At 43.4% G+C, this 71892-nt stretch overlaps 4 protein-coding genes across 6 annotated transcripts in view; 1 reads left to right on the forward strand and 3 right to left on the reverse strand.

Annotated features, from left to right (window-relative positions):
- The window catches only part of asb5b (ankyrin repeat and SOCS box containing 5b), a 22364-nt gene extending 21191 nt beyond the window's left edge, over positions 1-1173 (reverse strand). Inside the window, exon 1 of the mRNA XM_034094917.2 lies at positions 937-1173. Within this exon, the coding sequence (XP_033950808.1) occupies positions 937-1093 (157 nt within the window). The 5' untranslated portion in view covers positions 1094-1173. The remainder of the gene's footprint in view (positions 1-936) is intronic.
- Positions 1174-4849: 3676 nt separating this feature from the next.
- spcs3 (signal peptidase complex subunit 3) lies at positions 4850-8325 on the forward strand. Its single transcript, XM_034094928.2, has 5 exons — positions 4850-5111; positions 6053-6126; positions 6392-6468; positions 7017-7132; positions 7938-8325. Exons 1-5 carry the CDS (start codon positions 4969-4971, stop codon positions 8068-8070), a joined length of 543 nt encoding a protein of 180 aa, XP_033950819.1. The 5' UTR covers positions 4850-4968; the 3' UTR covers positions 8071-8325.
- A 21999-nt stretch (positions 8326-30324) lies between these two features.
- kdm2aa (lysine (K)-specific demethylase 2Aa) lies at positions 30325-48101 on the reverse strand. 3 transcript variants are annotated; one of them, XM_071202756.1, is made up of 26 exons: positions 48053-48101; positions 45274-45412; positions 44755-44833; positions 44603-44649; positions 43795-43973; positions 43274-43380; positions 43059-43152; positions 42674-42827; positions 42346-42461; positions 42141-42267; positions 41827-42059; positions 41207-41284; positions 40776-40903; positions 40401-40524; positions 40191-40319; positions 39543-39626; positions 39011-39253; positions 37707-37742; positions 35797-35932; positions 35152-35715; positions 34852-35014; positions 34154-34405; positions 33904-34067; positions 33668-33814; positions 31623-31841; positions 30325-31389 (listed from the first exon to the last, which is right to left on the reverse strand). In XM_071202756.1, the coding sequence occupies exons 2-26, from the start codon at positions 45344-45346 to the stop codon at positions 31208-31210; spliced, it is 3858 nt and encodes a 1285-aa protein (XP_071058857.1). In that variant the 5' UTR covers positions 45347-45412; positions 48053-48101; the 3' UTR covers positions 30325-31207. The 3 variants fall into 3 exon arrangements, with proteins under 3 accessions (XP_071058857.1, XP_033950829.1, XP_033950835.1); XM_034094938.2 differs by lacking the exon at positions 48053-48101 and adding an exon at positions 47436-48042; XM_034094944.2 differs by lacking the exons at positions 39011-39253; positions 48053-48101 and adding an exon at positions 47436-48042.
- An 18829-nt stretch (positions 48102-66930) lies between these two features.
- LOC117451655 (THAP domain-containing protein 6-like) lies at positions 66931-68843 on the reverse strand. The gene is made up of 5 exons (XM_071204935.1): positions 68762-68843; positions 68320-68510; positions 67803-67916; positions 67255-67465; positions 66931-67142 (listed from the first exon to the last, which is right to left on the reverse strand). The coding sequence occupies exons 1-5, from the start codon at positions 68841-68843 to the stop codon at positions 66931-66933; spliced, it is 810 nt and encodes a 269-aa protein (XP_071061036.1).
- Positions 68844-71892: the final 3049 nt, after the last annotated feature.

Here is a 71892-nt window from a genome sequence, read left to right on the forward strand (position 1 = left end):
ATCTGAGGGCCGCAAAAAGAGGAGGTGGGGGCATTTGCCCATCCCTGATGTAGAGAATTCGAACGGCACTTATCGTGGCTGCCACTGAGGGACTTCGGGGTCATTTCACTCCATTAGGAAGGTTCCTAAGCTAAATGGACTATTCGACTTCAGCCTCACTCTCTCACTCTGGCTTGCATACAAATCTAGTCACGAATTATTATTTTTTTAATACAAGAAAAGTTGCTCATAATCGAAATGTTGTTTTGCAATGCTTCTCAGCAAAGCACATTAAAAAAAAAACATTACAGGCCTACTACACGAAAGACCTTTAACCATAATGATACTGCGGGCAGTTTAAAGGCCCTCTGTCATGATGAATAGCTTTAAGAATTCTAGTTCAAGTCATCTGAATTTCCAAAAAGCTTTCCAACTCACTTTCTGTTCTGAACAGCACTAACACAGTGGCAGGCTTAATCTAACATGTTTTTGATAATTTACTATATCAACTGAATTTAACTTCAAGCTGATGATAGAAAGATAAGGACATATAAAAAGTGGTTTATAAAATATATTTTTTATAAGAGATTCTGTTTGAGAGTAGGGAGGGTTTACAGTTGTTTTCTCTTTTCAGTTTTATGGAACCAGGCTGTGAACATGGGGAGCCCCAAAGAAGACTATCAAATATAAAACAAATATTAAAACAAATACCTGTTGGCTATACATACAATGAATATAGCCTATGTGCGGTTATTTTAATTCTTCACTGATTTTTTGTTTTTATACGATCAAAGTTATAATATATATTATCTAGCCTATAGCCTATGTAAGGTAAGTCTTCAATGATTTTCCCTTTTTATACCACTGCAGATATATTATATTCTCTGTATAAGGTTGTGACAGACTCCCTCTCAGCAGCATGAACAGCCTGTGTAAAACCCGCAGCACGGTACCGACCTTGGCTAGTCAGGATCCCCCAGCAGGCCTTCTTCCTCTCCGGGACGTTCTCGGGTAAGGGCCCGGGCTCAGCGACTCTTTTCCGGGACATCTCTGCAGCTCCGGACGGAACCTCTGGCATAATCCAGAGGCTGAACCTCACGCGTTTAACTCTCATAAACAGTGTGACTGCAGCAGCAGCAGAGCGCGAGCTTCAGAGCGGGGAGAGGCGGGGCCAGGAGCTGCCGGAGCAATCTGATTGGCCTAACGGCTTTGTTGTTGTTGTATTAAACGCACATGACCATCTCACATGCGCGTCCACGTGTGGAAGATATCATCTATTCCTGTCCTTAAAGTGGACCAAACACACGTGTTGTTCAGGGTTGATGCCCACACGGTGTCTGTGGGAGTGTCTCACCTGAGTCCATTCCCGTCGTCAAAGAAGTAGTATTTGGACTTCACGTCTCTGAGGCTCAGTTTGGTGTTTTCCCCTCGAAGGACGATCTTATCCCACAACACCACCTGGTTCAGAGCCTGACACACACACACACACACACACACACACACACACACACACACACACACACACACACACACACACACACACACACACACACCACACACACACACACACACACACACACACACACACACACACACACACACACACACACACACACACACACACACACACACACACACACACACACACACACTGCAGCCTGTCACATTGCTGTTGGCATCTTCTCGTGATGAATGAATCATGAGTAAATGTAATGGCGTGCAGGTCAGTCTCAGTGGAATTCATCATCACCGCTCAGGTGTGTGCATTGTGAGGAGGACGTTTCAATAATGTCAAGCTCGGAAAAAAGCTCTTCATTAATTAGAAGCAAAAAAGAGACAGGCTGAGGTTCGCTTAACACCAGGGGGATTGGACGCTAGAGAATAAGAGTAACGTCAACTTCTCTGATGTGCTACATTTTCAGCTCTTCCCACAACATCTAGTGCAGGGGTCTCAAACTCAAGGCCCGGGGCCCAAAGCCGGCCCGCGACTTCATTTTGTGTGGCCCCACAAGAGCTTGTAAAGAATATAATACGTTTATTATACGGTTACATCATATGCCACCTTACAGAAGCAGGATGCCCATAAACTACATGTCCCACAATGCATCTCGTTTTGTGACACGCACACTGAAGAGACTTGCAATTATTTGCACTGCACTTCTGCTTTCAGACGTAGTTAATTACTAAGTTATTATCCTATCCGATAATAATCCAATTCAGAAGCAATAATGATATAATGTATTATATAATACATTATTTTATATTATATATTTATATAGTTACAACCGGCTCTTTGAGTGCAACCTTTATGCAAATGTGGCCCGCGATGAAATTGAGTTTGACACCCCTGGCCTAGTGGTTAAACAGAGACATGCAGAGGCTTACAAGCTAGGGCCTTCGACCGATGGACCGATGGACCGATGGACCGATGGAGAAATGGTGGAGGATCAGTGAGGATCTGGACGGCTTCAGAAAGACTGGCAGGTTTGTGTTTGTAAAGGAAGCATCATTTAAGCCATGTCTGGAAATGCATGTGTGTATAATAGGAAGATGAATCCACGAGGATATCCATCCAGGACCTATGATCCAGGACCACAGCCACGACTCAAGATCCAGGGCTCGCGATCCAGGACTCAGGACCGCAGCAACAGGATCAGACATGACTCCGGATCCCGGTGTATATGATAGGTACCCTTTAAGTAAAGTACTGATACCACACTGTAAAAATACTCAATTTCAAATAAAAGTACTGCATCAAGAATGGTACTTCGGTAAAAGTATTAAAGTATAATTAGATAATGTACTTAAATCACCAAAACAGCTCGACAGCGGCTCTTCTTCCTCCACAGGCTGCAGGTTCAACATGGACTCCAGGACTCTTCTTGCATTATTTCTATTTTATTTGTATTTACTTGCACATCTTGCAACATTCTCTTGCACTATTTTATTCTATTGTTATTTCTTCCACTATGTTTTATTGGTTTGATCTGTTTGATGTAAGTAAGTAAGTAAGTAAAACTTTATTTATATAGCACCCTTCTCAACACGGATGTACAAAGTGCTTTACAGTACAGTACACAGGACACAATTCACAATACAACTATAACATGTAGAATAAAAGGCATAAAACGGCAGCAGGTAATACATAGGATAAAACATACGACAAAACACCAATAAAAAAAAAGAAGATAGCCACTAACTCACCTCCTCCGACGACCCAAAGACCTATCAGAACAGGTGGGTCTTTAACCGCCCCTTAAACATCTCTATTGAGGCCGAGGTTTTTATTATCTGGGGGAGTTTGTTCCAAAGCCTTGGGGCCACCGCCTCAAAGGCACGGTCCCCCTTAGTCTTTAGCCTGGTTCGGGGCACCCTTAGGAGGCCTTGTTCAGAGGACCTCAGGGCCCGGTTTGTGGTGTGAGGGTGGATAAGGTCATTGATGTAGGCTGGGGCTTGGCCATGGACAGCTCTACATGTGAAGACCAGTACTTTGAATTGGGTTCTGAGATGGACAGGGAGCCAGTGCAGGGCAGAAAGGATCGGAGTGATGTGGCATGTTTTTTTGGACCGAGTCAGTAATCTATATTCATGTTGCATTGTTGGAGGAGCACTTAAGATTTCCATTGCCATATCTACACGGTAGCTGCTGTGCATATGACAATAAAGCCTTGAATCTTAAATCTAAAGTATCAGGAGTAAAAGTAATCATTGCAGAAAAAACTAACACAAAATATAATATATTATATTTCAAGCAAAAGGAAATATTCACTTTTAAGAAGCTGCAATTCATTTGAACCCCCTCATGGTTTTAGTTACTTTAATATAATGTTGGATGCTTCTAAAATGAATGTAGCAGAGTACAAGTATAAATCGTTGTAATGAAAATACTCCAGTAAAAGTACAAGGACCTCAAATTCCTGGTATGTGTTTACCAGTGGCGAACCGTGTCTATCACAACTGGACCTTCTGTAGACACACACAAATTGTATTTATATAATTAAATCGATGTTTTGTTTGTTTTATCTGAGTGTTCCAGGGTATTCTCTGAACACCGTGAAGGCTGGCAATAAACCTGTTTCTGATTCTGATTCAGATTATGAAAGTACTTAAGTACTTGACTAAATGTACTTAGTTACTTCCATCCCAGGTCAGTAAAGGTTTGGATGGAGGACCACAAGATCCTGACCCTGTCATCCAGCATATCTCCAGACCTAAATCATCCCATTCAAAACCTCAGGGTTTATACAGATGAAGACCGATGGATAGTACTGAAAAAAACTGAATATTTATTTGGATTCTTCTTTGTATTATTTGAGGACCTAAACCAATGCATGTTCTTTGTTACAAATAAATTGTACAAGACAATATTTATTAGTTATTTGGGAGAAAGGTTGTCAGTAGATAAGAACATTAATACAATTCTAATATTATTAAAACACTTACATTTTAAATAGTTAAGCCGGATAAACTGATCATTAGCAGTGACCCTTCATTTTTTTTAAAGAAATTTTGTTTCTGAATTTATTGTGAATAAAGCTTTTGAAAAAAATGGCGTACTACTTCCGCCTACTCATCGCTTCCCTCTGTCAAGTTTGCTGAAGGTAACAGTACGTCAGCGGAGTGTATCCACCGCAGTAAGTTATTACACATCTTTCATATAGAATTATCCTACTTATTTCGAGCTGCGCGTCTAATTGTTGCTCGTCTCTAAAGATAGTATCTTCATAGAAAATCACCGCTTTTATTTAACATAGCTTCCAATAACAAAAAACACCCAAGACATTGATGCAGATACAAAGACAACGCGAAACAAACACGAAGTGGTTTTATTTCGAAAACCATGAACAGGAAGTACGTTTTCATTCCATGTCACTTGACGTTTCCTTTTTGTACACAGTAGCTAGCAACCGCGCACAGGCTGTGTGATAAGCCTCTCTTTGAATTTATCTTATTCTTATCGTTTCCTGGAGTCCAAGCTGCTGTTCAAAGATGAATACGGTTCTTTCGAGGGCTAACTCGTTGTTCGCCTTCTCCCTGAGCGTCATGGCGGCCTTAACTTTTGGCTGTTTCGTCACGACAGCATTCAAAGACAGAAGGGTTCCTGTGGACATCCACGTCTCTAAAGTCATGCTGTAAGTTCCTCCGTCTACTATCATGTGTAACAGCTGTTAGCATTGACTCTACCTTAGTATACTCTATTACAGCTATGCGTCGTTTATTACTGATGCTACAACGCTCTTAACGTTAAATGAAACCTGAACAAAGAGAGGTTGAGAAGCTGCAGGCCTGCTTTTGTAGTTTGACACTATTCACTGACTAACGTAAGCCGGAAGTCGAACAAGCCATTCAAGTTTAGAGTAATCAAGCAGTGATCAGCTGCTTACTTGAACAATTTAACCCTTAAATGGGCATTCACATACTTTGGAAAATTGATAGCTACTTTCTACATTACACCCTTATTACAATGTTACAACGCCAATATTACACATGAATACACTCTTATTAAACCCATATATTACACTGTTACTACACCCATACCACACTGTTGTTTTAATACCCATGTAACACGCGTTTTTTTTTACCGTAATTACACTGTTATTACACTTAGATTACACATATATACATCCCTATTACATCCATGTTACACTGTTACTTGACACATGGACACAGCTGTCAAATGACTACCGCCCAGGATACATTTCGCTATTGAATCCAAGTCTTTCAGGTGCAGTCAGAAATGCAGCATCAGCTCAGTAAACAAATGGTTAACCGATTAGTCAATCCAAGGTTGAATCATTTCTATTTGAAATAGTTTGTGGTTTTGGAAATCTCTCCAAAAGGTACATTAGTACTTGGGATGAGCTGTGTAAATAACAACAATGAAGTTTATGCATTGCCCTTTCTAAAGGAAGCTCTTTCCTAAATGTTTGTTTAACTCCTCCCGTTACTCCTTCCTCTCATCAATCAATCAATCAATCAATCAATGTTTATTTATAGCCCAATATCACAAATGTTACATTTGTCTCAGTGGACTTCACAGTTTGTACACCCACCTCCTCTGTCTGTTCAACAGGAAGAACGTGGATGACTTCACAGGACCCAGGGAGCGCAGTGATCTGGGTTTCCTCACCTTTGACCTCTCGTCTGATATCCTTAGAACACTGCAACCAAAATCAAATGAATTGAAGTTACAAGGCATCTGATTTGAGTTCCAGGCAGCGGCCTCTTGTTGGCCAGCTTCTAGTCCTTGTTAGTGACATGTAACGCATCGTTGTTGTTGTTGTTGTACCTATCGGCACTCAACTATTTTAAAATCACCCCACACCTACAGAACGCAGTTGAATGAATCGTCACATAACCAGGCTCTCATATGAACAGCGTCTGTCCTCTCTGCCTCCTTAACTCCTCCCACATCTGCAGCCCATCTTCGACTGGAACGTCAAGCAGCTCTTCCTCTATCTGTCTGCTGAGTACGCCACGAGGAGCAATGTGAGAGACACACACACACACACACACACACACACACACACACACACACACACACACACACACACACACACACACACACACACACACACACACAGTGCATGATGACAGATGTCCACACAAAATGTGTGACACATTATCAAATCTTCCAAATGAATCCACAAAGGAAATGCCTGAACCTGACCGTAGGTTTGATGTTAGAATCTAAAATGAATCCTGACCGTAAACACTTCCTGGTCACTTCATTAGGTACACCTATAATATAGATGCCCCATACTCTACCTTTTACAAAGCTTATAGTGTGTGTGTGTGTGTGTGTGTGTGTGTGTGTGTGTGTGTGTGTGTGTGTGTGTGTGTGTGTGTGTGTGTGTGTGTGTGTGTGTGGTGTGTGTGTGTGTGTGTGTGTGTGTGTGTGTGTGTGTGTGTGTGTGTGTGTGTGTGTGTGTGTGTGTGTGTGTGTGTGTGTGTGTGTGTGTGTGTGTGTGTGTGTGTGTGTGTGTGTGTGTGTGTGTGTGTGTGTGTGTGTGTGTGTGTGTGTGTGTGTGTGTCAGGCTCTGAACCAGGTGGTGTTGTGGGATAAGATCGTCCTTCGAGGGGAAAACACCAAACTGAGCCTCAGAGACGTGAAGTCCAAATACTACTTCTTTGACGACGGGAATGGACTCAGGTGAGACACTCCCACAGACACCGTGTGGGCATCAACCCTGAACAACACTGACCGCAGGTCCGTGTCAGTGCACAGGTCAAGTGATCTGGGGTCTTCCATCGAAAGCCCACTCTTTTCTTGCTTGCCTGGCATCACCTTGTGTAGCTCCTTCCAGATACAGCTGACACGTCTCTTACAGACGCTCTGCTCAATATAACAATGACATATTTCTACTGACTGGATAAGACACATTCCTGTTCAATGTGATCACAGGGGTCTTTAGGGGGTATCAGGGAACGAGTGGACCTAAGCACACACTCAGGACTCCATCTGCAGTCTGGGTCAGTCGCCAAAGCATTTCCTATATTGCAATCTTCATGAGAGCCTCCCTGTCTGACACATGCCCACATATTCAAAGCTCACACTTTAAGCCTCACATACATCCTGCCGCAGCGGATCTACAGGATGCAGAGAGGACATCTTTGTTTAGGCCAACCAGGAAGTCATCCCCAGGAGCACCAAAAGCAGCGGGATGTTTCCGCTGGGAATAAGATCTGTGACAAATGCACCTTCATGACATGTACCGTTGTTGTTCAGCAGGGTGATCTCCACATATTAACAACACTTGATGATCTTTGAAGAGTAAGTGTAACGGCTAAAAGTAGAAATCTAACATTAGACTATAAAGGAACGAGAGCACGGTCACTTGACTTCACGCCGCCGCTGCTAAACTCAAGGCAGCTAATGTTGACTTTGAGACGAAGGAACCGGAGGGGGTCAACCCTGATTCAGTTCCAGTGATGTGACTGTTGTGTGTCGTCTGCAGGGCCAACAAGAACATCACTCTGACGCTGTCCTGGAACGTTGTTCCCAACGCTGGGATCCTGCCTCTGGTGGCAGGGAGCGGGCATGTCAGCCTCCCCTTCCCAGAGTCCTACGAGACCACCAAGAGCTATTAGACCGAGACACAGACCGCCACACATGCTGAATACACACACACATGCGCGCACACACACACACACACACACACACACACACACACACACACACACACACACACACACACACACACACACACACACACACACACACACACACACACACACACACACACACACACACACACACACACACACACACACACACACACACACACAGGGGTTTCTTGAAAGATGTGAATTAATTTTGTGTTTGTAATAAAATGAAGAGTTTAACATCTGTGTCTTTGTAAGGATGTTTGGATTGGATGGCTGAAGGGTCAGTCCTGGATTTTAATTACAGACAGAAGTTGATTTCATGTACCGGTGTCAAAGTGCAGTGAAACTCATGACAATGAAACACTCAGGGCCTTCCTTATTTCTCTAATTTCCCCTCCTCGACTCCTCGACGCCTCGGTCCTCCGGTAGTGACCCGGAAATAAATTTCAGTGCGCCATTTGAAGGACATCTCATTTCTCTAAATGCACTTCGAGGATCGAGCGTCAAGGAGGCTAATCGAGCTCTAATCGAGGGTACACTCATGGGTCCTCCACGGTCCTCCGTGGATGCATTTTCAACAGTGAAGAGTCGTCGGACTTATCTCAGCCAATCACAGCACTGCATGCATCCCCTGGATATTATTTTATTAACTGCTCTCATCATGACACGATGTTTCCAGAGAGAACAGCTGTGAGGTCCATGCAGAAAGCAGAGCAGTGTGTATAATATATATCACTCAGTATAACAGGCCTACTCTCTTTATTTGCTGTAGTTTAGTAGATATCTACAAACAAAGAGTCCAGATTTTTCTAAAACCATTTAGTGCTTCACAATAAAATACACAACGGCTGTAGCCTGATTATGCTTTAGGAGCTGTAGGTGTGTGTGGTACAGTGTGTAGGTGTGTGTGTGGTACAGTGTGTAGGTGTGTGTGTGGTACAGTGTGTAGGTGTGTGGTACGGTGTGTGTGTGGTACAGTGTGTAGGTGTGTGTGTGGTACAGTGTGTAGGTGTGTGTGCGTGTGGTACAGTGTGTAGGTGTGTGTGTGGTACAGTGTGTAGGTGTGTGTGTGGTACAGTGTGTAGGTGTGCGTGTGCGGTACAGTGTGTATGTGTGCGTGTTGTACAGTGTGTAGGTGTGTGTGTTGTACAGTGTGTATGTGTGCGTGTTGTACCGTGTGTGTGGTACAGTGTGTAGGTGTGCGTGTGGTACAGTGTGTAGGTGTGCGTGTGGTACAGTGTGTAGGTGTGTGTGTGGTACATTGTGTAGGTGTGTGTGGTACAGTGTGTATGTGTGTGTGTGGTACAGTGCGTAGGTGTGTGTGTGGTACAGTGTGTAGGTGTGTGTGTGGTACAGTGTGTAGGTGTGCGTGTGGTACAGTGTGTAGGTGTGCGTGTGGTACAGTGTGTAGGTGCAGGGGTGAAAGTGGTTTGAATTTCTTGCAGGTACTATAATGCTACCCCGACCTTCATTGGTTCATATTGTTCTCCTCCCGCCCCCAGCTTCATGAATCCCTGAACACAAACTGGCTATATAATGAATATAGGCTGTCCATGAATGCCTGGAAGTCCTTTGTTCCCCCTGTCACATCCAGTGCCTGGTCAACAGCAAGCTCCAGTCTGTGATTAAGGCAGTGCCATATATGATGCCTGGGAAGTCATCCTGGAGCAACTTCCCAACACCTGACTTCACTCCCAGCATGACACTGGCCCCATCACTGCAAAATCCAATGAGGATTTCTCTTAGAAACTCAACAGTGAAGCCATTTTTAAGCAAGCAACCCATAATCTGTTCCTTGATATGAGCAGCAGACAATCCAGCTCAACCAGGTCCAATGGAAAGACAATGGGCTCCATGTCTCCATCAACACGAGCCTTCAGGAACACAATTAGTGTTGATTTGTGCCCAACACTGGTTGACTCATCAGCCAATACTGTGATGTTGCTCTTGGTCTCTATTATGTTTTTTAGAAGTTCCTTTTTCATCTGTGATGACACATGCTCAATTATGTCAACACAGACAGTTTTGCTATGCTGCAGGTCAATCAGACTCTCAAAGTCTGTGAAAGGCTTGTTGTTCTTGGCCACATAATAGGCTGTCATGAATACCTTGGCAGTAGACTCAAACAAAGACTCCTGACTACTCACGTTCATGTTCAGAAGAATATCTTTCTTTGCTGTCTGAAGAATCTTGACTGCTTCATTATGTGCTGCAGACTTCTTCTGCTCATGGATTTGTTTGCGCAGTGATGAAAGCTGGACATCCCTTGATTGACCAGCTGGGATTATCTTTCCATCAGCCCACTGAATAGCAATATTAACACCACGGGGTGCCATGACACCTAGATCCTTCACATCATGGCATGGGGTACAGCCTAGCCTTCCATTGTGAGCATACATCCATTCATCTTTCAGTTTGAACTGTTCATATTGTTCTTCTTTCCATATAGAAGGGTATGCAGTAGGGCTAGCATCACCTGTGGTGGCTTCTGAGGGACCTGCTGCCACTTCTTCTGGCTGAGTCTCCTCTTCCTCCCTCTGGGCCTCAACTGTTATAAATTAGAATACAAATGTATAACTAAATTGGGTCAGTCGCCAAAGCATTTCCTATATTGCAATCTTCATGAGAGCCTCCCTGTCTGACACATGCCCACATATTCAAAGCTCACACTTTAAGCCTCACATACATCCTGCCGCAGCGGATCTACAGGATGCAGAGAGGACATCTTTGTTTAGGCCAACCAGGAAGTCATCCCCAGGAGCACCAAAAGCAGCGGGATGTTTCCGCTGGGAATAAGATCTGTGACAAATGCACCTTCATGACATGTACCGTTGTTGTTCAGCAGGGTGATCTCCACATATTAACAACACTTGATGATCTTTGAAGAGTAAGTGTAACGGCTAAAAGTAGAAATCTAACATTAGACTATAAAGGAACGAGAGCACGGTCACTTGACTTCACGCCGCCGCTGCTAAACTCAAGGCAGCTAATGTTGACTTTGAGACGAAGGAACCGGAGGGGGTCAACCCTGATTCAGTTCCAGTGATGTGACTGTTGTGTCGTCTGCAGGGCCAACAAGAACATCACTCTGACGCTGTCCTGGAACGTTGTTCCCAACGCTGGGATCCTGCCTCTGGTGGCAGGGAGCGGGCATGTCAGCCTCCCCTTCCCAGAGTCCTACGAGACCACCAAGAGCTATTAGACCGAGACACAGACCGCCACACATGCTGAATACACACACACATGCGCGCGCACACACACACACACACACACACACACACACACACACACACACACACACACACACACACACACACACACACACACACACACACACACACACACACACACACACACACACACACACACACACACACACACACACACACACACACACACACACACACAGGGGTTTCTTGAAAGATGTGAATTAATTTTGTGTTTGTAATAAAATGAAGAGTTTAACATCTGTGTCTTTGTAAGGATGTTTGGATTGGATGGCTGAAGGGTCAGTCCTGGATTTTAATTACAGACAGAAGTTGATTTCATGTACCGGTGTCAAAGTGCAGTGAAACTCATGACAATGAAACACTCAGGGCCTTCCTTATTTCTCTAATTTCCCCTCCTCGACTCCTCGACGCCTCGGTCCTCCGGTAGTGACCCGGAAATAAATTTCAGCGCGCCATTTGAAGGACATCTCATTTCTCTAAATGCACTTCGAGGATCGAGCGTCAAGGAGGCTAATCGAGCTCTAATCGAGGGTACACTCATGGGTCCTCCACGGTCCTCCGTGGATGCATTTTCAACAGTGAAGAGTCGTCGGACTTATCTCAGCCAATCACAGCACTGCATGCATCCCCTGGATATTATTTTATTAACTGCTCTCATCATGACACGATGTTTCCAGTGAGAACAGCTGTGAGGTCCATGCAGAAAGCAGAGCAGTGTGTATAATATATATCACTCAGTATAACAGGCCTACTCTCTTTATTTGCTGTAGTTTAGTAGATATCTACAAACTAAGAGTCCAGATTTTTCTAAAACCATTTAGTGCTTCACAATAAAATACACAACGGCTGTAGCCTGATTATGCTTTAGGAGCTGTAGGTGTGTGTGGTACAGTGTGTAGGTGTGTGTGTGGTACAGTGTGTAGGTGTGTGTGTGGTACAGTGTGTAGGTGTGTGGTACGGTGTGTGTGTGGTACAGTGTGTAGGTGTGTGTGTGGTACAGTGTGTAGGTGTGTGTGCGTGTGGTACAGTGTGTAGGTGTGTGTGTGGTACAGTGTGTAGGTGTGTGTGTGGTACAGTGTGTAGGTGTGCGTGTGTGGTACAGTGTGTATGTGTGCGTGTTGTACAGTGTGTAGGTGTGTGTGTTGTACAGTGTGTATGTGTGCGTGTTGTACCGTGTGTGTGTGGTACAGTGTGTAGGTGTGCGTGTGGTACAGTGTGTAGGTGTGCGTGTGGTACAGTGTGTAGGTGTGTGTGTGGTACATTGTGTAGGTGTGTGTGGTACAGTGTGTATGTGTGTGTGTTGTACAGTGCGTAGGTGTGTGTGTGGTACAGTGTGTAGGTGTGTGTGTGGTACAGTGTGTAGGTGTGCGTGTGGTACAGTGTGTAGGTGTGCGTGTGGTACAGTGTGTAGGTGCAGGGGTGAAAGTGGTTTGAATTTCTTGCAGGTACTATAATGCTACCCCGACCTTCATTGGTTCATATTGTTCTCCTCCCGCCCCCAGCTTCATGAATCCCTGAACACAAACTGGCTATATAATGAATATAGGCTGTCCATGAATGCCTGGAAGTCCTTTGTTCCCCCTGTCACATCCAGTGCCTGGTCAACAGCAAGCTCCAGTCTGTGATTAAGGCAGTGCCATATATGATGCCTGGGAAGTCATCCTGGAGCAACTTCCCAACACCTGACTTCACTCCCAGCATGACACTGGCCCCATCACTGCAAAATCCAATGAGGATTTCTCTTAGAAACTCAACAGTGAAGCCATTTTTAAGCAAGCAACCCATAATCTGTTCCTTGATATGAGCAGCAGACAATCCAGCTCAACCAGGTCCAATGGAAAGACAATGGGCTCCATGTCTCCATCAACACTAGCCTTCAGGAACACAATTAGTGTTGATTTGTGCCCAACACTGGTTGACTCATCAGCCAATACTGTGATGTTGCTCTTGGTCTCTATTATGTTTTTTAGAAGTTCCTTTTTCATCTGTGATGACACATGCTCAATTATGTCAACACAGACAGTTTTGCTATGCTGCAGGTCAATCAGACTCAAAGTCTGTGAAAGGCTTGTTGTTCTTGGCCACATAATAGGCTGTCATGAATACCTTGGCAGTAGACTCAAACAAAGACTCCTGACTACTCACGTTCATGTTCAGAAGAATATCTTTCTTTGCTGTCTGAAGAATCTTGACTGCTTCATTATGTGCTGCAGACTTCTTCTGCTCATGGATTTGTTTGCGCAGTGATGAAAGCTGGACATCCCTTGATTGACCAGCTGGGATTATCTTTCCATCAGCCCACTGAATAGCAATATTAACACCACGGGGTGCCATGACACCTAGATCCTTCACATCATGGCATGGGGTACAGCCTAGCCTTCCATTGTGAGCATACATCCATTCATCTTTCAGTTTGAACTGTTCATATTGTTCTTCTTTCCATATAGAAGGGTATGCAGTAGGGCTAGCATCACCTGTGGTGGCTTCTGAGGGACCTGCTGCCACTTCTTCTGGCTGAGTCTCCTCTTCCTCCCTCTGGGCCTCAACTGTTATAAATTAGAATACAAATGTATAACTAAATTGGGTCAGTCGCCAAAGCATTTCCTATATTGCAATCTTCATGAGAGCCTCCCTGTCTGACACATGCCCACATATTCAAAGCTCACACTTTAAGCCTCACATACATCCTGCCGCAGCGGATCTACAGGATGCAGAGAGGACATCTTTGTTTAGGCCAACCAGGAAGTCATCCCCAGGAGCACCAAAAGCAGCGGGATGTTTCCGCTGGGAATAAGATCTGTGACAAATGCACCTTCATGACATGTACCGTTGTTGTTCAGCAGGGTGATCTCCACATATTAACAACACTTGATGATCTTTGAAGAGTAAGTGTAACGGCTAAAAGTAGAAATCTAACATTAGACTATAAAGGAACGAGAGCACGGTCACTTGACTTCACGCCGCCGCTGCTAAACTCAAGGCAGCTAATGTTGACTTTGAGACGAAGGAACCGGAGGAGGTCAACCCTGATTCAGTTCCAGTGATGTGACTGTTGTGTCGTCTGCAGGGCCAACAAGAACATCACTCTGACGCTGTCCTGGAACGTTGTTCCCAACGCTGGGATCCTGCCTCTGGTGGCAGGGAGCGGGCATGTCAGCCTCCCCTTCCCAGAGTCCTACGAGACCACCAAGAGCTATTAGACCGAGACACAGACCGCCACACATGCTGAATACACACACACATGCGCGCACACACACACACACACACACACACACACACACACACACACACACACACACACACACACACACACACACACACACACACACACACACACACACACACACACACACACACACACACACACACACACACACAGGGGTTTCTTGAAAGATGTGAATTAATTTTGTGTTTGTAATAAAATGAAGAGTTTAACATCTGTGTCTTTGTAAGGATGTTTGGATTGGATGGCTGAAGGGTCAGTCCTGGATTTTAATTACAGACAGAAGTTGATTTCATGTACCGGTGTCAAAGTGCAGTGAAACTCATGACAATGAAACACTCAGGGCCTTCCTTATTTCTCTAATTTCCCCTCCTCGACTCCTCGACGCCTCGGTCCTCCGGTAGTGACCCGGAAATAAATTTCAGCGCGCCATTTGAAGGACATCTCATTTCTCTAAATGCACTTCGAGGATCGAGCGTCAAGGAGGCTAATCGAGCTCTAATCGAGGGTACACTCATGGGTCCTCCACGGTCCTCCGTGGATGCATTTTCAACAGTGAAGAGTCGTCGGACTTATCTCAGCCAATCACAGCACTGCATGCATCCCCTGGATATTATTTTATTAACTGCTCTCATCATGACACGATGTTTCCAGTGAGAACAGCTGTGAGGTCCATGCAGAAAGCAGAGCAGTGTGTATAATATATATCACTCAGTATAACAGGCCTACTCTCTTTATTTGCTGTAGTTTAGTAGATATCTACAAACAAAGAGTCCAGATTTTTCTAAAACCATTTAGTGCTTCACAATAAAATACACAACGGCTGTAGCCTGATTATGCTTTAGGAGCTGTAGGTGTGTGTGGTACAGTGTGTAGGTGTGTGTGTGGTACAGTGTGTAGGTGTGTGTGTGGTACAGTGTGTAGGTGTGTGGTACGGTGTGTGTGTGGTACAGTGTGTAGGTGTGTGTGTGGTACAGTGTGTAGGTGTGTGTGCGTGTGGTACAGTGTGTAGGTGTGTGTGTGGTACAGTGTGTAGGTGTGTGTGTGGTACAGTGTGTAGGTGTGCGTGTGCGGTACAGTGTGTATGTGTGCGTGTTGTACAGTGTGTAGGTGTGTGTGTTGTACCGTGTGTGTGGTACAGTGTGTAGGTGTGCGTGTGGTACAGTGTGTAGGTGTGCGTGTGGTACAGTGTGTAGGTGTGTGTGTGGTACAGTGTGTAGGTGTGTGTGTGGTACAGTGTGTAGGTGTGCGTGTGCGGTACAGTGTGTATGTGTGCGTGTTGTACAGTGTGTAGGTGTGTGTGTTGTACAGTGTGTATGTGTGCGTGTTGTACCGTGTGTGTGGTACAGTGTGTAGGTGTGCGTGTGGTACAGTGTGTAGGTGTGCGTGTGGTACAGTGTGTAGGTGTGTGTGTGGTACATTGTGTAGGTGTGTGTGGTACAGTGTGTATGTGTGTGTGTTGTACAGTGCGTAGGTGTGTGTGTGGTACAGTGTGTAGGTGTGTGTGTGGTACAGTGTGTAGGTGTGCGTGTGGTACAGTGTGTAGGTGTGTGTGTTGTACAGTGTGTATGTGTGCGTGTTGTACCGTGTGTGTGGTACAGTGTGTAGGTGTGCGTGTGGTACAGTGTGTAGGTGTGCGTGTGGTACAGTGTGTAGGTGTGTGTGTGGTACAGTGTGTAGGTGTGTGTGGTACAGTGTGTATGTGTGTGTGTTGTACAGTGCGTAGGTGTGTGTGTGGTACAGTGTGTAGGTGTGTGTGTGGTACAGTGTGTAGGTGTGCGTGTGGTACAGTGTGTAGGTGTGTGTGTTGTACAGTGTGTATGTGTGCGTGTTGTACCGTGTGTGTGGTACAGTGTGTAGGTGTGCGTGTGGTACAGTGTGTAGGTGTGCGTGTGGTACAGTGTGTAGGTGTGTGTGTGGTACATTGTGTAGGTGTGTGTGGTACAGTGTGTATGTGTGTGTGTTGTACAGTGCGTAGGTGTGTGTGTGGTACAGTGTGTAGGTGTGTGTGTGGTACAGTGTGTAGGTGTGCGTGTGGTACAGTGTGTAGGTGTGCGTGTGGTACAGTGTGTAGGTGCAGGGGTGAAAGTGGTTTGAATTTCTTGCAGGTACTATAATGCTACCCCGACCTTCATTGGTTCATATTGTTCTCCTCCCGCCCCCAGCTTCATGAATCCCTGAACACAAACTGGCTATATAATGAATATAGGCTGTCCATGAATGCCTGGAAGTCCTTTGTTCCCCCTGTCACATCCAGTGCCTGGTCAACAGCAAGCTCCAGTCTGTGATTAAGGCAGTGCCATATATGATGCCTGGGAAGTCATCCTGGAGCAACTTCCCAACACCTGACTTCACTCCCAGCATGACACTGGCCCCATCACTGCAAAATCCAATGAGGATTTCTCTTAGAAACTCAACAGTGAAGCCATTTTTAAGCAAGCAACCCATAATCTGTTCCTTGATATGAGCAGCAGACAATCCAGCTCAACCAGGTCCAATGGAAAGACAATGGGCTCCATGTCTCCATCAACACGAGCCTTCAGGAACACAATTAGTGTTGATTTGTGCCCAACACTGGTTGACTCATCAGCCAATACTGTGATGTTGCTCTTGGTCTCTATTATGTTTTTTAGAAGTTCCTTTTTCATCTGTGATGACACATGCTCAATTATGTCAACACAGACAGTTTTGCTATGCTGCAGGTCAATCAGACTCTCAAAGTCTGTGAAAGGCTTGTTGTTCTTGGCCACATAATAGGCTGTCATGAATACCTTGGCAGTAGACTCAAACAAAGACTCCTGACTACTCACGTTCATGTTCAGAAGAATATCTTTCTTTGCTGTCTGAAGAATCTTGACTGCTTCATTATGTGCTGCAGACTTCTTCTGCTCATGGATTTGTTTGCGCAGTGATGAAAGCTGGACATCCCTTGATTGACCAGCTGGGATTATCTTTCCATCAGCCCACTGAATAGCAATATTAACACCACGGGGTGCCATGACACCTAGATCCTTCACATCATGGCATGGGGTACAGCCTAGCCTTCCATTGTGAGCATACATCCATTCATCTTTCAGTTTGAACTGTTCATATTGTTCTTCTTTCCATATAGAAGGGTATGCAGTAGGGCTAGCATCACCTGTGGTGGCTTCTGAGGGACCTGCTGCCACTTCTTCTGGCTGAGTCTCCTCTTCCTCCCTCTGGGCCTCAACTGTTATAAATTAGAATACAAATGTATAACTAAATTCAGCAGACAGTCAAAAATGTACAAGTCTCTGTCTTTCTTAGAATTTTCAGAATATTGGTTACATAAATTAAAATACTAATAAAATAAAATGTCTCAAAATGTATGCAACAATGTGCAGATTAAAATAGAAGATATCAATGCAAAAATATTTAATGTTTATATTTAAGATATACAGTTTGCTAGTTAGCTAACTTATTATACATCATGGCCAGGTTCATTCTCTGGGCTAAATAAGCATCATCACCTGTGTCATCTGTGGGCGTTGTTTTTCTAATTTTAAGCACATTCTGAGTTTCTTTCATCTCTCTCCTTTCTCTTAAACATCTGAAGAATCGTCGTTTGCATTTTTGCTTTAATTACCACGTAGCCTAATTTGTACCTAATTTCTACCTGTCATTCAGTCACTCTATTCCTTTCTCCTCCCGCTGTTCTGATCAAGTGTGAAAAAGCAAATACCCGCTCTATCGAATCAGTCGGAAGTCTCAACGGCTCATTTCAAAATAAACGTGGATTTGCGTAAAAAACTATTTTTTCGGGGTTCGGGTTGTTTTATTTGATTTTAAACAAACAAAGTCTTGGCTTTCAGAATATCAAACTTTTATTTCCAAAATCACACGATAAATACATTTTTGAAGCTTGTAAAGGGACGAAGACAGGCACCTCTCCCTCGCAATCTGCTCTTCCAGCAGCGCCGCCCCCCCTCCCTCCGGCTGACATTATGAATGTACGGTGTATAGTAATCATAGATAACACGGCAGGGTCCGTGTTGCGTGAGACATTATATTCAGCAGAAGTCTCCACGTTTGCAGTCAACCAAAGTAGCTTGTAAGTATGCTAACGGACAGAAGAAACACATGACCACATCGCTCAGAGTTTGGCCTGGAGTACTGCCGTTTATTGTAACTGCGCATGCTCATTAGCGTCACCACGTTTCAGGCACATTCTGATGATGTCATACACATGAACTCAAACATGACTTTGTTATTAGACAAATATGCTCAACACTCCCACTCAAAGACATGTTGATAACTCTCTACAGTGGTACACAGAATCCAAATAAAACAAAACAAAAGCTTCTCTAGCAGTGTTCAATTTGTATACCTGCAATTTACATTACTTCTCCAAACAAATACCCTTTGAACTTGTCAAATTGTGCCTTTGTCAACGGCTTGGTTAGGACATCAGCTACCATATCTGCAGTAGGACAATATGTAATAGATATCTTCCCCTCAGCATGTGCAGATCGTACAAAATGGTATTTGATGTCTACATGCTTGCTTCTCTGTCTGGATACAGGGTTTTTGGATAGAGCTATTGCTCCCTGGTTGTCCTCATATATCTTCACTGGTAACATGTGGGCTATTATGGTCTACCCCTTTTAATAGCTGTACAAGGTACATGCTCTCTTGAGTAGTAGCCGCTAATGCCATGTACTCGGCCTCACAGGTCGATAGCGCCACTGTTGGCTGCTTCCTGCTTTTCCAGGATATAACTGGACCATTTTCAGTTAAGCTGAAACAATATCCAGTTGTGCTTCTCCTATCATTTTGATCGGCTGCCAATCAGCATCACTGTATCCCTCAAGCTTTAAGGCTTTCCTCACTTCTCTTGTAATGTAGCTCTTGGTCTATAGTATCCTTTAGATACCTCAACAGTTGTTTTGCTGCAGCCCAATGTTGTTTGTTTTTGGTTCTGCTAGGTGTTGTGATAGTTACTCACAATCCAGCTCAGATCAGGTCTAGACATGTCATAATGTATATTAAGCTACCTACTATCTCTCTGTATCCTGTTGAATCGATAACTTCACCCTCAGTGTCAAATGTAACTTTTGCTCGCATGGAGTTGACCTTGGTTGCACTCTGACATGCCAAACCTCTCTAGCATCTTTTCTATGTGTCTCTTTTGGCTCATTTTGATCTCCCCCTCACTCTGTGTAAAGTCGATACCTAGGAAGTGTTTAAGTTCACCCAAATCTTCATTTTAAACTTCCCTCTTCAACATCTCTTTGACATCACTGAGTGAGCCGTTGTTATTGGCCGCTATAAGTAGGTCATCTACCCATATCAGCAGAATAACTCTTTCTTTCTCAGACTCTTTTCTGTAGACACAATGATCAGCATCATTTTGCACAAACCCATTCTCTGTAAGATGATCTGCAGTAACTTGTTCCAGTTTCGCCCGGATTGCTTTAAACCATACAATGACTTGTTAAGTTTGCACACTAAGTGTTCCCCTGTTTTGGATTCTGCCTCAAAACCTTCGGGCTGTTCCATATATAACTCGCAGTCTATTGGTGCATGGAGATAAGCTGTCTTCACATCCATTTGGTGTAGGATAAGATCCTCCTGTATAGCCGTCTGCATCAATGTACGTACAGAAGTCATATTTGCTGTCGGTGAAAAAGTTTCCTTGTAATCAATTCCCTCTCCTTGACTATAGCCTTTAGCTACATATCTGGCTTTAAAAATCTCAGATCCATCTGGGCTTTCCTTCACTGCATATACCCAACGACCTCCCACTGCTTGCTTTCCCTTTGGCAGTGTGGTCAGACTGAAGGTCTCATTCTCTGTTAAAGAGTTTATCTCCTCTTTCATTGCATCAGCCCACATTTTTGATTTCCTAGAGCCTACAGCCTGCATGTATGTTTTGGGTACGTCACAAGCAACCCTGTAGAAATAATCTACATTTTCACCTTCATCATTACAATCAGCCTTACACTGATACTCCATTAAATATTCTGGAGCGTTTCTTTGTCTAGTGGGATAGCGTCGTGCACTCTCTCCCTGTTCTCTTTGAGTACCATCTGTCTGGATCTGACTAGCCTCAATATTCTCCTCACTATAGGACTGTACACCCACATCAGGCTCTCTCTGATTCTGGTTCACCATTTTTGTCCCTGCTGGTGTTGTGGGAATAGTTTCTCCATAAGGGTCAAAATCCATATTATGATTTGTCTGAGTCTGACTATCTGCACTACTCTTTGTGATACATTTGACCAGCCTATGTTTCAGGACTTTCCCTGTCTCAGGATAAAATACTTGGAATGCTGGGCTATATTTGTCGTATCCTACAAAAATACCCTTTGCACATCTAGAATCTAGCTTCTTCTTATCCTGTTTATACACGTAGCATTCTGAGCCAAATATTTTCATGTTGGACAAGTTGGGTGTTTTGCCAGTAAAAACACGGTATGGTGTCTGCTCTAGACGCTTACAGTAACACCGGTTACGTTTCTGTGCTGCTGTCTGTACAGCATATGTCCATAACTGCTTTGGGAGTTTGCTCTCCAATAGCATGCATCGTGACATCTCAAATAAGGTCCTCCAACCTCTCTCAGCAGTACCGTTCTGGTGAGGTGAGTATGGGGCACTTGTCTCGTGCCTTATCCCTTTCGTCCTAAGTAAAGTTTGAAACTCATGCCCAGTGAATTCAGTACCGTTGTCAGATCGTATGCACTTAATGTGTCCATATGGAGCAGTATCCGCTATGAATTTTTCAGTAGCTTTTGCTGTATCACTCTTTGCTTTGATAAAGTAGGGAAAAATCATCCCACTATAATCATCAGTAAATGCTATTGCATATCTGTACCCGTCTTTATCTGCTGGTTCTATTGGACCGCATAGGTCTGTATGTACTAGCTCTAGTGCTGTCTTAGCTTTTGCATCTGCCTGCCTGTTTCTGCTTTGAGTAAATTTTCCCTGCGTACATGTTTCACAGTTATGGTTAGAAATGTCATGTTTCCCTTTGATCGACATACCTTTAACCACTTTCTCAAGTTTAGACACATCCTCAAAATTACAATGACCAAGTATTCTATGCCATGTCTGGATGTCATGACAACCATTACAAACATCATCAGTATTTTCATCCTCTACTGTGCTAAGGTAATATAGCCTACCATACACATCCATTTTAAACTTAGTACCATTTTGATGAATCAGCCAATCATCACCGTCTTTGAAGCGGACCTCATCTCCGCTGGCTGTCGCTGCTTTCACGGAGAAAATGTCTTGTGGAAAAGATGGGATGTAAAGCGCTCGTTTGAGCCTCGTTTTCACTTGCCGTCCCTCGCTGTCGAGCAGAACAACTTCGGCTTCTCCTCTCATCTTCGCCATCCCGGTCGTTTTCGTTCCATCTGCCAGCTCTATCACATGTTCCTCGGGTCTAAAGCTCTTATCGATTGTCTTAAACTTTGCCGGGTCATTAATCATGTGTGTCGTGGCACCACAGTCGACCATAAGACCTCTCTTATTTCCTACTTGATTTTGACAGTCACTTATTTTGAAAAAGAATGATGCACCGGTATCATCCTCCGTGTCTCCGTCTGCCTTCTTCACCTGATCACGGCCCAGTCCTCTGCCTCGGCCCCTTCCTCGGTGTGGCGTGTCCCACCGTCGCTCCTCTCGCCTCGCTTGGATCTCGTTAGGGAATGTCCTAGCCATATGCCCCATTTTCCCGCATGTGTAGCATTCAGTGTCGGCTAAGTCCATCTTCTTCCCTCTTCCACGTCCTCGTGTCCTCGCCCCGCTAGTCCTCATAACGCCGTCCTCGTCCGTTTTCATGTCACTCGTCCTATATTTGTCAGTGCTCTCATAGCTCCGCAGTTTAGTTTTGAACTCACCGAACGTTAGACGGTCGTTGGTTTGAGTGACGTGCACGACAAACGGGTTGAATGAGTCCGGTAACCCCTTCACTACCATGGCAATCTGCAACCCGTCACTGATATTTTCTTCGGCCCTTCTCAAAGACGTGAATATAGTCTCCGCTCGAATAATATAATCAGTAACAGTCTCGTTGCTTGCTTTGTGGAGAGAAGAGAGTTCACAGTACAGGCTCACGACTCGTGGTTTGTCCTTTCCCGCGTAGTGCTCTCGGAGTATTGCCAACGCTTTTCTTCCATCTCGTTTCGCGTCTCTCATTATGAGTGATAAACTCTTATTATCTAGACACTGCACTAATTCAGCATATGCCTCTGCATTCTTTGTTGCGTCTTCTTCAAGTGCTTGTTCGTCGTTGTAGTCTATCGCTGGCTCTTCCAGGATAACTTCACTGAGGCTGCGCAGTTCCATGTGCGCCAAAAACCTCGTCTCCCATAACTCAAAGTTTTTCTCGTCAACGTCGAATAACAACTTAAACCACCTTTGGCCTCCTTGACTGGGCCCATAACCTGTTGCGTGAGACATTATATTCAGCAGAAGTCTCCACGTTTGCAGTCAACCAAAGTAGCTTGTAAGTATGCTAACGGACAGAAGAAACACACGACCACATCGCTCAGAGTTTGGCCTGGAGTACTGCCGTTTATTGTAACTGCGCATGCTCATTAGCGTCACCACGTTTCAGGCACATTCTGATGATGTCATACACATGAACTCAAACATGACTTTGTTATTAGACAAATATGCTCAACAGTCCGTGACAGTTTGTTTTCATCTGATTTCAATTAAACAAAGTCTTGGCTTTCAGAATATTACATTTGTTTCGGCAAATTCAGGTGATAAATACAACTTTGAAGCTTGTAACGGCATAATTACAAGCAGAGAACGGAGTAATTTAACGTCACTGAAGGTTTAACAACAGCCGGTGTTTCTCGTGAGTGTTTTCCCCGGGAAACAAACACAATACACACAAACGCAAACATGCACAAACACACACACGTATACACACACACACTCGCGAGCTTCCCCCAGACCAGTAATCCAAACCAAAATATCTTCCTTTCGTAGTATAAATTCCACGGGTGGAGCTGTCAATTCTTCCTGGTCCTCCGGACCGCCTGGAAATCTCTTACCGGTACTAAGGACCGGGTAGGACCGGCACACTTTCACCACTGGGTGTGTGTAGGGTGGCCATACGTCCGGTTTTAGGTCGGACAGTCCGGTTTTCGATGTCTGTGTCCGTCTGCCGGCGCAGCCTTGAGCCGGACGCTCATTTGTCCTCCTTTTGAGCTCATCCCTATTTTATACTTTTAGGGTATACAAAAAATAGACAATTATACAAAGAAATACAAATAATAAGTTATGTGTAAGTATATACCCCCGTAAGACTTGTGGTTTTACAAATGATTGGCTGAATGCGATGTCAAATAAATATCTTGTATTTCATTGGTTCATAAACGTAAACAATTAGCCATGTGCTTCTTGACGTCACGTTCACAGCAGGGCACTGTGGCACAGAGTGACGTTAGCGCTAGCCGACTAGCTCATGAGCCAACTCCACCTAGTTAGCGGTAGGGTTAAACCGCAGAAATGCCGAAACGAAAGACTTCATTTAATCCTGACTGGTCGAAAGAGCATGGATTCCTCACAAAAAGCCGAAAGGACGACTTCCATGCTTTTTGCACGTTGTGTCGTTGCGATGTGGACGTAAGCAGCAAAGGAAAAGGTGCCGTCGACAGACATGCTAACACAGATAAGCACAAAAGCAACGATCAAAGCGCAGGTGCCTCTTCACTTTTATCGTTTTTTCGTGAAGCTTCATCGCCTCAAGATGACAAAATCTCTGCTGCAGAACTTTGTAAAGTTTATCATGCAGTCAAGCATCACCAGTCATCAGTGATGTACCTGAACGAGTTCAATGAACGATCGTTCATGAACGCGTTCATATTTTGGGCGAACGTGAACTGAACGTACTGTATTTCCGCTCGATGAACGTAATTGAGAACGCGTTCATTCTCAGCGCTGTATAACGGCGTTCAAAAGTGCGTTCATTCTCAGCACTGTATTATAACGGCGTTCAAAAGTGTGCCAGATTTCATATGCCTTTCAGCCGAAACCCCAGTTAAAACACACAGTAAACAGGCTTCAAAATAATGCGGAAAACCACCCAATCTGGCAACAGCAAGCTGCCTGTGACGCGTACGCGTCACCCGTGGCTGTCGCACTAAAATATAAATATACTAAATATATCAGACTCCTCACAACAAACAGTGTGGAACCGCGGAACCGGCGAGCATTGAATGAATGAATGAATTAGTATGGACGAAGCCGAGAGCAGCTGCAGCAGCACTCGCTCAGAGTGAGACTCTACGGCAGGGGTGGGGAACCTCCGGCCTCCGGGCCGTATACGGCGTGTACGGCCCTCGAGGTAATTTATAAACACACGCAAAAAATAAAAAAATGAAAGAAATCTCGACCGCAAAAAAATTAAACAAGCGAGTGCCTGTTTTTCCTGGCCAAGGTCAGGGTCCTTGAACACAACACGAGCCTAACGTGTCATCACGTGCTATATGTCTCGACTGACAGGGGTGCAGTTCTGACGGAGAGCACCAGAACGCCACTCCAGCACTTCAGAAATTGCAGTACCGATAAGTCCATACACATGCCGCAGTTTCTGCGTGGCTGTGTCTTTAGTTGAAAGCCCAGTGGCGATCTGCTCATCTGTCATACTGATCAGACAGTCAATAACTGTGTTGTTATCATTAGCATCTGGTTAGCTAGCTATGCTAACGAATATAAGAAGCTTTTTCTACAACCAATGAGGTAAAGGCACATCTTTATATGATCATTATAGTTATAAAAAAATAAGAGAATAAAGTAAACAGGTATAAAATACTATATGACAGTTATTAATAAAGAAGAATACAGTTTGAAAGGGCAGTGATTTGTCAAATATCCATAAATTAAAAGAAAATCTGCTTACAGTTGTGTTTGGGTGTTGAGAGATGTGTCCATAGATCTCCTAATGTTGCTCTCAAAGTGCACCAGATTGATGCTTTTAACTTCAACATTTAAAAAAAAATCTTCCCAGGGGAGCACGCCACACCCTGCACGTGCATGCATACGCGAGTCATGGTGAGATATCTGGATTAAGAGGTTGCTTTTTCTTTGCACAGAATGAAATGAATGGGCTGTGATTTTAGTTTGTTTAAGCAGAGGTCAATAACTTGTACGGCCCTCTGAGGATATTGTAAAAATTGATATGGCCGTTGAGAGGAAAAAGGTTCCCCACCCCTGCTCTACGGCGTCGGCGTATGAGCATTTAAAAGAGTTTTACGTTAAAGTCAGTACTGACTCAGACGGAAAAAATCAAACGTTTGCCTGTAAACTGTGTCCGCCCGGTTTGAAAAAGCAAGTCCGTACATCGACGACGTCGACAACAAACCTTAAACGGCACATTGAGAATAAGCACACGACTAGCCTTTCACGGTATGTGTGAGTGGCGAATAAAAAAGAGAGCCAAAACAGATCCACTACCACCCAAATCCCATTGACATCGTACAGGAGACAAATAATAGCTCGCAGCAACGTATTGAAAAAAGAACTATAAATTAGTTCATTTTTGAAACCATGAACTTTAGTTCAACATTTTGAATTATGAACTATGAACTGAACTAGTTCATTTTAAAATGTGTGAACTGTGAACTGAACTAGTTCATGTAGAAAGTGAACTTTCCCAACACTGCCAGTCATACAGGAGTGTAGACTGTGGAATAAAAGTTGATCGCACAATCTACAACGACTCATGGAGAATACAGTGATGCAGTCCAAGCCTGCAGCCTGAAAGACATTGACATGGATGGACTCTATGAGGAATATGGCATGGTGGAAGCTATTCTCAGCTCTTCAGAAATGGAAGGATGCCACAGTGAGGAGCGGTATCTCAAACTGTTTTCCAAAGCAGAAGTCCCACTTGTGAATCTGAGGAAGGTCAGCGCCTACATCTTCTCCATCCCATGTAGCAATGCCCATACAGAACGTGTGTTCTCAATGATGACCTCAGCATGGAGAAATGAGAGAAATCGTCTGGATGTGGACAGTGTCAAGGCAGAGCTGCAAATTTGTGTCAACTTCACATTTGAGTGCACAGACATGTACCAGAGACTCCTTACAAACAAAAAACTCTTGGAAGCAGCCAGGAAAGGGCAAAAGTATCGAAAATAGACATTCAACTTGTGGTTAGTACACTAGTCTCATTGTGTTTTGAGTGTGAAGGATTCTGTGAAGCCAGGATAAAAACTAAAAGATAATCCCAAAGTGTCCTCCTTTTTGGTGTTATGGAAATGGCCACCCTAGGTGTGTGTGGTACAGTGTGTGTGTGTGTGTGTGTGTGTGTGTGTGTGTGTGTGTGTGTGTGTGTGTGTGTGTGTGTGTGTGTGTGTGTGTGTGTTGTACAGTGCGTAGATGCGGCGGACAGACAGGTCTCAGTTGGTTTGGTGTCCTCTGCTTACTTTTAACTTGTAAATACAACTTTTGGCCCGTAATTTCAATTCCCCATTTCAGCGACCAGAGAGATGGGGGGATATATCCAGTCTCTGATTGTGTTACGTTATTATTAGAGTGCTCTCATACTTGTTTGATTCTGAAATTGTATATATTTATATAAATATATATACATATATATGTGTGTGTATGTCCGCAACTTTAGCCTGTTATTGTCTCATACCGCACTGTGAATTAATCAAAGTATATAGAAGTGGTCATGAACACATGTGTCCATCAGACAGAGGCTGCTGTGCCTCCTGTCATCATTAATGGACGTCTCTTTAAAATGACCGCTCAGAGGAGAGGAGTTCTCATTTCTCTAACCGCCTGCTGCTTCCCCTCCTCACTCCTCGGTTCCCCTCCTCAGTCCTCGGTTCCCCTCCTCAGCTCCTCCGCCCGCATGTCCTGTGGGCGGGACTAAGACACTAGGATAGGAGTCGAGGAGGGGAAATTAGTGAAATAAGAAAGGCCCTCAGTCCCAATGAACAACGCACAGCTGTCAGACACCTCAGTTATTGACATGTGCCCTCCTGGTGTTTGATTGACAGGTGAACGTCAGCAGGTGGTGTTGAGTTTTGACTCCAGTTAGTGCAGGGTCTGCTGTTTCACACCAGCACAGTGAATTAAATAAATAAGTATGTAAACATAAATATATACAGGAATAAAGATATACGACCTCCTAGCAGATTAGCATACACATAAACATGTGAAGAATAATGTAGGAATACATAAAATGGTATTTTCTGTTTAATTAGAACCTTTTTACAGTTTTTCTCGATTGCTAACACACATTTTCTTTTAACGCGTTCACACTTAGTTCATGCGAACTCTTTAGTTCTCATGAACTAAGTACAGATCGCGTTCACACCAGAAAAAGTCCCTGGGGGTGGATTAGGCAAATGAAGCCGCTGACGTCACTTCTTCTTCTTCTGTTTTGGATTTACTGGCAGGCCGCAAACGGCCGGAAGTCCCCGGAGTTGGGGACTGGCTTCAGTAGAAGCTGCTGGGACTCCCAGCAGCTTCTACTGAAGCCTTCCGAGTAAATCGCCAGAACGCCGACACCTCCTCATCTCCACCGCTCCCATGTTTTATTTTATGTTGCCATAAATTAGTCTCTCTGCGTATCAGGAATATAGCTCTTTTCTCAAAAAAGAGCCGCTCGAAAGTCCCTGCTCTCTAGCAGGGACTTTCGAGGGGGTAAAAAGGTTCGCATGAACTACTTTTAGTACCGGCTCTTTTTGGTGTGAACGCGATCATGAACTAAGTTCGCATGAACCTTTGTGGGAAAAGTACCGCAGTGTGAACGCGGCTAATGGCTCAGTTTCTCAGAACACTAAACACATTTCACAAAACCACACACCCAAAGTGCAAAACACGTGGGATGCATTGTTTGCTAAAACCCAGTTTGTAGCTGCTGCTTCCTGCCTCATTGGACACCCTTAGCCTTCCACCTCTTTGTTTCTCAGTCCTTCAGATAAACAACAAAGACACAGTGGTTGGTCTGTGTCTGTGTTGCATAAAGGTACATTTACCACAGTACATTGTGCAGGATGTTTGTACAGTTATAGTCTGCAACATGCCAACAATTCAATTACAGTAATGAAGCAAATACGTTTCACACAACAGATATAAACTCTGATATATCATGAACTATGCAGAGCTACTGGTGACTAACCTGTTTTCAAGGGTCCGGATTACAGAGACAACAGGCCACGTGGTTCTCAAACTTTTTCTGTTAGAAAAAAAAAAAGTCGGGCCCCCCCAACACAAATAGTCAGGCTCAGTGGCGGCGCCAGAGATTTATTTTGGGGGTGCTGTGGAGTAGCTTGACGTTTCATAGAGGGTGCTCAAACATTTAGGGTTTCTCATTAATGTACCGGGCGCTACAGTGGAATTTTCTACTGCAACACTCCCCACTCAAATACACAGCGTACCCGCAACAGTTACCATAAATGAAGGCTCGATAATCAGCTCACGGCATATAGGTGTAAGCAGGGGTAAAGTGCTATTTTTATAGGTGGTGTGTGGACCTCACATAGGGGAAGATTTATTTTTAATTATTGAAGTTAAATGCATCAATCTGGTGCACTTTGAGAGCAAAATGAAGAGATCTATGGATACCTCTCTCAACACCCATTTGAAACAGATTTACCTTTTCTTTATGGATATTTTACTCTCCTTTTAAATTGTATTCTTGTTTTACTGTCATATAGTATTTCATAGCTGTTTTTCATTTATTCTCTTATTTTGTCTATAATGATCATATAAATGTGTGCCTCGGAAATAATTGTTTACATTAATGGTGACCAAAACGTTAGAGACCCACTGAGTCTCTCAGTCTGACAGGAGAGGACTCTCCTCCACTTTGTTGTTGAAAAAACTCCTCATATCCGTTAGCGTAGCTCGCTAGCACCAGAAGCTAACAACAACGATCTTGGGTACCGGTGCGTGCTCTCTCTCTCTCGCGCACACAAAATGGCTCGTTCCACACACAGAGCCGAGCTTTAATGAAACCCAGACGTAATAGTACTGTACTGCATCATATTATTTTCGAATCAATAATTTTTCAAATTATGATTTTTAGTTTTTGTTATAACAATTATTCCTCCTGGTCTCTCGCCCCCCCCCCCCCTGGCATGCCTCTGCACCCACCAGGGGCGGCGCGCCCCCACTTTGAGAACCACTGGATTAGGCTGAACCCTCTGTCCAGCCTCTCTCATCGTCAAACCATGGTTGATAACATTTCATTTCATTAGAGAGTACTCTTTCCATCTCCTCTCACTCCAGCTCTTCCTCTTGCTTCCATTGTTGCTGTAAGAGAGTTCTCACCTGTGGTCTTTTCATAGTGCCAACATCCTGATTGATGAGCCAACAATGATGCATTCAGGTGTTTGGTCAGATGGAACGTGCTTCTTGATCATTGGTCCATGTGTGAGGCCTTTTGAATATCAGTGTTTTCAACCTGCTCACACGTGACTTCATGTCAGATGCCTGTGTGTCACGTGGAGAAACGTGTGCAGTGGTTTGCACAAAGTGCTGTGTTGATTTGCAAATTGTGTGAAAAGCTGAAAACGTGTTTAGTTTTGGAGATTTGAGCCGATGTTTTGCTCTTTGAGTGTCGGTTAAAATAATTATGCTTTATGTAGAATTTTAGTGCGTTAGCCATCGAGAAAAACTGTAACATGCAGGGATTTAGCTCCTGCAGAGCAAGGGGACATGGACCAAATAATAAAGACTTTCCAGACAGTTTGACGTGCTCACGCCACTTCCTCCTTTACCACTTGTTTTCACAAGATAGTTATTTAAAAAAAAGTGTATTTATTTAGCATTCATAAATTCTTTGCGTTTGTTTTTATTTAGAATTAGGTCCTTTCCATCCCATAGAAATTAAAGTGTCTGTCTCATTGAGACATTGTGCTCAGAATATGTTGAGTGCAGTCAGCCTCAGCAGCGCCCCCTGCTGTCCACAGAGTACAGAGCAAAGAATGCAGCCGGTGAGAAGGTGAAGTCTTTGACAGCCCATATGTATAAAACACTTCATACTTAAGTCCGTGAGTGGTTCATGTACTGTTTGTAAACAAATACTGCAAATACAAAGTTCACCATTTACATTTGATTATGTTTCCAAAGTAAGAAAAATCTTAAGTGAATCATAACATGGCTGAAACATGAACAAATAAACACATGACATTTACTGTACACACAGACGCATGTTTGATCTGTTCCAGGACACCGCTTACTCTTATCCCTCATTTACCGGACTTTTAATCCTAAAGTCATAAATAGGAGCGAGACAGGCAGCGTCCAGCCTGCGTCACCCTGTCCTCAGGAAAGCTGCTCTCGTGTTGGCTTCTGAATGAAGAAACCAGGTGGTACATTCTAGCGTTGATATGAGAAACAGTGACCCTTCAAAAAGCCAGAGGTCGCTGGTTCACATCACATGAAAGAAATGGAGCGTGAACGACTAACTGGAGAGGTGCCAGTTCACCTCCTGGGCACTGCAGAGGTGCCCTTGAGCAAGGCAATTCCTTTATTCAATTCAGTCAACAACTGAAGACTTTTTACAGATACATTGACATTTTGAAAAAACGTTTAATGTTTCTGACAGACAACTCCAGGTTCGATGCTCTTCATGTTTTAAAAAAAACAAAAAGGCAGAAGCTTGAGCTTTCTTCTTCTCTCTTACAGTTGACCATGAAACAGAGTAAACAGGTGTGTGTTAATCCAGGCGCTGGATGAGATTCTCCTCCATCATACAGAAGAGGGCCACGTGGGACAGGTCAGAGATGAAGGCGTCGCAGGCCCGTCGGCTGATGCTCTTACAGCCTCGGAGGTCCAGCAGAGTCAGAGAGGACAGACGCTTCAGGTAGGACAGACAGCCATCCGTCAGCTCGCTACAACCTGGACACACACACACACACACACACACACACACACACGTCAGGAGCTGCGCTCATCCAAAACACAGACTGTTGAGGGAAAATAAGCACCACTGCAACAGAGATTGTTCTGCCTTCAGGTCAGTTTCTTTATTTATAATGAGATATTATGCACAGCCCTTTGTAATGACCCTACCCTAAACAATGGTGAGCTGGGCATCATACAAGCAGAACGATGAGATGTTTAGCTCTAACCTGCCAGCGTGAGCTCAGTGAGGTTGTTGCGGCTGTGTGAGCCGGCGGCTGCCAGCAGGCTGATGGAGGAGTCTGTGATGTCCTTACAGTGAGCCAGGTCCAGCCTCTGCAGCTGGGGCATGTGGCGCTGCAGCAGCCGCAGAGTGGACTCACTGACATCCAGCCCCGACAGGCGCAGCGTCACCATGTTCCTCAATCTGCTGCGGGACGACTCCAAGCCTGGGGGAAGGAGGGAATGGAAGGTTCATGTGGAGATCCCACGCTGTGTTCAATCAGTGGCGAGGTCAGGGAGAAGACAGCACCTCCCATGACTCAACGCTACTTCACCAAAATCTGTCTGTTGCTTTGATTCAGACCCCTACTGGCAGAAAATGACCTATTGTGCATTTATATGACATTTAGGAAGAAGAATTCCCCTAGCAAGTTCTTTAATGTATTAACATCTACAGAGGGGACACAGAAAGCCTCCTGACTAGGGATGGTATCGAGAACCGGTACTAAGTCAATACTGGTACTTGATTGCACGGTATCGGTATACCGTTAAGCCGCTGGACAAACGGTGCTGCTATCGGTATATGTGTTACGTCTACTTCCTTAGTTTAACTTTAAACCATTCTGGTTGGTTGGGAACCCTCATCCCGTGTGATGTATCCGGTTTGAGAGCCCTCTGATTGGCCACTGTAAATGCCACTCGTCATCTCTCTCAACAGCGATCTTATTATTGTGGTGAGACTCCCGCAGGCATGGCGGACAGATCGAAGCGATCGAAGGTCTGGGTGCACTTTAAAAAATGTAGTGGCGATAGTGCAGGGTGCAATCTATGTACTCAATGAGTTGCTTGTAAAAGGGGGAAACACGAGCAACTTAATGAAGCGTTTGCAAACGAGACACTCATTGAATCTAAAACGGTGAAGCGTATTTGACAGCCTAACAATGTGGCTGCTAGCGATACTGCTAGTGCTAATAGCGCTAGCAGTAGCACGCTAACAACGTCCTCCTCAGTGCAACCCGATACGATTTTCGGGACAAATTTAACGGGATTTTAAAAATACTTAACTGTCGGCAACTATAGATGCCGTTTTCGTGGGCTTCAGCCGCGCCGTGTGTAAATGTGACCCGAGCGAAGGCTCGCAGGCAGGTTAGCTGCTGCGCACGGTTAATATGTTTTGTTTACCTGAATGCAGTCTTGCAGGCACATCGCTTTGTCTTTTTTTAGTTTATTAACACTGACAGTGTTTTAATGTGAGCTCCTCCACCTATAATAATGTGGCCTTTCCTTGAATGCTTTATAAACCAGTTAAACTTACAGATGTCATTGTGAGTTGGAAAACTGCATGTAAATGTTGTTAAAGGTCAACGTTTCAATGTATGGTTCAGCAATTGTTGGTCGTTTTCTAGGAATGGACATATTTTAAGCTCAAATACTTTGTTCTATTTAAACCTTCAGACACATGTTGACGTGTTTCAGTTCAGCACATCATTTATTTTGTGATGATTTAAAAGTGCAATCCAGAATAATATACGTACTCGCCTTTATCTTTTTGCCATCTTAGCCTTTTTACCAATTTCTTCATATCACAGTTTTGCATGATGTCACTGTAGGTAATGTTTTAAGGAGCTAGGTTGTCAGTTTGAAATATCTGGATGAAGATGTAACTGATTTACAATTGTTAAAAAATGCCTCTTTTCATCCTCTGAGGGAAAACCCCAAAAAGCATGACGGGGCGAGCCACGCCCCTTTAAGTCATTTTATTTATTTGTGTCTGCTTCTGAGAAGCTAATGTATAAGTTATACAGTTATTTACAATAACATGACTGTTTCATCTTCACATCTTGTATTCATGTCTATAATTTTGAGCACCAAATTATTGAAAAGTATCGATAAGAGTATCGAAAAATACCGATAAGCAGTACCGGTATCGGTATCATCCTAACGATACCCATCCCTACTCACGACGACGAACAGGAAATGACATCAGAGCACTTCAGGAAGACATCAAAACCACCAAAAGGCCTGAGTGTAGATGCTTGGAGGCGGCACTGACCTGGAGGGGTGAGGATCTCTTTAATCTGGGCATCTTTGAGGCCTTCACACCAGCGCAGGTCCAGCAGCCGCAGGCAGGGCAGCGTGGGGGAGACCAGCGCCGACAGGCAGGACCAGGACAGCCCCGTTACCCTCAGCTCCCTCAGACCTGAACACAGAGGGGGGGTGGTATGAGAAAGGCAGGCCCAAGGGGATCCGTGTGTGAAAGTGTGTGTGTGTGTGTGTGTGTGTGTGTACCTGGGAGCCTGGTGAGCATACAGTTGAGCTGTCTCTTGGCCAGGGGGGTCCAGGACAGATCCAGAGAGGCGGGCTGGCGTTTGATGATGCCGGCCAGCACCTGGTTGCTTAGCGGGCTGCAGCGGCTCACATCCACGTGGCTCCACAGACGCTTGTCACAGCTCCTGCATGATGGGACATGTACATCAGAGCTCTGCTGTAGTGACATGTTGATGAGGTAGTGGATCGGGGGACGATGACGACAACATACCACTTGTACCAGGCCTTGCAGACGGTCATGCAGGCCAACAGCTGGGCTCGGTCCAGGTACTGGAACACTGACACCCACACCTCCTTCTCCCCCCCACTCTCGTTGCCCACGTCCTTAAAGGAGGGCAGAGACAGCAGGGAGGGGGGAGACAGGGAAGAGGGCACAGAAGACGCAGCAGCTTCCTCTTCCTCTGAGGAAGTCACAGAGTGATCTCGAGTGCCTCTGTCGCCATGGTTACCTCGCATACGTGGCCTACATGATCCAAATATAAAATGGCATTTGTGTTAATAATGACATGCATAAGAAAGTAGTAAGTGGTCAGAGAGATTACAGAGCATTATGGGAGTTACATAAATAACAGCCTGCCAGAGTGCGAGTGTAGAAGAGGCCCCTGAGAGGACGTCCACCACATAAGGACCTCCTTTAGTCCTTCAGTGTTGTTTCTGTCAGCATCTATTCGGTTGGGGGGGGGGGGGGGGGGGGCATATCCCCTTAAGCTTTTCCTGTGTACTGAAAACATTTCTGAGCTGGGATCAGTGAACTCAGCACTCGACAGACAGAGCTGTGATGACTGTGCTGTGTCTCAAAGGAGGGCTGTGTGGGTTTGCTGCGTTCACTGAGTCAGTCCTGTTTGTCTCCCCATCAGTAGGTCATTTTTAAAATAACATTTGTATCACGAGTCGTGTGCTGAGTCCTACCTTCCCGGTCCTCTCGGGGTGCCACTGTCAGCTGCTGAGTCAGCACTCTTCAGTCGGGAGGGTTTGGACAGAGTCTTCCTCTGGATGAAGCCCTGCTGACCTGCAGCCCCCCCCGCAGCTGTCCTCACACCCATGGCTGCTTCTAGCTTTGGAACTATAGAGCCTGAGCACAAACAACAAGTCAGTACTGTTTACACTGTAGCGTGCGCACTGTAGCGTGCGCACTGTAGCGTGCGCACTGTAGCGTGCGCAGTGTAGTGTGTATTCAGTCACCCTGCAGCTGGGGGGGGGGGGGCTCACCTGCGTGTCTCTTGGCCCTGTGTGGCCGCTGCAAGGTTACCGTCAGGTAGGAGCCGCTCAGCAGATCATCGTTCAGATCTGACACCAGAAGCACTGGGGGTTCTGGGTCGGAATCCCAGCGCCCTTCCTCATCCTCCTCCTCCCCTTCATCTTCCAGTGTGTCCATGTCCTCGTCTTCAGGGTCAAAGTCCTGCCCCTCACTGTCCTCGTCTTCATCATCAGTCTGCCGCCTCCTCCTCCGTCGACGGGGCAGTTGTTCTTTGTCTGCATCTTCACTGTCCTCTTCTTCATCATCGTCATCATCGTCGTCATCATCTGACTCTTCGGACTCTTCTCCTCTTCGCTGCATCCTGGAGCCTCCCCTCAGCCTCACCCCTCGCCCCCTCCTCCCTGCTTCCCTCACGCCCATCCCTCGTTTCAGCTTGAGTGCTGAGGAGGAGCCAGCAGCCAGGTGCCCCCTGCGGGCCAAGCCCCCCCTCAGTAGCCCTCTCCTGCTGGCCCCAAAGCCCCTCCTGGCAGAGTGCCCCCCTCCTCGGGCATAGAGTGCCTTTCTTCTGCGAGAGGCTGCGTAAAGAGGACAAAGTTGATCGGGTCAGAACAACAGACATGTGGAGGATTCAGGTTCTGTGGGATTAACAGACAAACCTTCATTATCATCATCATCCTCATCATCATCATCATCATCATCATCACTGGCAGAGTCGTCTCCATCATGGCTGTGTCTCTGTCGGCGGTAAATCTTAGCCATACGGGCGTCCAGCAGCGAGGAAGATTTCCGCTTCTGGAGACGCAGGCAAAAGAAAAAAGAGGGGACGAAGAACAGTCAGAACTAGAGAATGCAATTCCTGAAAAAATTGCTAGTGGGAATGCTTTATGCTGAAAAGCTGATGCTGAATTGCTATGCTGAAATATAATATGTAAGAAGAAAGTGAAGAATTTAGATTGAAATGAGACATGAACACTGGGGCATGAATGTGTGACGAGAGAAGAAAAGAAAGTAAAAAGGCTTGGAAAAGCAGCAGCATATTTGAACTGCAAACATTTGAACTAACTTGATGGCGAATGATCTGTCGCCATGCCAACGGCATTTGATGACATCCCATAATACGCCATAATGCGTTGATGGCTGCATCGTTACAAACCTGTGACGTTTTGGGCTGTTTGGAGCATTTTTACTGAAGTTATGAGAAAACCGTATTTCATGGCGAGCATTGTGTTGCCATGGCAACGGCATTTAAAGAAATCTCAAAACTGTCTCGTAGATGTCTTCACGGCTGGACTGTTAGCACACGTGAAGTTTGAGCACTTTAACATTTTCATAGGAGTTAATGTACGTACAGCGACATCGTCTTTTATGGCGAGGGGCGTTTCCATGGAAACGGCATATGATGACAGCCCATAATTAACGTAGAGCTGTTGAGGGCAGGACCATTAACCATTATCTGACAGTCTGCTGCTCTGAGCATGTCAGTTGGAGTGATGACATCATCGTGTTCCATGACACAGGTATATTTGAGCTAACGAGGTGTGCAGAGATCAAAGGTTTCCATGGTGATCAGTGAGAGGAGAGCATTTCCATTGTTCTGAATGAGAGATAAACCTCTTACATGTGAACGTTTTGTGGAAGAACCGTAACAGATATCGGTGAAATTTCAAAGCGTGAAGCATCTCAAGGACCTTGAGTATCTGAAGTGTGCTTTCGGGTTAATAATGTGGCCTTTTTTGGCAGTTTAACTAAAGGTGTGCGGCTACTGCAGTGAGGAAATATCGGCCTGAAATTACAATGGGCTTTAATGGAGACATGTTGAAAGTGTTTGTCACTTCATGCTTTCACGAGGCATTTTGTTTAATTATTTTGCTTAATTATTTGTCATTTTTCAAGCTACGAGATGTTTTCCTACGTTTGTCATGATAAAATTATGTCTCAGGAATGTAGGGTTTGGGAATTATGGCAGTTTAAAAAAAATATATGAAGGCACATTTCAAGATTTTCTCCACTCTAGCTGTGACATCACGCACTCTAGTTAATGTTAAAATCTGAAGAAAGCCTCTTTACCAAGGTCTGAACAATGTTTAATATCTCTAAAAGCAAGAATCAGATTTAAAAGTTGTTTTACACGGCTAATGTCAGAAAGATGTGTAACATTTTAAAGTTGGAATGAGGTTTCTGAGTGAAAGTATGAATGAACAGTTAGCAGTTGAAGTCGCATGAAGTTGTTGAAGTCTGAAGAGTTTCTCCATTGACTTCAATGGTTAAAAATGTGATGAATTATGGGATGTATCTCTGGAATTATGAAAGTTATGAATGATAAAAGTAATAGCACTCGATTCCCGACCGAGCTGAACGTTTTGATGTTTGAACAGAGTTTCTGCGATGTTCAATGCGGGAGGAGAAGACAGGCAAAATAACGGGCGGAATCAAATTAAAGAATTTCGTGCGTAGAAGAACAGATAGTGGGAATGCTGTTAACACTATTCCCACTAAATGACATAGAAGGGAAATGGTTAGAGACCTTAAATCAAGAGAAAGTGGAGACCCCACAATAAACACTCACCGCTGGAAGGCCTTCCCCTGTGTCTCCTTTAGACTGCTGGAGGAAAAGGAAAACATGTCAATATCAGAAGTTTCTTCAGAGCTGACAGAAAAACAATAACAGAGGTGACAGAAAGCGTCAAATCTCCTTTGTCTTATAAACAAGGTTTAATTTTTACTTTGTAAATGATATTTTGTCTTTTGTCTGTTTTAGCTGAAAGTAAAAGGCTGATCATTCGTTTGTTGCAGAAGCTGCTATAACCTTCTGATGTTCAATAACTAATTTTTATCATTTCCATCACCACATTTTAATTTCTGTCAGAGTGGAAAAGCTTCTGAAAGTGGTTCATTAAAAACACAGAACAAGCTTTCAATTAAATCTATGGCAGAATACTTTTTGTTTTAATAATTTATTTCCATCTCTTCCTTTCCCCTGCATCTTCCTCCGTCACACCAACCACCTGCCTGACCCCCCCCTCCACATCGCTTTCACTCCTTAAAACAGCATTGTGGTCTGTCAGGAATGTTTAGGAATGTTTGCTTAGGAACATGACCGTAGTCATTGAAGCCAGAACACCAGAACCTTCTCCCATTAAGAACTGTCAGAATGTCATTCAGTGGGTGACTGCAGGGATGAGCAGTCACAGCTTCAGGTCCTCCGGTGCTTCCCACTGAGTGCAGGGGTCAGGCAGGGGACCAACAGTGTTCTGTGCTGGCACCGGCAGCCTGACATCTGCAGCTCTGAGTTTCACTGGGCTTTTTCCCACCAACATTCTGTAAAGACCCCTGGGCTCTGTCTTTATATTCTTCTCTGGTGAATGCAGATGGGAAAAAAACTAAGGCATGCACGTGTGTGTGTGAGAGAAAACCATGCCCTGTTCTACCCACAAATGAACGTTACAACCTTAACACAATCTGATCATCAACATGTACAAAAGTAGTGTGTGGCAGAAGAACGTTAGGAGCACCGGTGCAAAGTAGGGCTAGTCTGGTGTCTGTGTCCAACCTAAAGAAAATGGTGGTTTAGTCGAACGTTGATTGTCTTAAACAAACCGGCTGACCATAAGATAAATCATTTAGAAAGTGTTGAGAAGGGAAAACAGCACAAAAGAAAATCTGAGCTGAAAACAGCTACAAGTCAGAGAGAAGAGGCACTACTCTTATATAAACCGTGGAACAGTATTATTTAATAAGAAATCATCTCTCCGTGAGAGGATCATTTACATCAAAAGTTGTGTCTTTTCTCCTGAAAAGGTGGGATGACAGATGTGTGAGGGTGCACTGGACAGAGGGGTGGATGAACTCAGAGTAGGCGGCACCTCTCACCAGTCTCGAGCTGATTGGCTGAGAAGGCAGAGGGGCCGCCACCAATAGAAGTGAGGAGGAGGAAGCGCAGGAAGGAAGAGGAGGAGTGAAGAACCCACAGCGAATCACCTCCCCATCCTGCTGGGTGCCCACAGGACCCCCTATGGTAGCAGAGGGCCCGGGGCCCAGTCTGAGGACCAGGGGGCCTCGGGGCCGGATGTGCTGCTGGTGGCCTGCAGCCAACGGTTCATCGCTGCCTGACGACTGACGGTGTTTCATTAAATCAACAAGAAAACAGAAAATAAAGCAACCGAAAAAAAACACAATGAAAAACAAAAAGAAAGGAGACACACAACACCCGTTAGCTTTGACACACTGCAACCAAGTGTGTGTGACTGTGAACCGAGGGGTCAGAGACTGAGTGCAGGAGAGAGCGCAGGAGTTTGCAGAGAGACCACGAAGCCTGTGCAGATGTGTGTGTGTGTGTGTGTGTGTGTGTGTGTGTGTGTGTGTGTGTGTGTGTGTGTGTGTGTGTTGATAAGACATTGTGTACCTCTGGGTCAGTGATGCCTTGGACACACTTTGGACACTCCCAGCAGCTGGGCAGGTCTTTGTTCACCACCCCCTCACCTTGAACCTGCAGATGCACATATTAGAAGTAAATGATGGGTGAAAATAAATAAAATAGGTATTCATAAACGTACTGATACCTAGATGATGAGTGTCATCACTGTAATAGGACCTAGCCGTATGTACTCCTTCCTTAAACACTGCTGCAGCAGCAGGCAAGTACTTTAGTAACGCTGTGGGTCTCAGAAGTGATCAATGAAAGCTTCCTGTGGAGCTTTGGCCTTTAGTGCTAAAGACATGCGTGTGAGCCAAAACACATAATGCATTATTTATTTGACGGTACGTGTTGATGGTGTTTTATTACGGCAATACCAAAATGAAACAATTACTTTTTTAAATATGACTCTACCTATACCTCTATTGGCAATGCAGGAACATATCTTAAAAAGAATAAACAAAAAGACACATTTGAAGTGTGTGTGTGTGTGCAGGACAGTCAAAGAATGGCATGTCCAAATGATGTTTGCTCCCTTGTAGGACGTGTAGACGTTCACTCAGAAAACACACGACGTGGGACAGTGTTCTGTGTAATACAGAAAGAGGCATACACGGCTGTGTGTGCGCATTATACCGTGAGGCAGGCGGGGTGCACTATCTGTGCACAGTTGGAACATTCCATCAGAGTGAGGGAGGGGTCTCCAGTCTCCTCCTGATTGGGCTCTTTGCAGATCTCACACACTGCAGACAGAGGGAGGCCCGGCTGGAGGGGCGAGGGGAAGTTAACAAACAGATATATCCAACCTATATTCAACAAATAAATAAGTATATAGGAGTGCTTTACAGAGAGACACTGCCGAAGCACACAGGTCTGCTTGAGTTTCCCAGGTCCTCCAAACTTCTTCATGTCTCTGCAGAAGTTACAGTCTCCACACTCGGGTCTCATGCAGGCCTCGCAGCGCTTACACCTGAGGGGGGCAACGGCACAGCAATGATCATCGCTTCATTCCATACCGACACAATTATATCAACTATAAAAGGCTATCAGAACGGTGTTGGCTTCAAACTACTGGAATAGGATCACTTCATTGTGACTGGAAGACCACAAACTAAAGTGCAATCCACTTGCAAGGCTCGATTTGCCTCAGTCACTGAACTCATGTGGCGTGAAAGCAACAACATCCAAGCACATATTCATTTGCTGTGACAGAACACACACCTGACTCTGCGGCGCCTCAGCACAGACATGGAGGAGGCAGGCTTCTGTGGTCGGGGGGTGATGGGGGTGGAGGCCAGTTTAGGGCGAGGAGGGGGTGGAGGTGGAGGAGGAGGCTGGTACCAGGAGGGCTGGTGGAGAGGAGCAGAACAGAGCTAGTGGCAGAGGGAAGCCAACGATAACAGCCAGGCACCTTTCTGTTGGACATCGATACGACTGTTCTTCAGAAATACACCACGGCAAATATTCATAAATGGGTTTTTCAGATACAACAGTAGATACTGGACTAATCAACGCATCAAACACCTCATCCAGGTATTGTTTCATTGAACACACAGATACACTATTTATTATAACCATTCATCCGAGAGCTTTGGGATACACTCAAGGCATCACTGCTGATGTGCCGTGTCTAAAAAGGGAAGGCCGCTTACTCTCTTTGGCCACTTGACGATGGGCTTCCCGGAGTACGACAGTTTGGGGTTGTCACTGGCGTGTTCCTTCAGCAGAGCCTGCAGCGGGGGGGGGGGGGGGGGGGGGCACAGCAGAGGAAAGCCAACCAAAGGACACCATTACATATCAGCAAGACCCCCACAGCAGAGTAACTCCAACCCAGCAGTCATACCTTGATGTGTGTGATGAGAGCCGGGGCGTTGTGTCATACCTTGATGTGTGTGATGAGAGCCGGGGCGTTGTGTCATACCTTGATGTGTGTGATGAGAGCCGGGGCGTTGTGTCATACCTTGATGTGTGTGATGAGAGCCGGGGCGTTGTGTCATACCTTGATGTGTGTGATGAGAGCCGGGGCATTGTGTCATACCTTGATGTGTGTGATGAGAGCCGGGGCGTTGTGTCATACCTTGATGTGTGTGATGAGAGCCGGGGCGTTGTGTCATACCTTGATGTGTGTGATGAGAGCCGGGGCGTTGTGTCATACCTTGATGTGTGTGATGAGAGCCGGGGCGTTGTGTCATACCTTGATGTGTGTGATGAGAGCCGGGGCGTTGTGTCATACCTTGATGTGTGTGATGAGAGCTGGGGCGTTGCGTCATACCTTGATGTGTGTGATGAGAGCCGGGGCGTTGTGGATGCCTGCGGGGAGGCACTTCTTGTTGGAGGGCAGAGCCTCCAGCTTACCCAGCAGGTTCCACATCCCCTCCAGCTCAAGGGGAGTCAGATGAAGTTTAACGTCAAACTCTTCGTCACTGCTTCCCTCATCCCTCTCTTCCCCCTCCTCCTCCTTCAGCTGCTCGATGGCGGGATCCGAGCTGGCCGGCTTCTTCAGACCTGACGGAAGGGGTTACACACTATTTACAACACAAGCAGGTGTCTCTGCACGTCTCCCCCTCTGTTTGCATGCGTGCATACCAATGCCCAGCGTGTGCTTCTGGAACTCTGGTGTGAGGTAGGAGGTTTTGGTCAGGCTGAAGACGTAGCGCTCCAACACGTACCAGCACATCTCATAGAAGAAGGGGTAGCGGAACTTCAATGGAACCTTAGGTGGAAGAGGCAACAGGCTTAGACAAGCATTCCCTTTCTGCCCTTACACTTTGTGGAGAGGGGCTTCACCTACGCGCGTTCTGTCCTCGATGTTACAGATGTTGAGCTGCGAGGGGATGTTGAAGCTGTGCAGGAAGTTTCCTCCAAACACCATGGAGTCCACAGGGGTGTACACCGCATGAATCCAACCTGACACACACACACGATGATTTAGAGATTTGATATCATCACATATGTCACTAAACGCAACAGAAATGCACATACGGCTCAATACATGTGTGACGGAGAACACAAAGGACGTGTATCTGTAGTGTGAGCAACAGAAGTGACCTCCACCCCCGAAGGAGCTTTGAATATCGACACAGAAGCTCAACGGGGTGAAAGCCCTCTGGACAGTGTACCTGAGGGGATGATGAAGGTGCAGCCCTGCTTCAGCTCAACCCTCTGGCAGTCAGATGCTCGGTCTCCCAGGAAAATGTCTCCCTGCTTCCCGGACAGCACCCAGTTCTCATAGAGCTCCAGGTTCTGAGGGGTGGGAGGGATCAGCCAGAACACCTGAAACACACAGCCGCAGTTCTAACCACTTACTGAGGAAGCAGAAGTCATTTTAGACGAGACCCCCAATTCTACACGTTCTTTCTGTACATTTCAAACTATTTATCTAACGCCTCGTTTCTAAAAACAAGAACAGCCTTCATGTTTTTAGTTTAAAGTCCTCACTTTGATAATCTTGATTTAGAACATTTGAGGCTGTAAGACAGTGGCTGACCCCCCCTCTGGCCCCACCTTGCTTCCTCGGAGGATGTGGTACCACACTGAGGTCCCTCCAAAGTCAATGTGAAAGTCAGTGTAGCAGCCCTCCACACTCATGAGACAGTATCTGCAGAGACACACACATCAGTAATGTTTGCACAAAGAATACGATACACAAGTGGTTTATTCTCTACTCATGTTTCCTGTGTGGTTTATGACGCTGTGCAAAGTGGACCTGGCCGGCTTACTTCTGGACCTTGGGGTACTGCATGTCGGTGATAGAGTTGGTTGAGTCTCTCTGTCTCTCCTTCAGGTGACGGGGCCACATGTTGTCCACCCAGTCGATCAAATCTACCTGCACACACAAACAGGACAGACAAATTCACTGGACTGAAAGTATTTGACTCACTTACTTTCAATATCACTTAGTGATTTGTAATGTGTATCTCTATTTACTGGCTTCCACATCTTTGCTAAGAAATGTCCTTCTTAAGAGTGTTTGTTACAATGTTGTTAAGCTGCACTCTGCACCAACAGTACGGACTGCTGTTAAACTGAGAGCTTCCGGATAGTGCCAGAATGCTCCTTCCATTGTGGCCAAGCTTGAGCCCCCCCTCTCCTCTCTCTGAATGCAACGCAGCGTCTTCCACTCTGCAGACAGTGTGCTCTCTGTAGGACATACTTGATGAGTAACGGGTAAGTGTTTGCATGAGGTGTGCACAACACACACACACACACACACACACACGTGGTACGTGTAGGAACATACCGTGGTGGGTCTCCTGACCAGGTTCTCCAGCTTTGTGTGGCTGAACTCCAGGCTGATGACATTATAGAGCTTCTCTCTCTGAGACGGGGGGGTCTCGTAGTAGCGTGTCCACTGGGCCATCGACATCTCCGTCCCTTTCTGAGTGCTCACGTCCATCACATCAATCATACGCCTGCTGCCTGAGAGGGATGCAGGGCCATGTTATTCCCAGCATGCCAAAGAAATCATGTCAAACAGCAACTGATGGAACACATTTGAAGTCATGGTTTTTAATAAATACTTTGATGCAAGAACGATGTAATACTTCAATTCAACTAAATATTGTATTTGTATTTTGTAAAAAGCAGAGGGCATTATATCCAAAACCGTGTGTACATCAAGAGGTGCTACTGGTTTGTTTCCACTGGAGTTACAGTTTAGCAAAGTCAGTACTTTATTAAAACACTATTGTGTGCATTTGTCTAGCCTCACAGGCGAGTTAACCAAGTGAATCGTCCATGTCTGACTGACTGACGAACAGGCGTTTAGTTCAACCCTAAAAGAGATATCCAGGTTCTCCAATGTGATGATGATCCACTTATTTCCGTGTCAGTGTAAACGTAACCCTTGATAGGTTGGGATATATCAAGGTTAGTCAGAGAAAAATAAATCAGTCATTCAAATCTTTCATAGATTCACTCTCATCATTCAGTCTTTACTGACATTAGAATCTAATATTTGCTTCAATGGATGTTTATACTCAATGACTAAACTCAATACATGTAGTAGTTTATTGTAAAGTAAGAAAAGTGTATTAATGAAGTCTTACCAACAAACATCTTGACATCGTTGACACTGAAGTCGGGGTCAGGCATCCTACAGAACGACACGAGTTACTCAACAGGTCTCGAGTCTCTGCTCAATAGACAAGAACAAACGAGCAAGTTCTAAGAAAGATGGAGCAGTAAAGAGAAGACCTACTTGATGCCCAGGCCCTCAGGCTTCTCAAAGAGGATCGGGTCCCTCAGGCCCTCTCTCTGGACGAACTCGTACGTCAGGTCTAAGGAATACAAGAAAACAAAGTGGGACTGAGAAATGTTCCAATGTTTGCTCTATTATTCATTTTGGGCTGTTTTTTGTTCATGGAGGCCGAATTATTGTAGCATTGTCCAAAGATTGTATCACAAGGAAACCTGTAGTTAACACGGCTACTGGTGTCATCACGTATCTGCTCGGTTAGGCCATATATTACAGACAGTAGAAATGCTTTCGCTGGAAGAGATTTAGCAAATGCTAACGTGGTGTGGTGTGGCAGAAGGAGGACACGCCCCAACTAACCAAGTATGAGGAATAACTCTACTCACATTACAGACATTTGCTAAATATAGTCTATTCTGTCACTGGTTTGCCTTTTGGAATAAAGATGAATAAGTACTGCAGGAAAAGTAAAGTGTTTTTGGTACACTTCAAAAATCTGTGTGGCTGCTCGTGTCGCCGTACCTTTCCCCTCCATGCGCAGAACCCGGTTGGAGCCGAACCTCTCACTGTGAACCTTGTCCTCCAGGTCAAACATCCTTCTTCCATCAATCTCCTCATCTGAGATGCCATCGTCATGGTAACGTCGCCGGGTGCCGGGCCGCTAGGGAGATGGAGGGAAGGGTGAAAATATAATAATCGGCATCGCTGACAGAGCAGACTTTTCTTGGGTTGTCTCTAACACGGGCCTGAACCGTTTAGTCTGTAAAATAATATCACAGTATTACACTCTTAATAGAAATAAATCAGTTACCATGACCACAGTTTAAATAAACAGGTTTATAAGCCCCATATAAACCATGTTTTATGGAACACAAACATGTAAGAACATGTAATCAGATCTATAGCATGTTAAATGAACCACAAATTGAAAAATAACATTGCTCGTTATTATATATTAAGCAGTGAGCTTTTATGTTCGATGATTATTAACCCTTAATGTAGGAGGTCAAAGGCACAGTCATACTGTCGTTCCAATAACGTAGAGAAGCACATTGATACAGTAGGATAACTGTCAACTTTCATACAAAAGGTATCCTGCAATACCTGTATACCCTCATATATTCAAACACATGCTCTCTTTGAGGGGGGCAATTATACAGGGATAATTCCAGGCTGAGCCCCCAACCCCCCTGGATTATACAATCGCCCCACCTCTTCACTTGCTTCTGGATTCAACATCTGATAATCTGAGGCTTACAGTGTTCTCTTAGTACACATCTATTCTGTATGTGTCCTAAGAGTACTTTCAATTACCACCATGCAATCAGATCTCAGGTCACCAATAAAAGATACTTAACATGTTAGGTTACCCTTTATTATTTATTGCCTTTTTTAACTGCCATGTCACTTTTGCTGTAAAGCGGTAAATGTTCCCGCCGCAGGACTTAAAGGAATTCTGATGATACGCTGCAGTTATTTTAACTCAGTTGACAAAATAATTATATATTTAATTATTATAATTTTTTTAATCAGCTCACAACTTCTTCACAAGAGACACAACCCAGTCTCTGTGTGTTTGTGGACGTTGGCTGGTCTGTCCTACTCGGAGAACATGTTTCTCTCCCTACCATCCTCTGTCTTTTCAACTCTTCCGACACTTGCTTTATCAGCATAGTGTGAACTTGTCTGAGAAGGACTGGAATGTAACAGATGTTTATTTACATAGAAACATTACACACATTGGGTTTTTTCACACGACAACAAACAATTTACGAGGTTCAATTAAATAAGTATTCGTTTTCTTAATATAATTTCCTCCAGGGAAATAATATGGGAGTAGATTTGACATTTAAAAAAAAAAAACATGTCCTCTGGTGTACACCATAAAGAATGGTGACACCATCAAAACACGCCTTTAAAGTTAATGTAATTTTCACATTTCTTGTCTTTTGATGGGCCAAAAAATACACATCTGCAATGAGCAAATATCAGCCTGTTCTATTTTTTCAGTTGGGCTCTGAAAAGATTTACACGTTACAATTCCTCCCCATCTTATTTTGTCAAGTTATTCATCTAATAATTAATCAGTGGCATTGTGGGGTTTAAAACACCAAACACTCTGAAGGAACTTTTTTTAAGCAGCCAAAAGTGGTGGCATGTTATTACATTTACTCAAGTACTGTAGGCTACTAAGTATAACATTTGGGTACTTGAACTTTACTTCAATATTTCCTTTGTCCTGTTACTTCTACTCTAGTAGTACATGTATATGATATACATGTAGCCTACAACTTATGCTCTCAGTACTATCTAAAATGTGCTCCATAGTGACGAATTACAACACTGAAAATGTTATTACATGTATATGTATTTTATAATAATAAAAACATTAGAAATGACTTTTTTTATAATTATACAAGACTTTAAAAACAGCCATTCTGCAAAATGAATATTCTTTTGTTACTTGAGTACATAGCTGATAATACTTCTGTACTTTAACTTAAGTCACATTTTGAGCTCAGGACTTCTACAGGAGTATGTTTAAGATGTGGTATTAGTACTTTTACGTAGAGTATCTGAGTAGTAATACTATACAGTAAATAAAAAGTGTAAACAAAAGCACACATCCCCCATACTGAACATTCATTTATAAATCCAACGTGGCCATATCCAATTTAACTTACCAGCCTTTTGCTGCACCTTGGCTTGGATGCATCCATTATCAGTGGATAGCTGCTCTATCCTAACAAACGCGAAGCTACGGCAGAGCCATCGGAGGAGCCGCGCGGACTCAAGCTTCCCGCCGTGCCGCGCGGCTCCATGGGAGAGAAAGCAAGCAGCTGGACGGCATGTGTTCACAACAATGGTCAGCCAATTTAGCTTAAGTAACAAACAAAGTGAATAACTTGTGATTATTCTACTTGTTGAGATGATAATAAGCTATTGGTTGTCTTAGAAGAGCCTTCAAATTCCTCCAACTGTGACGTTAATCGCAGCTTGTCTAACGTTTACGTTTCCCCACACTAAAACAATTCCGGCTGGATATGGGAAGCATTACTCAGCCCGGCTCATTTAAAGAGGCACATTTCAGTAGCGTCCCAGCACTGAATGGAAAGGATCATTGACATAACATCAAGTTAGTCTGAATACTCGAGCTTTGTTCCTTGCCTTCACAATTCCAAGTCGTGTCCAGCTAAAGTAAGTCCTGCTGATATTGACAGCAAATTCAACATGGCCTGAAGTCGTATTAAAATAGTAACATATACATCGTTCTAATAGACTAAGACAAAAAGGGGCATACCTGGTTGCAGCTGTTATTACTAGTATGTTATAAAGTTAATACGGTTTCAGAACCGTCGCCATTTTATCTCCCATCACAAAACATCAACACATCCCGCCCACAACCGTACATTGGACCAATCACAGACATTCCGCCGACGCATTCATTGGACCACAGCAGTGCCATCAACATGAAATAGCCTAGTTGTAAACGGTGATTGGCCAAATATAACCAATGGACGTGTGAAGGGGCTGGGAAGCCACCAATAACAGTGCAACTCTTAAACAACCACATACTTCATTCGTTTATATATCCCAATAAAGTCAATAGGCTTGTTTGAGACGAGCTGCGGCTCGCCCTGAAAGTAGACGAAAATAGCCGATTGCAGCCGGGGGAGGTCTCAAAAAGCTCGCCTGAAGTCGGACAGCTCGGAGTCGGCTTCTTCTCTCGGTTTTTGGCGGATTGCAAACAACTTTAAAGTGCATACCGCCACCTACTGTACAAGAGTGTGTATCACCATATCACCCTATCACCACTTCTGGAATTATACCACTGTATTTACGTTCTTTTAAATTCTTCCAATCAATCCTGTTTCACTCAAATACTTAATAATGGCCTTCCTGGTAGATCTTACCCCCTCACCTTCTGTTCCCAGTGTCCCCATCAGGCTCCACTCCCTTCCTGCCTCTCTGACCCTGTCTCTTAGTTTTTCCCTCTCTGTTTTGCACATGTTGAAGTGTTATATGATGTGTTCCACATTCTTTTTCACCCCACACCCCCTGCATTCTTAAACTTCGCTTTTTACCATTATAAACATTGTGCCGTTAAATCCTGTATGATCCAATCTGAGTCTAGTGATCTCCTCCCGTCTGTTCCTTTCTCTTTGTTATGACTGATTTCTGCAACTTGTGGTATCTCCTCCCTGTCTGATCTCCCTCCCACCTTTTCTTCCATATCCTTCTTCTTAACTATTGCTTTTCCTTCTCCTTTTCCAAGTGAAACTGGTTTTGCCATTTCCTTCTGTAACCCATATTTTGCTAACTTATTAGCATGCTCATTCATGTGCAGGCACCCAGCATAACTGCACATCTACTCTGAAGTCATAGTAAGCAGTGGTTAAGTTCAATGATTATATATTTTATTGTGGACTGTAAGCTTTCCAAAGCAGATAGTGAGTCTGTGCATATCACCACCCTATCTGACATAGGCCCATTGTAGCCCAATAATTGCTGCTAGTATTTCTGCTGTATAAACTGATAAGTTATGTGACACTCGTTTTGAGATTGATATTTTGAATTCTGGGATATACACGCCTATCCCCATGCACTCTTGCTTCTTAGATGCATCTGTATAAATGTTGAGGTAATTGTAAAACTTTTCGTTCAGGTACATCATTTTTTTCTTTCTTTCTATGATACTCCCATCTATGTTAGCTTCTGGGGAAAGCCATGGGGGAACACGGCTAAATGGGCTTGCTTTGGCAAACTTTATGGTCCCCACTCCATATGCCCTCGTTCTCTCCTTACTCGTCCAGCCAAACCCACGCCCCTGGAACTTTGCATATTCCCAGCAATCTGTTTGTGATATTTTCCTCTCCACTTCCTTGTAGTCTGACGACGGAGCAACTTTCTTTCTTCTGATCTCCAGAGGTGTCTCCAGAGTCGGCTTGACTCAGTTTGCATTTATAAAGAATGCACAAATGTGTTTAATCGTTAATATCAGATATGTACTAAGTAAATACATGTGTTCCTGTTCAAGATTAGATTAAACTTTATTGTTATTGCACATATTACAGGTACTGAGTAATTTACCCCTTTTAGAAGTGAAGTTATGGTCATTTGTTCTGGGAATGTCATTTTCAAGCCTGAGACCTGGAAAACAGGCGAGAGAGAAAATAAATCTAAATTCGGCTTTTAGTGCATTTTACAACTTTAAGGTCCGAATGATTCTAATAAGGGCAATAATATAGTTCATACTAGGGCTGTGCAATTAATTGTATTTTAAATCGCGATTATGGCTTGCGACGATTATGAAAACAGCATAATTGACAAAATACGATTATTTTGCTGGGTGCGCTTTCGCCCCTCCCTAAAAGCCCACTCGGCCACGTGGGAGTGACATGTGTTGTGAGTGTTCAGCGCGAGCGAAGATGTCAGAACAAGAGCAGCAACTCGTTAAAAAGAAGGGTAAAACTATTACCACTATTTACAAGTACTTTGTCATTACATTTCACATCGCTAAAGACATGTGCCCAGTTAGCACTGTTAGCAACCAGGGCTTCAAGCAACGTGTCGATCGCGAGATGTGTCTAAAAATAGAACAAAAATAATCAGTTTTATCGTTAATGTCCTGTAACATAATCTTCCTGTGCCAGAATAATGCACTTGAACGCATCAAAGCTTTGTGATTGGCCGGCGTCACCCCATGTGTCGGGGCGTGGCTGAGGGTCTTCAGTACAGGTGGCTTGTCACCTGCCTGCGCTCATCTCTGAAACCAGACCATGTCAACAGGCTGGTGACATGAGCAGCCCTACCAGCATTTGCCATGGTGGCCTAAACATTTATTTCCTGGTTACTTCTGGACCAAGACGGTTGGCCAGCCTTCAACGTTTAACTGAGTGGAATATGTTGAATATGTTTTACCAACATGTTGGCTATATGTTGAGGAGTGTTCAGCAGGTTGTGACAGTGCACTGTCACAACCTGCTTTAAATATTTGATTTAATTTATTTTGGTCTAATTTATTTGTATTGATCACATTAATAATATATGTTTAGTAAGGTTTTGGAAGTGCGCTCCAACATATTTGTTGATCTTGTTTATTGGTAAAATATTATTTGTTTTAAAGTTCAATAAATGGTCAATGAATAATCGTCAAAATAATCGTGATATCAATTATTGACCCAAATAATCGTGATTATGATTTTTGCCTTTTGGAGGGCGTCCAAACATATTAATAATTCGAGAGAAGATCGAGTTTTTATCGCTTGAAATTTCGAAAAGGAAAAAGGACAAGGACATCCCTCTGTTGGGGCAAAGGAGTCTGGTGGGATTCTTTTCGGAGTATTTTGAAAATCGTTTCCCCGACATCGAAGGTGCCTGCCATGGGCGTAATTTCCACTGAGGACAGGGGGGACATGTCCCCACCACTTTTCAAAATCCCGTTTGTCCCCCCCCACTTTTCGATTGTGTTTATTATAATTTGTTTACGCAAGCGGTCATCGTAGAAGCGTCTGTGTGTGTGTGGCATGAGTGCATTTTGTGAGAGAGAGAGACACAGAGAGGGACAGAGAGTTAAGGGGGTTGTTGTTAGCATCTGGTGCTAGCTCGGAGCTAACGGAGATTAGAAGCCGTATCAACAATAAGGAGAGGGAGAGTCCTCTCCTGTGGGACTGAGAGAGATAAGATAACGTCAGCTCAGGGAGGTAAAGGACTCGCTGAGTGATTAGATTGTAAACTTTAGTCTAAGTTATCTCAGTGGGTCTCAAACGGTTTGGTCATCTATGTAAACAAATATTTCCATCTATTTAATATAGTTGTTAAAAATAAGTTAAGAACTCATTCCAATGTCAGTAAAAAACAAAACACAGTTTAAAAGGGGAGTGATTAGTAAAATATGCATAAATAAAAAGAAAGAATGCAGACTAGGTAAAATAAAGATAGGACAGAGGAGTTGATCAATGATGTGTTATTGGTTGTGAGCATATTCTAATGGTTTTTGGAGTATTGAAATATATACAGTTCTGTTTCATATGGGTGTTGAAAGCTGTATCCATAAATCTCTTAATTTTGCTCTCAAAATGCACCAGATCGATGCATTCAACTTACATTTAAAGTAGTGCTGTCAAAATTATCGCGTTAACGGTGGTAATTAATTTTTTGAATTAATTGCGTTAAAATATTTAACGCATTTAACGCATGTGCAGAATGGCCCGCCCCATACGTGCCACCAGTGGCAGCGCCAGGGTATGGCTGGGGTAGGCTACACCCATACCAAGAAATGTTTTAGCCCCACCATGAAAAATGATGTTAAAGTAAGCAAAATAAAGTCTGCCAACTCGCGGAGTAAATTGCACAGACAGCAGTTAGTAAGATTGATTTCAGGAGCCACGGTTTTGAAAACTTTTGTCACGTAGTGATCGTCTTCTCAATAGAACATCTTTGATAACGGCGTGGTGTTGTTGCAGGAAGTCCCGACGGAGAATACTTTTGCTGTAGTTCAGGGCAGAGCCATATAATAGTAATAATATGGCTCTGGTACAGGGGTGCACATAACTGGTACGCAGGTTATGTGCGTAATCTGAAATGCGTACCGTCACTTGTGTCACAAAGCGCATTTGCGTACCGACGTACTTGTGAAGCTTTTCCAGAAGGCGGTTAGATCACCGGACGACAGAGTCGGTCTCCGTGTGCACAGACAGGGCTGCTGTTAACGTCGGTCTGTACAACGGAACTGTGCCAAAACTACGCCAACCGGCTGCGGAGGGAGACTCCCCCCTTCACTGGAGAACTGCGCTAAAACAGCTGATCACAACGTTCACACTCTGTGATCACGAAGTACTCCACTAGCCCCCCCTCTGTCGACTTTCCTGAAGTACTCCCCCGTTGATAGAAATCAACACGTAATGAATTAAGACCCCACGGTTTGATGATTGATAGGTGTGTGGGTTGTCTTTCATTTTGACATGCAGAAATATGTTATAATAAACATAGATACTGTATGTTAAATGGATATATCCGCCTTCTTTCATTTATCTTTCCATTCCCACAACAATATACATAAATAAATGGCATATTTTGGACATAGTTCGAATGGTGATTAATCATGATTAATTAATTTTTAAGCTGTGATTAATCTGATTACACATTTTAATCATTTGACAGCCCTAATTTAAAGACAAAAATATTCTCCTCATTATATACACTACACATCTTTCTTGGATTTGTTAACACCATAGTCCCTAATATATTTGTAGAAAGACAGAAAATGGAATTAAAATCGAGAAAAATGTTTCATTGCGGAGGACCCCCCCGTTTTGTCCCCCCCCCACTTCTCAAACCAAAGTTACACCCTTGCCTGCTATAGGACAACACGGAACGTGCGCGATTTGGACGCGATGAGGTTTTAGTTGAGCGGGGGGGGTTTTAGTTGAGCGGGGGGGGTGGTTTAGTGGAGCACGCGCGTGAGCTGCGAGCACCAGAGCCTCGCAGCGGCGAAACTGAGGCTCTGTGGTAAACTGTGGTAACATGAAGAGCTGTTTGGGAGCCGAAACAGCCGGCGCTTTAAGAGAGCCGAGCCAAATGATCCGGCTCACTAACGCGTCGCTTCCTACGATGCAGTTCGGTGAAAAGTGATGTCACCCCATTCAAAGTGAATGGTGAAGCGTCAACGCACGCCGCTGTGTGGACGGGCCGTTACAATGAAGGCTCGATAATCAGCTCACAGCATATAGGTGTAAGCAGAGGGAAGATTTTTTTTTTTTTTTTTTTTAAATATTGAAGTTAAATGCATCAACCTGGTGCACTTTGAGAGCAAAATGAATTTATGGTAAGCAGATTCTCTTTTTCTTTATGGATATTTTACAAATCACTCAACTTTTAAACTGTATTCTTGTTTTACTGTCATATAGTATTTCATTTATTCTCATAAATGGTGACCAAAACGTTTGAGACCCACTGAGATAACTAGACTAAAGTTAACTATCTAAACAGAGAGTCCCTTACCTCACTGAGCTGTAGTTATGTCTCTCAGTCTGACAGGACAGAGCTCTCACTCATTGTTTTAGAAACGGCTTCTAATATCCGTTAAGCTAACCAGATGCTAACACCAACAATGCGAATAGTGAGTTTGGTAGAAATATACTGTGTAATAGTAAAGTTATTGAAGATGATGCCATGTTTATTTTAAGATTCTAATATTCCCCAAAATTATTCAAAAGCATATTCTTCCAAACCCCTTGCTGTAGTATGACACACAGGAGACTATTGATGTGTGTGGTGAGTTTAATAAGCTGTATAATAGTGATTGAATATTATTGTATTCTCTTTTTTCGGAGTTGCACTTTGCAGACGGTCCCTGAGCACTCGTTTCTTCTCCGGCTGAAGATAGAGACCAATGTAATATGTCCAGCTCGGAGGACGACGCGTATTGGCTTTTTTTAATCAAAATGTGATTGTAGTTCGTTGCCAACCTTACCACGGTACTTAGGAGACGTCATTTGTGTCTGAATAACGTTTTGTTCATGAGTTATTGATCCGTGAAATCAGAATCTCCCAATATCGTTCCAACTTTACTGAACTAAGCCAGAAGACCGTCTCATTTCGTAGACCGCTCGGTTTGCTGTTCCTTCACTTTATTTTTATATGTATATACATGTATTTTGGACGAAAACTTAGCGTGAGGAAAGGCATGTGTGGCGTGAGATGTGGGTTAATTGCGTGACTCTCACGCTCAATGCGTGAGTGTCGGCAGCCCTGCAGAGGTCGGAACATGTCACAAGTATAAATACAAAAATAAAAGCATAAATAAAAGTAGGAATAAAAACATGAATAAATAAATGAATAAATACAGGAATAAACACGATTCAGTGTTTTCAGGTAGATTCAGTGTGTGGGCTGTGGCTCAGCTGAAAAGCAGTTGACTCAAAACCGCAGGGTCCCTGGTTCAAGGACTGGTCAATACTAGGGATGCACGATAATTATCGGCCCGATAATTATCGGTCCGATACTAGGAATTATGACGTCATCCCGATAAACCCGATACCAGTATTAATAGCCTCGATAATATACAATATATTTTTTGGGTAAAAAAAAGAAAAAGATACTGCGGTGTGGGTGGATTGGGATGAGGGGCGCTTGTTTTTCACTCGGCTCCTCCTGTTTAGCCAGTACTGTGGTATTAGTGGTTTAGGAAGAGGGGAGTTCTTCACAAATCCAGCGCTCCCTAATACTTCGAACCTGATCAGTCACCTGAAACATCGCCATCGCTACGATGGTGTGTTAAAAGCGTACGAAGACAATAATACAATACAAAGTGTGTGTGTGTGTGTGTGTGGGTGCGCTGGAGCTATGTGCAACTCAAGGCATATGCTCGAACCGGAGCTGCAATCATGTTGCGCACTATCCGTGCTGAGTGTGCTGACTTCTCCTACAATGTCCCACTGTCTGCTTCCTGCATAAAGTCAAGTGCTCGGTGCAGTTGTGGTGAAATGTCGCTCCTCTGTTTTCATTTAAACAGCTCCTTATATCCGTTAGCGCAGCTAGCTAGCACCAGATGCTAACAACAACAACAATGCACGTAAGGTCTCTCTCTCGCTCGCTCGGGCCACACATACACACACCCTCCCGGTCCTCCCGATGGCCAGTCGGTGCCTGCCGGTGAGCGTGGAAGTGTGGTCTGCCACAAGCGGACGGCAGGAGCGGGGCTGTCAGCATCAGCTTGTAGATGGTATTTTAAACTCGATGCGCTCTGAAACTACGGGGCGGCCGAGGAAAAAAAGATACACATGCGCTAATTGCGTTAAAATAATTAGTGGCATACTTTTTTTTTTGTTATCGGTCTTGAGAAGCAGGAAGTTATCGGTATCGGTTTCAAAAAACCAATATCGTGCATCCCTAGACAATACGTCTGTTTTGTGTTTATAAAAGCTACAGCTAAATGAGATAATGTAGTTAATAAATGTATCCTTTGATATGGTTTCGCCTTTCTCAGGCTACAACATGGTTAAGGTTACGAATATTATTAAGGAATACAAATCACTCTTTGCAATGTTTACCAGCCTCCTTAGGCTTTTCAATCACAATCATTAAACTGGAATAAATACAATATTGTTAACATGAAAATATGATTTTATGGTGAGTTATTCTAAGGCTTTACTCATTGGGAACTCTGTATGAGATAGAGCAGCACACTGTTGAGATGTCTGCCTGTTTTACACACTTTGACCAACAGGGGGTTTGTGTTTAAATCTATTGTTGAAATGGTTCAAATGAAGCCTCATGAGATGAACCCTTTTGCGAACCAATTGGCTGGAATGCTTCAAAGCTTCATAAGGCTTCATCTCGCCATCACTAGTCGTTTCCCATCAAGCATTTCGCTTCTGCAGCTCGTGGAGAGAAACTGCTCCGCCTCGCTCTCAAGGCTGCCGGCGTCTTTGTCCCGCGAGATTTCAACGTCTCATGGAGTCGAGCAAAGTCGGACAAAATGACTAACCATCATGCAACGCATTAGCAAGACTGCGGTCGCAATTGCGCAGGTCTGCGTTGGTCTCGCTCATCTCAAACAAGCCTAATAACTGGACAAATGCGCAATCAGTCAAGAGAAGAACCAATCAAGCTATGATATAACGCCAGGCCACCGCCCCATTACCCAATATAACGAGTCATCGCTAAATAATCAAAATTAGCTACAAAATAATGCACTTTACAATGCTTACCCCCATATTCGTTCAGGTCCGTCCACCTATAAACGCCTCTGTTCATCCGAGATGTGTGACGTCTACTGTGGCTGCTGTTTTAACTCCCAAAGGCTCACATCGGAGGGACACGTTTTGTAGCATTCACATCAACAAGGAAGTGCTTGCAGGTCCATACATGGAAGTGTACGTCACACAACGTGTTGGCAATTGGCTGAAAAATGTTACAAAGCTCTCGTGATTGGTGGAAGTGACTTGTCTTTCAAACACATCTAGCTTGAATACGGCGAGCGAGAGGAACATTCCCAACTGTGATGCGCAGTACACATGAAACAAAATGTAAATAATCACATAAACAAATTAAATAAGAGGTCCATTTATTTTTGTCAACAGTGGATGAAAACTACAAAATAAAATAAAAGACAAATTTCCACAATAAATGTCTACAGAGTGTAATAATTTACGCAGGAAAGGGAGGACACACAAAAGCACACAATAATCCATGTCACCCAAATTGATAATTAGGGAAACACAATTGCCAATGATAGCGCAGCGTCATACTTCCTAAATGAAAAGTGAACTTTAATATTAGTCAAATATGAAGAACTTAAATTTTAAACATCCATGAATTAAACACTTTATCCAGGATCAAAGCCAGCTGCACCGGCAACGTTTATATTCTGGGAACAGAAAAAGTGTTTGAATGCGTACATTAACAGGTTTATGATATCACTGCCCCGTCTAAGACACGATCTGACTTTAATTACATTTGACTCGAGTGTTTCATCAACTTAATGTGGTTGCTTAAACTAATACTTCTGCATACAGTATGTGACTCTGTGAGTGTTGCACGGCCAGATACGGCTCAGCTGACTCAGATAAGGAGATATATAATACATTATGATGTGATATGCCGCGGACTGTACTTAATGTTACTCTGATCCGGTTACTTATGTTGTGGCAGATATTTAAGTAAGCTTTCTTAACGCTAATGTTATAATAGTCAGATTGCTCTGAAGATGGGAGTTGATATTCTATTAATGTTCACATTCACACAGTCAGTGATTGTTGCCAGCCGTCTTTCCTGCAACGGCAGCTTTTCTGTATTTCCTTTCTCCTGTAATATGACTTGATCGCTTTAAACTCCGCACACTGAGCTCTGATTGGTCAGCAGGCAGTGCTTTCACTGAGTTGAGCTCTTAGCCTGCAACCTAACCTGGGGGGTATACTACGAAGCAGGATTTTCGCTTAGCCGGCTAACTTCAGGAAAAACTCGGGGTTTCCGGTCCTACGAAGCTGGTTCTCTTTTTAGCAGGCTAAATCTCCATGGTAACTAAATGCTGTGCGGCTAACCTGGTCGGGACCAGGAGCCTGTACTTCGAAGCTGGTTCAACCTAACCTGGATATGTTTGAGGCCCTAACCTAACCCAAAACATACGCGCTCTCGCTAAACTGTAGGCTACTACGACGCGGGTTATCAAGTAGATCACTCAAGCCAGCCGTGTCCAATCTAGTTAGGTGCGCGTTCACATCAAGCCCCCAGGAAGTGCGCCGGACTCAGATGAAAATATTCCTGGTGGTCAAACGGCGGTACTACACTTCCGTTTGGTTGCCAGTCCCGGAAACACTTTTTCCCATTGACTTACATGGGGAAAGAGTGGTCTGTAAATCGTTGGATAATTTTTTTTAAACTAAATAAACTACCCAGTATGAACACTTGTATAGCCCTTATTAAAAACATTCGTTCCTCAAGTTGTAAAAATGTGCTAATAATGTTATTCTGAGAGTTATTTCCCTCTGCATTATGAACGCGCATCTAACCCACGGGACCGCGCTGCCCGGCACGTAGGGTCCATGACGTCACCCATAGGATTCTGCAGAGTTGCCGAGAAGCCCTTAGTAGGCGGAGTCGGCCACTAGCGGCTCGACAGTGACGTCAGAGTTCAACTCCCGCATACTCCAAATAAGGGCAAAGAGGCGGAGCCGAGGCGGGACCGGCTGCCACCGAGCTGGAAGTTCCAGAGCTAGCTGAAGCTACCAAGCTAAGCTAACATGCTCCCCATCTGCACACTGCCGTGGCATTTTACGTTTCTAAGGTAAGCGGACATGAAACTATTCAGCAAAACTATAAATAATAATCTAAGTTATTGACTTTTTAGCATAATACTTCAGAATCTTAAAATCCCTTAATGTTTGTATGCAATTGTACTAAATTCAACACTGGAATCAAGCAAATATTAATATGTTTGCATGACATTAGTTATTTATATTTTGATATCACTTAACTATACGTTTAATACATTTAAGTCAAGCTAATCACAATACATGTGATGGTAGCTAGTTAGTGCTCTTACCTGTGAGGCCTCCTCCAAACAGCATAATAACCAGACCGTATCATTACAACTAAGTACCAGTTCTAGATCCTTGACTTCAGACAAACAATTCAAAAGACAACATGTATTTAAAGAACAATCTTTATTTGAATGTGCCTCTTAACCTGAGATATTAGTTATACAGTAATAGTATTGACAATCTAAAAAAACTGAGCAACTCAACAGTCAACTTTATATTTCTTATTGTCTAAAGCATTTATTATTTTCATTTCCCCCCTCTCATATTTAGTGTGGACGGATTGAGACAGCGTGGTGTCCAGAGAGCAGCAGAGACTTCAGGGAGAAACCTCCGTGTGATGGACGTCCTGTCTGTTGGTTTGGAGAGGACTGAGGGTCTTTCCTCTGCGAGGAGGACCAGGCCTGATGGAGGAGCCCATGCTGGGCATAGCTGATACCAACTGCACAGGCCTAGTCTGTCACTTTATTTGACTAAATGTGTTTAATTATACATTTAATAGGTTTACACCTTCTGTCCATATGTGCTTTTTATTTAAAACATGTTTGATTAACTTTTGGTTCACATTTCAATAAATTGTATTTGCATTTGCACTCCTTTTGTCCATTATTCTTACTGAAAATGTTAGATTACACATTCACATCTGACTGAAGATTGGCCCCATTTATTTGTGACTTTGCAAACTCTGCGGTACAAGGCACAAGTGAAGTGAAGCTCATAAAGTGAGGCAAATAGAAATAATCAGCTGATGGAGTGTCGATGTGGAAATAGGTGCATTCGATCAGCTGACTGTTTTTCCAATAAAAGTAGTTTCTTACAATACTGGTCTTAAAATCTCATAACATCAGCTTTTAATGTTCCTCTTGGATGTTCTTCTTGACCCTCAGAGAAGGAGAAAATGTCGTGTCTTTCAGGCATGTCCTTTCTTCACAAAAATGACAGGAAACATAAAACATATTATTGCAGAACAAGTGTTATTTATGAAAGCAGTGTGTTTGTGTGTTTAGGGGCTGTAGATATAATTATTTTGTAATTGTAATGTTTTTTTTTTTTTTCAACAGTGAGCTACAAAGACAATCAGATTATGAATGAACAGTATGAAGTTCATCAACATTGAAATATATGTTGTTATCAAAATAATATTTAACTGTTATCAAAACGTAGTGCAACTGTAGAATCTTGCTCTGTTGTCTCACTGAAAGAATCACTTTTACCACGTTTTTTACAGACAATATTGAGAGATAAATAGTAGCAGTTCTCACTATGTGTTAAATATCTTTGCCTTCAATACATTAAATTAGAAAGCTGACAAAGTCATATTGCTTGTTAACATCTAAATGTAACCTTTTGCATGGAAAAAACCCTCAACTTAACTGATGTGTAGGTGATCTAGTATTTAGTATTGTTTAATGGAATACATATCAGTGTATTCAAGTCAATACTTCATTCATTTAAACCAATATCTTTCTTGATTCTTTGTACAGTATGAAAAAAAGAGTCTTTGTACCTGTGCTAAAGTTCACTGCTGTGAGGAGTCCAGTTCTGTCTCTCACTCTCTGGTCCAGCCTGTCTGCATCACCTGGACACCTTAAACACACAGATATATAAAGTACCATGTGTACAAACAATATAACAGATTCTCTTCTGTTGAACATGTTGGATTGTGTATTGTCCGAGTCAGGGTCCTTTTTATTTTACTGTAACTTTGGAAGTTGTGTTACCAATGCTTACTGTTTATTTGATACCCATTTGGTAATGCAATTAATAAAAACAACAAGGTTTGGGTTCGTTCTTCAGATGACTGTGACGTTAACGTGTAAGCTCGATAATGAACTCCAGCTCAACCAACCATATTGTAATATCTAAGTAATCATCTTGAAATATGACATTAATAATTGTAATATACACATCTTATTGTGAGGTTGATTTCACATACACTACTTCGACATTAACTTGTCTACATACTTGAGCATAGCCAATTTAAATGAACCTTAGCGATGCATACAGTTCCTACCTACATAATAAAATATCTCTAAGTTACAAGGATGTAACCTTATTTTATCAACCTCAAACAGAAGCCGTTTGTTCAACAGTATTATCCCACTTAACGCTTAACACTTGTCTATTTCGTTTGAACCTTTATAGAGTCTATGATTTTAACTTGGAGGCTACGGTTAGCACCGATGTAGCTACCACTAGCTTACATGCTAACCCAAGCCTTATGATTCTTTCACACACACATACGGGTATTGGGCCGAGTGCGACACCGTACATCCGGTATCCGCCATTTCACGCGAGGTGCAAGCAGAATATCATAGTCTATTGCCTTAATCAATATCTAGTCAACTCTAAAATACCACATGTGCAATGGCATGATAATATTAGTGTGACAAGTGGGGTATTCACCTGGTGTTTCCAGAAATTAGACGTAGATGCAGCCAAAATCGACGAAGGCCACTTTCAAGGGTCGTTTTTCCATACATCTGCAGGCAGTCTTGTAAGGGCAATCCGACAACCCACACAGCTCTAGTTTACGCTGGTAACGACCTAGAGCACACCCCTCAAGTCCAGAGATGTAATCCGAAGACATGCAGCGATTTCTTCGGTCGTTAATTCAGAAAAAAAACCTAGTGCGCTCTGCCTGGCTACTTTAGCTAGCTGTTTATATTAGCACCTCCAGGATATTAGCACCTCCAGGAAAATAGCTTATTTATATATATATGGCGCGCGTTGCATTGTGGGTAGCTCGTGACGTCACTGTGTGTGAAATAATTCATTACGTAGCTGATTAAAATCATTATCACATAAATAAAGCACTCGAATTTCACTTACCGCATTCATGCACAATCTGTTTTAACCGCAGAGCGAGTCACAATAGTCCGATATATAAGCATGAAGAACAAACAGCCACGGCCGGCTTCAAGTTGTGTTCCCTGGATGAGCTGACCAGGCAGAGTCCCTGTAGCTAGCTTCACGGAGCAGGTAGCAGCGTGACAAGAAGCTAGCAGCAGCAGTCACTTGATAGAGCTGTCACTTAATGTGACCACGTTCTAATGTGTGCACAAACTTTAAGACCTAATATAAATAAAAGGGTCACGTTAGACAACAATTCACTCACAGATTCATAATCATGAAGGTGGAATCTAATATCGATAATAAAATGTATGGAGCCTGGGGTAGAAACATGTTTTTTTCTGCTGTAAAATTGGGCATTTTAACATGGGGGTCTATGGAAATTGCTCCTTTCTGCAGCCATCGCCTATCGGCCAATATATGAACTGCAGTGTGTGGCACTTCCGTATTGGCGTCCCGGTGTAGGTGTCACTACCCGATCCGTCACCCTACCCGATCGGTTCTGCGCATGTGCGAGATGGTCCGGAAGTCCGGACGGCAACCCAAGATGGACACTTGACACAGTGGCTTTTAGCAAAGCTCAAAAAGAAAAACCGAGAGAGATGAGTTATTGTTATTACAACGTGACTTCACTATTATTTAACAACTCTTTTTACTGGGTTCTTTTATTTGGGGTTAAGTATATTGTCAGAATAATGAGAAATAGATTTAACTTCTGTTAGACAGCTATCATACTGAATAAATATTTACTGTGAATGTATGCAAAAATGTATGGCATATGGCTGTCTAACAGAAGTTAAATTCATTCCTCACTTATTCTGACAATATACTTAACCCCAAATAAAAGAACCCAATAAAAAGAGTTGTTAAATAATAGTGAAGTCACGTTGTAATAACAATAACTCATCTCTCTCGAGTTTTCTTTTTGAGCTTTGCTAAAAGCCACTGTGTCAAGTGTCCATCTGGTGTTGCCGTCCGGAGTTGTCCAACATGGCGGACCCTCTCGCACATGTGCAGAACCGATCGGGCAGGGTGACGCATAGATATATATAAACTAGGGCTGTCAGTCGATTAAAATATTTAATCGCATGATTGTCCATAGTTAATCGCGATTAATCGCAAATTAATCGCACATTTTTTATCTGTTCTAAATGTACCTTAGAGGAATATTTTTCAAGTTTTTAATACTCTTATCAACATGAGTGGACAAATATGCTTTATGCTAATGTTTATTATCATTTTAACAATGACAAATATTCTCATGAATATTAAACACAACAACCTCTGAACATTACAAATATTCGCCTCAATTCAACCTGGAACCTCTCTCATACAATACAAATTGTGTGTGCGTGTGTGCGTGCGCGTGTTGGATCTATGTGCAACTCAAGGCATATGCCCGAACGGGAGCTGCCTGGACGCTGCGATCATGTTGCTGCAATCATAGACATATAAAGAGTAGACGCCGCATCGACCGCTGCTGCCTATTGGCGCTGACGAGCCGTGGGGCCGCCATCTTGGACCGGTCACCCGCTCCACTCAGTGTAATCTGTCTGGCAGGCGCAATGAAGTGTCAGCGCATTTAATGAATCATAACTCGCTGAATACATAACTGATTTTCACGTTTTTTTTCTTTCTACAAACGTCATATATGTAGGCATGATACCGGACACACGATTCGGCGTATTTGAATATTCATAGTAGACTTAACAGCAATAGAATATTCTGGTATTTGATAGCCTATATGTTATGTATGATAGGTATTTTGCAAAAGTCACACGATATATAATGTAGGCTAATATATACACACACACACACACACACACACACACACACACACACACACACACACACACAAAAAAACACTAATGGTCTATATGATAGAGAAGCAGAAGCAGATTGTGTAGGCCTACTACTCAGCTATTTTAATAAGTTGAAAAATGAAGAAACAATAATACATTATACATAGACAGAAGTTATATATCAGTAAAATGAATATCTATGTCAGAAAAAATGAAAATCTACATCTATATAAAAAATGTAAATTTTCAAGTTAAACACAAGAACATGACACCACCCCGCCCCAAACCATATTTACACAAAGTTGCTCATGAAAGTTTAAATGAGCTAAAAGCCCTGAAACAGGACTGTTTTGCAGAGCTTCTTTCTCGTGCTCCCTTTCTGCAGGTCAAGAGAGGTGAGTTTGGCAATGTGGTGTAGTCTTATTTTCAGAAACACAGACACAACCAATGACAACAAGTCGGAATAATGGTTGTCGATGCCAAACTGCGTCTCCTCAATGTGTTCCCCAAGCTGAAAAACATCCTCCGTTCCAATCTCCTCCCGGACGATGTAGGTGACTGTCGACACCTTTGGAGCTTGCCTTGTTGAAGCTTGGCGAATCACCCTCTCTGCAGCTCTCAGCACCTTCACTGTGCCTTGTGATGGAATCACTAGGCCACCGTTGTTTTTCAGGGCTAGAAGGTGGTAGCTCTCATCAAATGATGAAGGTACAGCATCTCTGACCAAGCTTGCACGGCACACATCACAGGACAGCTTTCGCAGAATCTGCCGGACTACAAATCCTGCAATGTAGACCAGCACATTTTCCACCAGACCACCAAACCGAGTGGGAAGATAGCTGTGGTCACTCACAACAGCCGAAATGTTGGCGAATGGAGATGGGTGCTCTTCAGCAGTTTCAGCAGAGGACATCTCTACCGCAGACAGGGACACAGTGTGATCTTGGGCTGCCACGTTGCCTGTCTCACTAGGTGAAACACCACACCGAACCATCAGACGGTGGAAGATGGCCTGGAACTGGCGTGCAGATGGATTGTTATTCCAGCCACCTTGTATGGAAAACAGGCACACAATACATACATTACTCATAAGTCATTTTCAGAATGTATTGCAATTAAAAGAACATCAACCCTACCTGACGCTCTGATGGAAATAAATAGGAGCTCCAAGTGATCCTGGCTGAACCTGTAGGTGAGGACATACCGCTGAACTTGGAGCAGTTCAGGAATCATCAGCATCAACGTGTCGATGTTAATGACAAATCCGATGACTGACAAGTACCTGCAAAAGAAAAACATGTTATTACTCTGATCATGGCAAAACATATACAGTATACTTGTAGGACACTTAGCCAACTAGGAACAATGTAATTGCAGAACTGGGATAACTTGAGAACAAGAACACATGCAAGAACACATGCAATACATACCATTTTGACACCTACATGTGCTTGATGTTGTGTAATACGTACCATTAGAAGCATCTGGGATCTCAAAAACACTGAATACAAGATCATTTAAATAGAAACAAAACTGCAGATTGAAAAACATTGAAACAAGAGAACATCATTTCAACATACATACCCTCCTTCTGACACCTGCAAAACTTGATGTTGTGTAATACATACCATTTAGAAGCATCTGGGACCTCAAAAACAATGAATACAAGATCACTCCAACAAACAAAAGTGAACACAGAAAAACATTGAAATAAAAGAGCATCATGTTAGCAGACAAAACTAAAGGAAAACACATTGTAACAGTAGCATCATATGAACCTGATGTAGAGAACAGAGCATCTTATGAACTCGATGCATAACGGAACAGAGTATCGTTGAACTCATGTCGTGAACTTTTCATGCATGAATAACAAGCACTATTTTAATAGACCTCTTAGATCGGTGAAGTGGTGTTCCATCTTTTGTCACCAAAGTGAGCAAGTACTCCCTGGCTCTTGACAAAAATGCTTTCCTCTCCATCCAATTCAAAGCACCCAAGGGAGATTTGAATCCTTTGGCACGAGGATTGCGTCCATTCATTGTATCAAACAGCCTGTCAATCATCTATAAAGAAATATCGGCATCTAAATCACTATCATTACAGTGTTTCATTAGGTATCAGATAGTTGTAATCAATACTCATCTATTCAAGACATAAAGAGAACAGAGTACTTATTTCTAAACTGTATGTTCAACGTGCAACATGCAAACTTAGTATTTGCTTTACTTCCTTCTCTCCATAGGCTGCTTTGTGCTACAGCAAATTTCACACAGAGCTTTACCACTCTAACATGTGTGAAGGTTTGTGTAAGGTTATATACAAACTTTTGTATTTATGAATATGCAATATCACGGTTCATGAAAATATTTGCATGTTGAACTTAGAGAATTATCAACAAATTGTTCCTGATGCTCAAATCACATTTTGATCAATTATTTAAAAACAAACACGTACTTGGTTCTATAATCACTAACTGTTTACCTCAATGAATTCTGCCGTTGCCTCACAGCCTTTGAACTGAGAGTACCTCAGATCCCTCACTGTGTGGAGAGCAACTGACACGGAGCGACTCAGTGTTTGTGCAGCCAGGGACACCCTCATCTTGTGGTTCTCAAAGTAGACATGTTTGTCTGTGATTTTATTGGCAGCATGCAGTCCGTCTTTTTTTTGCACATCATTGAGATGATTGATTAACGTCCACTTGATCTGTCCGGTGGTCGTTGCAATTGGACTGTATGCCTGCAGAGAAAGATTCAGTCACTGCTCAAACAAGTACAAACAGCAAAATGTTGATCATCACGTCCAGCCATAACGTGCAAATGAACAGACAACAATATTTAGATACAACTTTTAGCAGAAGAGACATAACTTGTACAAATAGATCTACAACAATCATCATTTACCTGCAACATATTACGTGCCAACTTCAGCATGTGGCATGCATCCATCATTACAAATACTTTGTCGCCAGTCGAGGGATGCGGGGAAACTGGTTTTAAGTGGCTCCTGTGGGTTTCCCTTCAGCTCACACCCAAGTTGGTTGCACATGCTGACGTTGGAGGCATGCCCATCCATCGTGACAGATACCACCCGAATGCCCCGTGCATGCAGCTCCTCCAAAGCATGACTGAGAAGGACCCTTTGTGTTTCAGGTGATAGAGACTTCGTCAGGTAATATGCAATGGGAGCCTTCCAATGTCCTTGTAGGCCAACCACCATGAACACCAGAGCCTCAGTAGCAACATCGGTCTCATTGTTTCCATCACCCATGTCTACAAAACCAGACATTGACTGGTTATGTGGATTATATTGCACATGTTTCCTGATGGCCATGTCATCCAACATGAGTGAAACACATCCATATTGAGCCTGGTCGTCCTGGCATCTTCTCTCCAGCATATCCAGCATCATCTTGTTCAGGCCAGGCTTGCCATCCACCGAACACAGCCACCTTGTAAAAAAAAAAATTGAGAAGTAGCTATTTAACGTATTTGCAACCGTAATTTCCAAAAATGAAATTGAAACAACATTAAGACTACCTTTGTTAATGTATGTGGATGAGGGAGGGGAAGATTTTTAGTCTCTCTGAGGTATTTGTATGCCTTTGGACCATGTAGATGGAGAGTGAGGGCAAACTCTCTGTGGTCCTTTGAGTACTCATGGCCCTGCTTTGCCTTGAAGTCTATTTGAAGATCTGAAATTGTATGAGACATTTTTTATAAGTCCCTTCATATAATAACAAAGGAGTTTAATAAAGAGTGTAAGAGTAAGATGTCATGCATTTCAAAGTGCTAATTTCATCTTACCCGAGTAGAAATCAAGCCTCTCTTTGAGTTCTTCATTAATGAGGTTCTTTTCCCTCAAATCCCCCAAAAGACTCCTCACTGTGGTCTCTGCCCTCTTTTCTCTAGCCATGGCATTCTTCCTCTCTCGCTCGAGACTCTCCACTCTTGCTAAAGCTTCATTGAGTCTGGCCTTAAGAGCAGTAGGAGAAGCAGGCGAGACATCGCTATGATCCTAGAAAGAGGGATGAACATGGTTTGAGTGATGTTTCACTTCACACACATCACTTTGACACAACTAGAGTATGGCCCACATTCTTTCTTATAGTCATCACCTGTCAAAGCCACTGCCAGCATCATGCGTGTGTGTGTGTGTGTGTGTGTGTGTGTGTGTGTGTGTGTGCACACGTGTGTGAGTGAGTGAGTGTGCCAGGAATGCATGTTCAACATGTCTTCAATTGTGTGTGTATGGGTTTATTTGTGAGTGTGTTTAATATGAGTGTCAACAAACAAGAGAGATTTGACTTTGTCTAGGACCCTTATGATATGATGTTGAAAATAGAAATACTCACATCATTAGGCTGAGGTTGTGAGTGTGAGGTTGAAGCTTCTGGGTCGTCCTGAGGGGCCACAGACAGGCTCTCTTCAGCTTTTCTGGAAGTAGACGTAGTCCTGCCCTTTTCCAGCTAAAATGAAGAAGCAGAATACTTGAAAAGAACACACACACACACACACACACACACACACACACACACACACACACACACACACACACTACACACACACACACACACACACACACACCACTACCACACACACACACACACACACACACACACACACACAACACACACACACCACACACACACACACACACACACACACACACACACACACACACACACACACACACACACACACACACAACACACACACACACCACACAACACACACACACACACACCACACACACACACACACACACACACACACACACACACACACACACACACATTTCACCCTGCCCTGTTATTGATAATAGAATATTTACATGTATGAATGCTATTAGCTTTATGATGATACACCTACTCTTTGGAGGTGAACCGGGAAGCTGAAGATGGAGGGAATAACACCATCTCTGAGTCGGACAATCTGTCCTGTCCTGTCAAACTCGTCCTGCTTACAATGCTCACTGCAAATCACGGATGACTCGCTTGCAGTGAACCCTTCCCTTCTCAAAGCAACTTCCACTTCTTCCTCATATCTTTGTCTTTGGGAACCTTCAAAATAAAAACGGGAGATTTGAGAGTCAACACAAACATTTTTTAAGAAGGAGGTCAAGCTTATTTTCTTCCTTCTTCATAGATAGATTTAGATTAGATTTTACTTTATTCATCCCACAACGGGGGAAATGCACTTGTTACAGCAGATATGATTTATAAAGTCTCAGTTGGCCATACCACATAATGTTTGCTGGCTACGATTTCGCTGGCGGACATCAATACAGTACAATAATAATGTTGAATCTTACTTGTGAAAAGTAATCCCCCGACCCCCTGTTCGCAATCGTCCGCCGATTTGCACAGCAAAACGCCCGCACAGTGCTCTGGCATCTTGAAACCTCTGCTGTCTCTGGGTAGAATGTCTGTAGGATGACCGGTCCAAGATGGCGGCCGTATTTCTTGCGCCCCAGCAGCCAATGCGGCGTCTACTCTTTATATGTCTATGGCTGCAATCATGAGTGTGCTGACTTCTCCTACAATGTCCCGCTGTCTGACTTCCTGCATAAAGTCAAGTGCTCGGTGCAGTTGTGTGGATAGAGCGCTCCTCTGTTTTCATTTAAACAGCTCCTTATATCCGTTAGCGCAGCTAGCTAGCACCCGATGCTAACAACAACAATGCACGTACGGTCTCTCTCTTGCTCACTCGCGCCACACAAACACACACCCTCCCGATGGCCAGTCGGTGCCTGCCGGTGAGCGTGGAAGTGTGGTCTGCCACAAGCGGACAGCAGGAGTGGGGCTGTCAGCATCAGCTTGTAGATGGTATTTTAAACTCGATGCGCTCTGAAACTACGGGGCGGCCGAGGAAAAAAAATACACATGCGTTAATCGCGTTAAAATAATTAGTGGCGTTAATTTTTTTTTGCGTTAACTTGACAGCCCTAATATAAACACTAGATGGCTCACACGCGCTGCTGGCCAATGGAGACCGACGTTGCCACTTGGCCGCCATCTTGCTACAGGCAGTGCTCTCATTCATAACATTATGGTTTACTATTTAAATAACCATAGCTTGCTCAATTTTCAACCGATTTTCAAACGGTTTGGTTTTTTATAAACATCAAAGATGTAGTTATGATACTGCATACTTATAATCATGGACTTTCATATGAAAATAACATTAATCAGATAAAGCAATAGCTATACACACACACAAGGTATTTATATTAAATATTTGCCGGTGTATATATTTCCATTTATTTATTATATTGTCAATATTTAAAATAAATTATAAATAAATTCTAAAATTAAAATACATTTATATTTTATATAAAAATCAGTCTCATGTTACCACTCTGTAAACCAAGAGTTGTTAATTGAGCAATGCCTTAGCTTGAAGAACAGGGACACAACTAATGACAATAGCATATGTTGGTATATTATTTAGATATTCACACCTTATCAGAAGAACCAAACCAACATAAAATGTGCTCACAGACAGGCCAGTTCTGTCTAATTTATCACAATTATTTTTGACATGAGATCTTCATATCATCCTAGTTTTGTATTTAGTTTCTAGATTTGTAAACAAATCCAAGAACCTTTGAAATATGTTATTGAAAAAAGACCAAGAATAATATAACTGTACCATATGTCCTTCTGTAGTCCATTAGTGGTTTGTCTTGACTCACCCCGGCTGATATATCACAAAATCCACTGTTTAAATTGTTCCCTATATTGCCCCTATGCCCCTGTAAGGTGTCCTTGGGTGTTATGAAAGGCGGCCCCCCAACATAAATGTATTATTATTATTAAGAAGAACAACTTGGTGTGGTGTGGAGGGGATGTAGGAAGCAGGAGCAGGTGTGGAGAGATGGGGCTTCAAGGTTCAAGGTTATTTGTTTTAAATGTGTCTTGCACACAATTAAAATAAAATACAGTATACCACAAAACCAATAAGACACCACAGTGACACATGGCACACTAACAATCAATCATCGTCCAGCCTCAGCTTTGGTATTCTTTCACAACCATGTATGGGTTTATTAGACTGAGCAAACATCAACATATGTGGTGATCCCCGGGTTCTTGTTTGCAGGACAGCGGCGATTGGAGCATCCGTAGGCTGCACAAAAGTCCGGCATAGTCAGGTACTTCTGTAAACACAAAGCCAGCAAATTCCTGTATCATAATGCAAGATGTTTTTAACAAGCCAAACCACTTGGAAGAAATATGTGTAACTTAAGTTATGTTGAAAAGAAAGAGCAGTTCTGCCTCTCCCCACTGGTTGTAAAGTTGCTGGGTGAACTTTGTAATACTAGGTCTCACTGACAGCCTCTTGTTATTAGGCCAGCTAATAAATACAACCACATACACAAAGAAAAGCTGCAATTTCAACATGTCCAAGCATCCTGTATCATAGCCATGCTAATAATGTTTATAATAAACCAAACCGTTTGTAAATCAGTCAAGATTTCAGCGAGTTAAGAGTATTTTTGTGCAGATCACTCACCCTTACAACAGCTACCATAACGCGAATCAGAGTAACTGTTGGACTGTAGCAAGATGCGGCAGTCAGCTACGCTGGTAAATCTCCCATGAGCCATCTAGTGTTTATATATATCTATGGTTCGGGGCATAGATATATATAAACACTAGATGGCTCATGGGATATTTTCCAGCGACGAAATGTGTAGATAGAATACATATCTTTCAGGTTGTTATTTTGTCATTGTTTAATGTTTTATTTACCTTTTAGTATTTTTATATAGTATCTGAACTTTGGAGAGAGTTGGGAGACACACGACACATCAAATCACATCTACAGATCAAGACGAAGCGACTGGAAGTACTCCTAGCGTGAACATGTTTGTGAAAACGTGCTGCAAGTCTCCGAAAATCCTAATAATAAGCTCATATTGAATTCCCCATAAAAAACACACATCATTCAGTAAAAACAAGGCCCCACTGATCATCTGCTCCCTGATCTCCTGCGAATTGAAAGTACTTATTGCGGAGATCGCATGCTGTGGTTTTATTAAATGTGCCAAGTGCTAGGCCTGTCTTAGGGAAGAAAGCTTTCAGATGTGCAGCTCCACTAACATGGAACAATCTGCAAGAAGAATGGAAAATTACCAAGCTAGTACCACTACATGTTTTTAAAGCTTGGTTGGATGCTACACAATCAGATGCTGTTGGCACCTGTACATGTGGATAGATATGTTGTTCTGTTGTTTATGTTTTGCCTTTGATGTTATTCCATCCCATTTATCTCAACTCAAGTTAGTATTAAATGCAGACAACTCCAAACTCATGATATCTCAATGGCAAAAAGTTAACTTCTTTTCTCCCCAACATTTGTACTGTTCAAGGACTGATATTTACATTTGAAAGGGTCACTACATACACATATCTAGGTTTTATTATTGATCAGAACTTA

The sequence above is a fragment of the Pseudochaenichthys georgianus genome, chromosome 1 (assembly GCF_902827115.2).
Source record: "Pseudochaenichthys georgianus chromosome 1, fPseGeo1.2, whole genome shotgun sequence".
In the NCBI taxonomy this organism is placed as follows: domain Eukaryota; kingdom Metazoa; phylum Chordata; class Actinopteri; order Perciformes; family Channichthyidae; genus Pseudochaenichthys; species Pseudochaenichthys georgianus.

What these genes read in the sequence shown, in the direction of transcription:
- spcs3 (XM_034094928.2), top strand. Translation starts at nt 4,969, where the DNA reads ATGAATACGGTTCTTTCGAGGGCTAACTCGTTGTTCGCCTTCTCCCTG. An exon ending in CACCTTTGACCTCTCGTCTG is followed by an intron (nt 6,127 to 6,391) that starts ATATCCTTAGAA and finishes AACTCCTCCCAC; the next exon opens with ATCTGCAGCCCATCTTCGAC. An exon ending in AGTACGCCACGAGGAGCAAT is followed by an intron (nt 6,469 to 7,016) that starts GTGAGAGACACA and finishes TGTGTGTGTCAG; the next exon opens with GCTCTGAACCAGGTGGTGTT.
- kdm2aa (XM_034094938.2), bottom strand. Translation starts at nt 47,471, where the DNA reads ATGGATGCATCCAAGCCAAGGTGCAGCAAAAGGCTG. An exon ending in TGGTCAGGAGACCCACCACG is followed by an intron (nt 43,381 to 43,794) that starts GTATGTTCCTAC and finishes TTGTGTGTGCAG; the next exon opens with GTAGATTTGATCGACTGGGT. An exon ending in AGCCAATCAGCTCGAGACTG is followed by an intron (nt 37,743 to 39,010) that starts GTGAGAGGTGCC and finishes CTTTTCCTCCAG; the next exon opens with CAGTCTAAAGGAGACACAGG.
- LOC117451655 (XM_071204935.1), bottom strand. Translation starts at nt 68,843, where the DNA reads ATGCCAGAGCACTGTGCGGGCGTTTTGCTGTGCAAATCGGCGGACGAT. An exon ending in CGGGGGATTACTTTTCACAA is followed by an intron (nt 68,511 to 68,761) that starts GTAAGATTCAAC and finishes TTTATTTTGAAG; the next exon opens with GTTCCCAAAGACAAAGATAT. An exon ending in TCCCGGTTCACCTCCAAAGA is followed by an intron (nt 67,917 to 68,319) that starts GTAGGTGTATCA and finishes TCTTCATTTTAG; the next exon opens with CTGGAAAAGGGCAGGACTAC.